The sequence below is a fragment of the Delphinapterus leucas genome, unplaced genomic scaffold (assembly GCF_059928025.1).
Source record: "Delphinapterus leucas isolate spDelLeu-1000000601 "Yukka" unplaced genomic scaffold, BTC_Dleu_Yukka2 spDelLeu_asBTCV2_sq31, whole genome shotgun sequence".
NCBI classification, from domain to species: domain Eukaryota; kingdom Metazoa; phylum Chordata; class Mammalia; order Artiodactyla; family Monodontidae; genus Delphinapterus; species Delphinapterus leucas.
In genome coordinates this window covers 4,950,871-5,022,959 of record NW_028322240.1, presented here as the reverse complement: position 1 = coordinate 5,022,959, position 72,089 = coordinate 4,950,871, and positions in this window count along the sequence as shown.

The window sequence follows — 72,089 nt, the reverse complement described above, 5'->3', positions numbered from 1 at the left end:
TGTAGATGTGGTAAATCCAGGTTGCATCACAAGCCCTGAATGAATGATTTAAGAATTGCTCTCTATTTCACTGTCATTGTGTTTTGTTTTTGAAATTTATTTTGATAATGGGATTTATCGGATTTTCACTGCTGCGTTTAGGCCGCTGTACACACGCTTGATTTCCTTATGGAGACATATAAATCCATGGGTTTTAAGATTCTTACTTGTCAGGTATCTTGCCAGGCGTTGAATATGGGGTGTTGAGTCCATTTCGTTGAGCAAGGAGTAGGGCTTGTCTATTATATATTTGGCTTATGGAACGGTATCTGTGCTAATTTCAATCTCTGGTTTTATGCAGCACCCCAACTCACCTTTCCCCATAAGCAAGCATAAGTTGGTTTTCTAAATTTGAGACCCTGTTCTGTTTTGTAATTCAGTTTATGTGTAGCCAAGTTTACATTCCGTGTATTACTGATATATTATGATGTTTCTTTTTCTGTGTGACTTATTTCTCGTAGAATCATCGTACCTGAATCCACTCATTATGCCGCTACGGGCCTGAAGACGTAGATTTCATTGCTGAGTGATATTTCATTGTACGTGCGTACCAGAACTTCTTTATCCATTTTTTCCTTTCTCGGATATTTAACTTGTACCGTAGACAAGGTTCTTGTAAACAGAGCCATCCCAAACTTTGGGGTGGCTGTGTGTTTGTGATTTTAATTTCCCTAAGCTATAGGACCATAAGTGGAAGTGACATAGGCTGTGTTGCTTTGTTTCCTACGTGTTTCAGGATACACCATACATTTCTCCAGAGTGGCTGTTGGCAATTTACATCCCGCCCATCAGCATAACAAGGCTCCCTGTTCTCCAAGACCTGTCCTGCCTTTCTGGATTTTACACTTTTTTCAGATGGCCCTTTTGACCGGGGGGCAGTGAGACTTCATTGTAGTGCAGATTTCCTTTACACGCTTGCTTGGTTGGCCAAAAAGGGCGTATGCGTTTTTTCCTGAATATATTCAGGAAAAAACGCATACGCCCTTTTTGGCCAAGTGCATCATTGTCGACATTCTGCCTCTTTTCCTATGCTTTAAGTGCAATTCCAGTCTACCCCCTGAAATCGTTTTCCTGAAATTCTGCCCCGCTTTCAAGTCCTCTTCGAAGACTTACTTCAGTACATTTTTGGACGATAGCTGTCATTCATAACTCTGCAGGTTTGTGAATTACAGTGCCCCTGAGCTCCTGTCTTCAACTCCTTTTCTTGTGAGCTGGCCGCAAAACCGCAGGATTGCTTCAGGCCCTAATATGTTTCCGGCCGGGCACGCTGAGCCTTTGGTTAATTCCTCTTCCTGGTGGGAAATGAGCGTTCAATTTGCCCGTGCAGACACCAACAGCTAGTCTCTCATTGGTTCTCCCTATGCCTGTTCATCTTGCGCAGAAATTGCAAACTGTGCCAAACAGGAGGTTAAAGGCACTGACTCTCCAAGTGGGGAGAGTGTTAGTAAAGCGTCTGGAATGGTGAACCCGAGTACCAGGGGACGAAAACTGAGATGCATTTGAAAACGTTTCCCAATCACACGGCGGACGATAGTCTGGGTTTCCCATGCATGTTTTAGCTGAAGGAAGAATCCCTTAAACCTGGAGAGTTGGGACCCATGGAATGGGTACCATGCAGTATGACTTCAAAGGGTCTGCGTTTGCTCACCGAACCTCACCAATGTTATCAGCCCGAAGTGCCCAGCCTTATGTCTCACCCAGCTCTGGGTGTAGATGTGGTAAATCCAGGTTGCATCACAAGCCCTGAATGAATGATTTAAGAATTGCTCTCTATTTCACTGTCATTGTGTTTTGTTTTTGAAATTTATTTTGATAATGGGATTTATCGGATTTTCACTGCTGCGTTTAGGCCGCTGTACACACGCTTGATTTCCTTATGGAGACATATAAATCCATGGGTTTTAAGATTCTTACTTGTCAGGTATCTTGCCAGGCGTTGAATATGGGGTGTTGAGTCCATTTCGTTGAGCAAGGAGTAGGGCTTGTCTATTATATATTTGGCTTATGGAACGGTATCTGTGCTAATTTCAATCTCTGGTTTTATGCAGCACCCCAACTCACCTTTCCCCATAAGCAAGCATAAGTTGGTTTTCTAAATTTGAGACCCTGTTCTGTTTTGTAATTCAGTTTATGTGTAGCCAAGTTTACATTCCGTGTATTACTGATATATTATGATGTTTCTTTTTCTGTGTGACTTATTTCTCGTAGAATCATCGTACCTGAATCCACTCATTATGCCGCTACGGGCCTGAAGACGTAGATTTCATTGCTGAGTGATATTCCATTGTACGTGCGTACCAGAACTTCTTTATCCATTTTTTCCTTTCTCGGATATTTAACTTGTACCGTAGACAAGGTTCTTGTAAACAGAGCCATCCCAAACTTTGGGGTGGCTGTGTGTTTGTGATTTTAATTTCCCTAAGCTATAGGACCATAAGTGGAAGTGACATAGGCTGTGTTGCTTTGTTTCCTACGTGTTTCAGGATACACCATACATTTCTCCAGAGTGGCTGTTGGCAATTTACATCCCGCCCATCAGCATAACAAGGCTCCCTGTTCTCCAAGACCTGTCCTGCCTTTCTGGATTTTACACTTTTTTCAGATGGCCCTTTTGACCGGGGGGCAGTGAGACTTCATTGTAGTGCAGATTTCCTTTACACGCTTGCTTGGTTGGCCAACAAGGGCGTATGCGTTTTTTCCTGAATATATTCAGGAAAAAACGCATACGCCCTTTTTGGCCAAGTGCATCATTGTCGACATTCTGCCTCTTTTCCTATGCTTTAAGTGCAATTCCAGTCTACCCCCTGAAATCGTTTTCCTGAAATTCTGCCCCGCTTTCAAGTCCTCTTCGAAGACTTACTTCAGTACATTTTTGGACGATAGCTGTCATTCATAACTCTGCAGGTTTGTGAATTACAGTGCCCCTGAGCTCCTGTCTTCAACTCCTTTTCTTGTGAGCTGGCCGCAAAACCGCAGGATTGCTTCAGGCCCTAATATGTTTCCGGCCGGGCACGCTGAGCCTTTGGTTAATTCCTCTTCCTGGTGGGAAATGAGCGTTCAATTTGCCCGTGCAGACACCAACAGCTAGTCTCTCATTGGTTCTCCCTATGCCTGTTCATCTTGCGCAGAAATTGCAAACTGTGCCAAACAGGAGGTTAAAGGCACTGACTCTCCAAGTGGGGAGAGTGTTAGTAAAGCGTCTGGAATGGTGAACCCGAGTACCAGGGGACGAAAACTGAGATGCATTTGAAAACGTTTCCCAATCACACGGCGGACGATAGTCTGGGTTTCCCATGCATGTTTTAGCTGAAGGAAGAATCCCTTAAACCTGGAGAGTTGGGACCCATGGAATGGGTACCATGCAGTATGACTTCAAAGGGCCTGCGTTTGCTCACCGAACCTCACCAATGTTATCAGCCCGAAGTGCCCAGCCTTATGTCTCACCCAGCTCTGGGTGTAGATGTGGTAAATCCAGGTTGCATCACAAGCCCTGAATGAATGATTTAAGAATTGCTCTCTATTTCACTGTCATTGTGTTTTGTTTTTGAAATTTATTTTGATAATGGGATTTATCGGATTTTCACTGCTGCGTTTAGGCCGCTGTACACACGCTTGATTTCCTTATGGAGACATATAAATCCATGGGTTTTAAGATTCTTACTTGTCAGGTATCTTGCCAGGCGTTGAATATGGGGTGTTGAGTCCATTTCGTTGAGCAAGGAGTAGGGCTTGTCTATTATATATTTGGCTTATGGAACGGTATCTGTGCTAATTTCAATCTCTGGTTTTATGCAGCACCCCAACTCACCTTTCCCCATAAGCAAGCATAAGTTGGTTTTCTAAATTTGAGACCCTGTTCTGTTTTGTAATTCAGTTTATGTGTAGCCAAGTTTACATTCCGTGTATTACTGATATATTATGATGTTTCTTTTTCTGTGTGACTTATTTCTCGTAGAATCATCGTACCTGAATCCACTCATTATGCCGCTACGGGCCTGAAGACGTAGATTTCATTGCTGAGTGATATTCCATTGTACGTGCGTACCACAACTTCTTTATCCATTTTTTCCTTTCTCGGATATTTAACTTGTACCGTACACAACGTTATTTTAAACAGAGCCATCCCAAACTTTGGGGTGGCTGTGTGTTTGTGATTTTAATTTCCCTAAGCTATAGGACCATAAGTGGAAGTGACATAGGCTGTGTTGCTTTGTTTCCTACGTGTTTCAGGATACACCATACATTTCTCCAGAGTGGCTGTTGGCAATTTACATCCCGCCCATCAGCATAACAAGGCTCCCTGTTCTCCAAGACCTGTCCTGCCTTTCTGGATTTTACACTTTTTTCAGATGGCCCTTTTACCGGGGGGCAATGAGACTTCATTGTAGTGCAGATTTCCTTTACATGCTTGCTTGGTTGGCCAAAAAGGGCGTATGCATTTTTTCCTGAATATATTCAGGAAAAAACGCATACGCCCTTTTTGGCCAAGTGCATCATTGTCGACATTCTGCCTCTTTTCCTATGCTTTAATTGCAATTCCAGTCTACCCCCTGAAATCGTTTTCCTGAAATTCTGCCCCGCTTTCAAGTCCTCTTTGAAGACTTACTTCAGTACATTTTTGGACGATAGCTGTCATTCATAACTCTGCAGGTTTGTGAATTACAGTGCCCCTGAGCTCCTGTCTTCAACTCCTTTTCTTGTGAGCTGGCCGCAAAACCGCAGGATTGCTTCAGGCCCTAATATGTTTCCGGCCGGGCACGCTGAGCCTTTGGTTAATTCCTCTTCCTGGTGGGAAATGAGCGTTCAATTTGCCCGTGCAGACACCAACAGCTAGTCTCTCATTGGTTCTCCCTATGCCTGTTCATCTTGCGCAGAAATTGCAAACTGTGCCAAACAGGAGGTTAAAGGCACTGACTCTCCAAGTGGGGAGAGTGTTAGTAAAGCGTCTGGAATGGTGAACCCGAGTACCAGGGGACGAAAACTGAGATGCATTTGAAAACGTTTCCCAATCACACGGCGGACGATAGTCTGGGTTTCCCATGCATGTTTTAGCTGAAGGAAGAATCCCTTAAACCTGGAGAGTTGGGACCCATGGAATGGGTACCATGCAGTATGACTTCAAAGGGTCTGCGTTTGCTCACCGAACCTCACCAATGTTATCAGCCCGAAGTGCCCAGCCTTATGTCTCACCCAGCTCTGGGTGTAGATGTGGTAAATCCAGGTTGCATCACAAGCCCTGAATGAATGATTAAGAATTGCTCTCTATTTCACTGTCATTGTGTTTTGTTTTTGAAATTTATTTTGATAATGGGATTTATCGGATTTTCACTGCTGCGTTTAGGCCGCTGTACACACGCTTGATTTCCTTATGGAGACATATAAATCCATGGGTTTTAAGATTCTTACTTGTCAGGTATCTTGCCAGGCGTTGAATATGGGGTGTTGAGTCCATTTCGTTGAGCAAGGAGTAGGGCTTGTCTATTATATATTTGGCTTATGGAACGGTATCTGTGCTAATTTCAATCTCTGGTTTTATGCAGCACCGCAACTCACCTTTCCCCATAAGCAAGCATAAGTTGGTTTTCTAAATTTGAGACCCTGTTCTGTTTTGTAATTCAGTTTATGTGTAGCCATGTTTACATTCCGTGTATTACTGATATATTATGATGTTTCTTTTTCTGTGTGACTTATTTCTCGTAGAATCATCGTACCTGAATCCACTCATTATGCCGCTACGGGCCTGAAGACGTAGATTTCATTGCTGAGTGATATTCCATTGTACGTGCGTACCAGAACTTCTTTATCCATTTTTTCCTTTCTCGGATATTTAACTTGTACCGTAGACAAGGTTCTTGTAAACAGAGCCATCCCAAACTTTGGGGTGGCTGTGTGTTTGTGATTTTAATTTCCCTAAGCTATAGGACCATAAGTGGAAGTGCCATAGGCTGTGTTGCTTTGTTTCCTACGTGTTTCAGGATACACCATACATTTCTCCAGAGTGGCTGTTGGCAATTTACATCCCGCCCATCAGCATAACAAGGCTCCCTGTTCTCCAAGACCTGTCCTGCCTTTCTGGATTTTACACTTTTTTCAGATGGCCCTTTTGACCGGGGGGCAGTGAGACTTCATTGTAGTGCAGATTTCCTTTACACGCTTGCTTGGTTGGCCAAAAAGGGCATATGCGTTTTTTCCTGAATATATTCAGGAAAAAACGCATACGCCCTTTTTGGCCAAGTGCATCATTGTCGACATTCTGCCTCTTTTCCTATGCTTTAAGTGCAATTCCAGTCTACCCCCTGAAATCGTTTTCCTGAAATTCTGCCCCGCTTTCAAGTCCTCTTCGAAGACTTACTTCAGTACATTTTTGGACGATAGCTGTCATTCATAACTCTGCAGGTTTGTGAATTACAGTGCCCCTGAGCTCCTGTCTTCAACTCCTTTTCTTGTGAGCTGGCCGCAAAACCGCAGGATTGCTTCAGGCCCTAATATGTTTCCGGCCGGGCACGCTGAGCCTTTGGTTAATTCCTCTTCCTGGTGGGAAATGAGCGTTCCATTTGCCCGTGCAGACACCAACAGCTAGTCTCTCATTGGTTCTCCCTATGCCTGTTCATCTTGCGCAGAAATTGCAAACTGTGCCAAACAGGAGGTTAAAGGCACTGACTCTCCAAGTGGGGAGAGTGTTAGTAAAGCGTCTGGAATGGTGAACCCGAGTACCAGGGGACGAAAACTGAGATGCATTTGAAAACGTTTCCCAATCACACGGCGGACGATAGTCTGGGTTTCCCATGCATGTTTTAGCTGAAGGAAGAATCCCTTAAACCTGGAGAGTTGGGACCCATGGAATGGGTACCATGCAGTATGACTTCAAAGGTTCTGTGTTTGCTCACCGAACCTCACCAATGTTATCAGCCCGAAGTGCCCAGCCTTATGTCTCACCCAGCTCTGGTTGTAGATGTGGTAAATCCAGGTTGCATCACAAGCCCTGAATGAATGATTAAGAATTGCTCTCTATTTCACTGTCATTGTGTTTTGTTTTTGAAATTTATTTTGATAATGGGATTTATCGGATTTTCACTGCTGCGTTTAGGCCGCTGTACACACGCTTGATTTCCTTATGGAGACATATAAATCCATGGGTTTTAAGATTCTTACTTGTCAGGTATCTTGCCAGGCGTTGAATATGGGGTGTTGAGTCCATTTCGTTGAGCAAGGAGTAGGGCTTGTCTATTATATATTTGGCTTATGGAACGGTATCTGTGCTAATTTCAATCTCTGGTTTTATGCAGCACCGCAACTCACCTTTCCCCATAAGCAAGCATAAGTTGGTTTTCTAAATTTGAGACCCTGTTCTGTTTTGTAATTCAGTTTATGTGTAGCCATGTTTACATTCCGTGTATTACTGATATATTATGATGTTTCTTTTTCTGTGTGACTTATTTCTCGTAGAATCATCGTACCTGAATCCACTCATTATGCCGCTACGGGCCTGAAGACGTAGATTTCATTGCTGAGTGATATTCCATTGTACGTGCGTACCAGAACTTCTTTATCCATTTTTTCCTTTCTCGGATATTTAACTTGTACCGTAGACAAGGTTCTTGTAAACAGAGCCATCCCAAACTTTGGGGTGGCTGTGTGTTTGTGATTTTAATTTCCCTAAGCTATAGGACCATAAGTGGAAGTGCCATAGGCTGTGTTGCTTTGTTTCCTACGTGTTTCAGGATACACCATACATTTCTCCAGAGTGGCTGTTGGCAATTTACATCCCGCCCATCAGCATAACAAGGCTCCCTGTTCTCCAAGACCTGTCCTGCCTTTCTGGATTTTACACTTTTTTCAGATGGCCCTTTTGACCGGGGGGCAGTGAGACTTCATTGTAGTGCAGATTTCCTTTACACGCTTGCTTGGTTGGCCAAAAAGGGCATATGCGTTTTTTCCTGAATATATTCAGGAAAAAACGCATACGCCCTTTTTGGCCAAGTGCATCATTGTCGACATTCTGCCTCTTTTCCTATGCTTTAAGTGCAATTCCAGTCTACCCCCTGAAATCGTTTTCCTGAAATTCTGCCCCGCTTTCAAGTCCTCTTCGAAGACTTACTTCAGTACATTTTTGGACGATAGCTGTCATTCATAACTCTGCAGGTTTGTGAATTACAGTGCCCCTGAGCTCCTGTCTTCAACTCCTTTTCTTGTGAGCTGGCCGCAAAACCGCAGGATTGCTTCAGGCCCTAATATGTTTCCGGCCGGGCACGCTGAGCCTTTGGTTAATTCCTCTTCCTGGTGGGAAATGAGCGTTCCATTTGCCCGTGCAGACACCAACAGCTAGTCTCTCATTGGTTCTCCCTATGCCTGTTCATCTTGCGCAGAAATTGCAAACTGTGCCAAACAGGAGGTTAAAGGCACTGACTCTCCAAGTGGGGAGAGTGTTAGTAAAGCGTCTGGAATGGTGAACCCGAGTACCAGGGGACGAAAACTGAGATGCATTTGAAAACGTTTCCCAATCACACGGCGGACGATAGTCTGGGTTTCCCATGCATGTTTTAGCTGAAGGAAGAATCCCTTAAACCTGGAGAGTTGGGACCCATGGAATGGGTACCATGCAGTATGACTTCAAAGGTTCTGTGTTTGCTCACCGAACCTCACCAATGTTATCAGCCCGAAGTGCCCAGCCTTATGTCTCACCCAGCTCTGGTTGTAGATGTGGTAAATCCAGGTTGCATCACAAGCCCTGAATGAATGATTAAGAATTGCTCTCTATTTCACTGTCATTGTGTTTTGTTTTTGAAATTTATTTTGATAATGGGATTTATCGGATTTTCACTGCTGCGTTTAGGCCGCTGTACACACGCTTGATTTCCTTATGGAGACATATAAATCCATGGGTTTTAAGATTCTTACTTGTCAGGTATCTTGCCAGGCGTTGAATATGGGGTGTTGAGTCCATTTCGTTGAGCAAGGAGTAGGGCTTGTCTATTATATATTTGGCTTATGGAACGGTATCTGTGCTAATTTCAATCTCTGGTTTTATGCAGCACCCCAACTCACCTTTCCCCATAAGCAAGCATAAGTTGGTTTTCTAAATTTGAGACCCTGTTCTGTTTTGTAATTCAGTTTATGTGTAGCCAAGTTTACATTCCGTGTATTACTGATATATTATGATGTTTCTTTTTCTGTGTGACTTATTTCTCGTAGAATCATCGTACCTGAATCCACTCATTATGCCGCTACGGGCCTGAAGACGTAGATTTCATTGCTGAGTGATATTCCATTGTACGTGCGTACCAGAACTTCTTTATCCATTTTTTCCTTTCTCGGATATTTAACTTGTACCGTAGACAAGGTTCTTGTAAACAGAGCCATCCCAAACTTTGGGGTGGCTGTGTGTTTGTGATTTTAATTTCCCTAAGCTATAGGACCATAAGTGGAAGTGCCATAGGCTGTGTTGCTTTGTTTCCTACGTGTTTCAGGATACACCATACATTTCTCCAGAGTGGCTGTTGGCAATTTACATCCCGCCCATCAGCATAACAAGGCTCCCTGTTCTCCAAGACCTGTCCTGCCTTTCTGGTTTTCACACTTTTTTCAGATGGCCCTTTTGACCGGGGGGCAGTGAGACTTCATTGTAGTGCAGATTTCCTTTACACGCTTGCTTGGTTGGCCAAAAAGGGCGTATGCGTTTTTTCCCGAATATATTCAGGAATAAACGCATACGCCCTTTTTGGCCAAGTGCATCATTGTCGACATTCTGCCTCTTTTCCTATGCTTTAAGTGCAATTCCAGTCTACCCCCTGAAATCGTTTTCCTGAAATTCTGCCCCGCTTTCAAGTCCTCTTTGAAGACTTACTTCAGTACATTTTTGGACGATAGCTGTCATTCATAACTCTGCAGGTTTGTGAATTACAGTGCCCCTGAGCTCCTTTCTTCAACTCGCTTTCTTGTGAGCTGGCCGCAAAACTGCAGGATTGCTTCAGGCCCTAATCTGTTTCCGGCAGGGCACGCTGATCCTTTGGTTAATTCCTCTTCCTGGTGGGAAATGAGCGTTCCATTTGCCCGTGCAGACACCTACAGCTAGTCTCTCATTGGTTCTCCCTATTCCTGTTCATCTTGCGCAGAAATTGCAAACTGTGCCAAACAGGAGGTTAAAGGCACTGACTCTCCAAGTGGGGAGAGTGTTAGTAAAGCGTCTGGAATGATGAACCCGAGTACCAGGGTTCGAAAACTGAGATGCATTTGAAAACGTTTCCCAATCATACGGTGGTCCATACTCTGGGTTTCCCATGCATGTTGTAGCTGAAGGAAGAATCCCTTAAACCTGGAGAGTTGGGACCCATGGAATGGGTACCAAGCAGTATGACTTCAAAAGGTCTGCGTTTAATCACCGAACCTCACCAATGCTATCAGCACGAACTGTCCAGCCTTATGTCTCACCCAGCTCTGGGTGTAGATGTGGTTAATCCAGGTTGCTTCGCAAACCCTGAATGAATTATTTAAGAAGTGCTCTCTATTTCACTGGCATTGTGTTTTGTTTTTGAAATTTATTTTGATAATGGGATTTATCAGATTTTCACAGCTGCGTTTAGGCCGCTGTACACACGCTTGATTTCCTTATGGAGACATATAAATCCATGGGTTTTAAGATTCTTACTTATCAGGTATCTACCCAGGCGTTGAATATGGGGTGCTGAGTCCATTTCGTTGAGCAAGGAGTAGGTCTAGTCTATTATATATTTGGCTTATGGAACGGTATCTGTGCTAATTTCAATCACTGGTTTTATGCAGCACCCCAACTCACCTTTCCCCTTAAGCAAACATAAGTTGGTTTTCTAAATTTGAGACCCTGTTCTGTTTTGTAATTCAGTTCATGTGTAGTCAAGTTTACATTCCGTTTATTAGTGATATCTTATGATGTTTCTTTTCCTGTGTGACTTATTTGTCGTAGAATCATCGTACCTGAATCCACTCATTATGCCGCTACGGGCCTGAAGACGTAGATTTCATTGCTGAGTGATATTCCATTGTACGTGCGTACCACAACTTCTTTATCCATTTTTTGCTTTCTCGGATATTTAACTTGTACTGTAGACGAGGTTCTTGTAAACAGAGCCGTCCCAATCTTTGGGGTGGCTGTGTGTTTTTGATTTTAATTTCCCTAAGCTATAGGACCATAAGTGGAAGTGCCATAGGCTGTGTTTCTTTGTTTCCTATGTGTTTCAGGAAACACCATACACTTCTCCAGAGTGGCTGTTGGCAATTTATATCCCACAGGTCAGCATAACAAGGCTCCCTGTTCTCCATGACCTGTCCTGCCTTTCTGGATTTTAAACTTTTTTCAGATGGCCCTTTTGACCAGGGGGCAGTGAGACTTCATTGTAGTGCAGATTTCCTTTACACGCTTGCTTGGTTGGCCAAAAAGTGCGTATTCGTTTTTTCCTGAATATATTCAGGAAAAAACGCATACGCCCTTTTTGGCCAAGTGCATCATTGTCGACATTCTGCCTCTTTTCCTATGCTTTAAGTGCAATTCCAGTCTACCCCCTGAAATCGTTTTCCTGAAATTCTGCCCCCTTTCAAGTCCTCTTCGAAGACTTACTTCAATACATTTTTGGACGATAGCTGTCATTCATAACTCTGCAGTTTGGTGAAATACAGTGCCCCTGAGCTCCTTTCTTCAACTCGCTTTCTTGTGAGCTGTCCACAAAACAGCAGGATTGTTTCAGGCCCTAATGTGTTTCCGGCAGGGCACGCTGAGCCTTTGTTTAATTCCTCTTCCTGGTGGGAAATGAGCGTTCCATTTGCCCGTGCAGACACCTACAGCTAGTCTCTCATTGGTTCTCCCTATTCCTGTTCATCTTGCGCAGAAATTGTAAACTGTGTCAAACAGGAGGTTAAAGGCACTGACTCTCCAAGTGGGGAGACTGTTAGTAAAGCGTCTGGAATGGTGAACCCGAGTACCAGGGGACGAAAACTGAGATGCATTTGAAAACGTTTCCCAATCACACGGTGGACCATACTCTGGGTTTTACATGCATGTTTTAACTGAAGGAAGAATTCCTTAAACCTGGAGAGTTGGGACCCATGGAATGTGTATCATGCAGTATGACTTCAAAGGGTCTGCGTTTGCTCACCGAACCTCACCAATGCTATCAGCGCGAAGTGTCCAGCCGTATGTCTCACCCAGCACTGGGTGTAGATGTGGTAAATCCAGGTGGCATCACAAGCCCTGAATGAATGATTTAAGAATTGCTCTCTATTTCACTGTCATTGTGTTTTGTTTTTGAAATTTATTTTGATAATGGGATTTATCGGATGTCCACTGTTCCGTTTAGGCCGCTGTACACACGCTTGATTTCCTTATGGAGACATATAAATCCATGGGTTTTAAGATTCTTACTTGTCAGGTATCTTCCCAGGCGTTGAATATGGGGTGTTGAGTCCATTCCGTTGAGCAAGGAGTAGGTCTGGTCTATTATATATTTGGCTTATGGAAAGGTATCTGTGCTAATTTCAATCTCTGGTTTTATGCAGCACCGCAACTCACCTTTCCCCATAAGCAAGCATAAGTTGTTTTTCTAAACTTGAGACCCTGTTCTGTTTTGTAATTCAGTACATGTTTCGCCAAGTTTACATTCCGTGTATTAGGGATATCTTATGATGTTTCTTTTTCTGTGTGACTTATTTCTCGTAGAATCATCGTACCTGAATCCACTCATTATGCCGATAGGGACCTGATGACGTAGATTTCATTGCTGAGTGATATTCCATTGTACGTGCGTACCACAACTTCTTTATCCATTTTTTGCTTTCTCGGATATTTAAATTGTACCGTAGACGAGGTTCTTGTAAACAGAGCCATCCCAAATTTTGGGGTGGCTGTGTCTTTTTGATTTTAATTTCCCTAAGCTATAGGACCATAAGTGGAAGTGCCATAGGCTGTGTTGCTTTGTTTCCTACGTGATTCTGGAAACACCATACACTTCTCCAGAGTGGTTGTTGGCAATTTACATGCCACCCATCAGCATAACAAGGCTCCCTGTTCTCCATGACCTGTCCTGCCTTTCTGGATTTTACACTTTTTTCAGATGGCCCTTTTGACCGGGGTCAGTGAGGCTTCATAGTAGTGCAGATTTCCTTTACACGCTTGCTTGGTTGGCCAAAAAGAGCGTATTCGTTTTTTCCTGAATATATTCAGGAAGAAACGCCTACGCCCTTTTTGGCCAAGTGCATCATTGTTGACATTCTGCCTCTTTTCCTATGCTTTAAGTGCAATTCCAGTTTACCCCCTGAAATCGTGTTCCTGAAATTCTGCCCCACTTTCAAGTCCTCTTCGAAGACTTACTTCAATATATTTTTGGACGATAGCTGTCATTCATAACTCTGCAGGTCTGTGAATTACAGTGCCCCTGAGCTCCTTTCTTCAACTCGCTTTCTTGTGAGCTGGCCGCAATACCGCAGGATTGCTTCAGGCCCTAATCTGTTTATGGCAGGGCACGGTGAGCCTTTCGTTAATTCCTCTTCCTGTTGGGAAATGAGCGTCCCATTTGCCCGTGCAGACACCTACATCTAGTCTCTCATTGGTTCTCCCTATTCCTGTTCATCTTGCACAGAAATTGCAAACTGTGCCAAACAGGAGGTTAAAGGCACTGACTCTCCAAGTGGGGAGAGTGTTAGTAAAGCGTCTGGAATGGTGAACCCGAGTACCAGGGGACGAAAACTGAGATGCATTTGAAAACGTTTCCCAAACACACGGTGGACCATACTCTGGGTTTCCCATGCATGTTTTAACTGAAGGAAGAATTTTTTAAACCTGGAGAGTTGGGACCCATGGAATGGGTATCATGCAGTATGACTTCAAAGGGTCTGACTGTGCTCACCGAACCTCACCAATGCTATCAGCGTGAAGTGTCCAGCCTTATGTCTCACCCAGCTCTGGGTGTAGATGTGGTAAATCCAGGTGGCATCACAAATCCTGAATGAATTATTTAAGTATTGCTCTCTATTTCCCTGTCATTGTGTTTTGTTTTTGAAATTTATTTTGATAATGGGATTTATCGGATGTCCACTGTTCCGTTTAGGCCGCTGTACACACGCTTGATTTCCTTATGGAGACATATAAATCCATGGGTTTTAAGATTCTTACTTGTCAGGTATCTTCCCAGGCGTTGAATATGGGGTGTTGAGTCCATTTCGTTGAGCAAGGAGTAGGTCTTGTCTATAATATATATGGCTTATGGAAAGGTATCTGTGCTAATTTCAATCTCTGGTTTTATGCAGCACCCCAACTCATCTTTCCCCATAAGCAAGCATAAGTTGTTTTTCTAAACTTGTGACCCTGTTATGTTTTGTAATTCAGTACATGTTTCGCCAAGTTTACATTCCGTTTATTAGGGATATCTTATGATGTTTCTTTTTCTGTGTGACTTATTTCTCGTAGAATCATCATACCTGAATCCACTCATTATGCCGCTACGGGCCTGATGATGTAGATTTCATTGCTGAGTGATATTCCATTGTACGTGCGTACCACAACATCTTTATGCATTTTTTGCTTTCTGGGATTTTTAACTTGTACCGTAGACGAGGTTGTTGTAAACAGAGCCGTCCCAAATTTTGGGGTGGCTGTGTCTTTTTGATTTTAATTTCCCTAAGCTATAGGACCATAAGTGGAAGTGCCATAGTCTCTGTTGCTTTTATTCCTACGTGTTTCAGGAAACACCATACACTTCTCCAGAGTGGTTGTTGGCAGTTTACATCCCGCCCATCAGCATAACAAGGCTCCCTGTTCTCCATGACCTGTCCTGCCTTTCTGGATTTTACACTTTTTTCAGATGGCCCTTTTGACCGGGGGCAGTGAGACTTCATTGTAGTGCAGATTTCCTTTACACGCTTGCTTGGTTGGCCAAAAAGGGCGTAAGCGCTTATTCCTGAATATATTCAGGAAAAAACGCATACGCACTTTTTGGCCAAGTGCATCATTGTCGACATTTTGCCTCTTTTCCTATGCTTTAAGTGCAATTCCAGTCTACCCCGTGAAATCGTTTTCCTGAAATTCTGCCCCGCTTTCAAGTCCTCTTCGAAGACTTACTTCAATACATTTTTGGACAATAGCTGTCATTCATAACTCTGCAGGTTTCTGAATTACACTGCCCCTGAGCTCCTTTCTTCAACTTGCTTTCTTGTGAGCTGGCCGCAAAACCGCAGGATTGCTTCAGGCCATAATGTCTTTCTGGCAGGTCATGCTGAGCTTTTGGTTAATTCCTCTTCCTGGTGGGAAATGAGCGTTCAATTTGCCCGTGCAGACACCTACAGCTAGTCTCTCATTGGTTCTCCCTATTCCTGTTCATCTTGCGCAGAAATTGCAAACTGTGCCAAACAGGAGGTTAAAGGCACTTACTCTCCAAGTGGGGATAGTGTTAGTAAAGCGTCTGGAATGGTGAACCCGAGTACCAGGGGACGAAAGCTGAGATGCATTTGAAAACGTTTCCCGGTCTCACAGTGCACTGTACTGTGGGTTTCCCATTCATGTTTTAGCTGAAGGAAGTATCCCTTAAACCTGGAGAGTTGGGACCCATGGAATGGGTACCATGCAGTATGACTTCAAAGGGTCTGCGTTTGCTCACCGAAACTCACCAATGCTATCAGCCCGAAGTGTCCAGCCTTATGTCTCCTCCAGCTCTGGGTGTAGATGTGGTAAATCCAGGTTGCATCACAAGCCCTGAATGAATTATTTAAGAATTGCTCTCTATTTCACTGTCATTGTGTTTTGTTTTTGAAATTCATTTTGATAATGGGATTTATCGGATGTTCACTGCTGCGTTTAGGCCGCTGTACACACGCTTGATTTCCTTATGGAGACATATAAATCCATGGGTTTTAAGATTCTTACTTGTCAGGTATCCTGCCAGGCGTTGAATATGGGGTGTTGAGTCCATTTCGTTGAGCAAGGAGTAGGTCTTGTCTATTATATATTTGGCGTATGGAACGGTATCTGTGCTAATTTCAATCTCTGGTTTTATGCAGCACCACAACTCACTTTTCCCCATAAGCAAGCATAAGTTGGTTTTCTAAATTTGAGACCCTGTTCTGTTTTGTAATTCATTTCATGTGTAGCCAAGGTTACATTCCTTGTATTAGTGATATCTTATGATGTTTCTTTTTCTGTGTAACTTATTTCTCGTAGAATCATCGTACCTGAATCCACTCATTATGCCGCTACGGGCCTGATGACGTAGATTTCATTGCTGAGTGATATTCCATTGTAGGTGCGTACCACTACTTCTTTATCCATTTTTTGCTTTCTCGGATATTTAACTTGTACCGTAGACGAGGTTCTTGTAAACAGAGCCGTCCCAATCTTTGGGGTGGCTGTGTGTTTTTGATTTTAATTTCCCTAAGCTATAGGACCATAAGTGGAAGTGCCATAGGCTGTGTTTCTTTGTTTCCTACGTGTTTCAGGAAACACCATACACTTCTCCAGAGTGGCTGTTGGCAATTTACATCCCGCCCATCAGCATAACAAGGCTCCCTGTTCTCCATGACCTGTCCTGCCTTTCTGGATTTTACACTTTTTTCAGATGGCCCTTTTGACCGGGGGGCAGTGAGACTTCATTGTAGTGCAGATTTCCTTTACACGCTTGGTTGGTTGGCCAAAAAGTGCGTATGCGTTTTTTCCTGAATATATTCAGGAAAAAACGCATACGCCCTTTTTGGCCAAGTGCATCATTGTCGACATTCTGCCTCTTTTCCTATGCTTTAAGTGCAATTCCAGTCTACCCCCTGAAATCGTTTTCCTGAAATTCTGCCCCGCTTTCAAGTCCTCTTCGAAGACTTACTTCAATACATTTTTGGACGATAGCTGTCATTCATAACTCTGCAGGTTTGTGAATTACAGTGTCCCTGAGCTCCTTTCTTCAACTCGCTTTCTTGTGAGCTGGCCGCAAAACCGCAGGATTGCTTCAGGCTCTAATCTGTTTCCGGCAGGGCACGCTGAGCCTTTGGTTAATTCCTCTTCCTTGTCGTAAATGAGCGTTCCATTTGCCCGTGCAGGCACCTACAGCTAGTCTCTCATTGGTTCTCCCTATTCCTGTACATCTTGCGCAGAAATTGCAAACGGTGCCCAACAGGAGGTTAATGGCGCTGACTCTCCAAGTGGGGAGAGTGTTAGTAAAGTGTCTGGAATGATGAACCCGAGTTCCAGGGGACGAAAACTGAGATGCATTTGAAAACGTTTCCCGGTCACACAGTGCACTGTACTGTGGGTTTCCCATGCATGTTTTAGCTGAAGGAAGAATCCCTTAAACCTGGAGAGTTGGGACCCATGGAATGGGTACCATGCAGTATGACTTCAAAGGGTCTGCGTTTGCTCACCGAACCTCACCAATGCTATCAGCCCGAAGTGTCCAGCCTTATGTCTCACCCAGCTCTGGATGTAGATGTGGTAAATCCAGGTTGCATCACATGCCCTGAATGAATGATTTAAGAATTGCTCTCTATTTCACTGTCATTGTGTTTTGTTTTTGTAATTCATTTTGATCATGGGATTTATTGGATTTTCTCTGCTGCGTTCATGCAGCTGTACACACGCTTGATTGTCTTAAGGAGATATATAAATCCATGAGTTTGAAGATTCTTACTACTCAGGTGTATTCCTAGGCGTTGAATATGTGGTGTTTAGTCCATTTCGTTGAGCAAGGGGTAGCTCTTGACTATTACATATTTGGCTTATGGAAAGGTATCTGTGCTAATTTCTATCTCTGCTTTTATGCAGCACCCCAACTCACTTTTCCCCTTAAGCAAGCATAAGTTGGTTTTCTAAATTTGAGACCCTCTTCTGTTTTGTAATTCAGTTCATGTGTAGCCAAGTTTACATTCCGTGTATTAGTGATAACTTATGATGTTTCATTTTCTGTGTGACTTATTTCACTTAGAATCATCGTACCTGAATCCACTCATTATGCCGCGACGGGCCTGATGAAATAGATTTCATTGGTGAGTGATATTCATTTGTACGTACGTACCACACTTCTTTATCCATTTTTCGCTTTCTGGGATATTTAACTTGTTCCGTAGACGAGGTTCTTGTAAACAGAGCCTTCCGATACTTTGGGGTGGCTGTCTGTTTTTGATTTTAATTTCCGTGATCTATAAGACCATAAGTGGAAGTGCCGTAGTCTCCGTTGCTTTGTTTCTTAGGTGTTTCAGGAAACACCATACACTTCTCCAGAGTGGCTGTTGGCATTTACATCCCGCCCATCAGCATAACAAGGCTCCCTGTTCTCCATGGCCTGTCCTGTGTTTCTGGTTTTTACACTTTTTTCAGATGGCCCTTTTGACGAATGGGAAATGAGACTTCATTGTAGTGCGGATTTCCATTTCTCGAGTGCTTGGTTGGCCAAAAAGGGCATATGAGTTTTTTCGTGAATATATTCAGGAAAAAATGTTTACGCACTTTTGTCCAAGTGCATCACTGTCAAAGATCTGCCGCTTTTCACATGCTTTAAATGCAATTCCATTCTACCTTCTGAAATATGATTCCTGCAATTCTGCCTCGTTTTCAAGTCCTCTTTGCAGACTTACTTCCATATATTTTTGCCAATAGCTGTCATTTATAACTCTGCAGGTTTGTGAATTACAGTGCCCGTGATTTCCTTTCTTAACTCGTTTCCTTGAAAACTGGCCACAGAACCGTAGGTTTGCTTCAGGCCGTAATCAGGGTCCGGCACGGCACTCTGAGACTTTGGTTCATTCCACTTCCTGGTGGGAAATTAGAGTTAAATGTACCCCTCCAGACACCTGCCTCACTCCTAGCCCCTTGGTGATGTGTGTCCTCTGGTTTGAGGCCACATGTGCTGGGTTCCTCACCTTTGGCTGATGTGGCCCCACTGGTGTGAGGACACTCCTGCCTGGTTCCCATCCCCTTGGTGATGTGGGCCCTCCGGTGAGAGTCTGATCCTGGTTGGGTTCCTCACACTTCTGTGCGGTGGGCCCTCTTCTCTGAGGTCACTCCTGCCTGGCTGGCACACCCCACCTTGGCGACGTCGGTCCTCTGGTGGGATTTGGTGCCTGCTGGGTGTCTCCTCCCCTCGGTAATGAGGGCCCTCTGGCGTCAGGCCCTAACTCCTGGGCTCCCAATATTTTCTGATATGCGCCCTGTGGTTCGAGTACACTCCTGCCAGGTTCCCAACCCCATGGGAATGTGGGCCTTCTGCTCTGAGGTCCCAACCGTGGGTTACTCAGTTTCATGATGAGGGCCCTCTGGTGTGAGTTCACTCCGGCCTGGATCCCATAGCCTCGCTGCTCTTGGCCACCTGCTGGGAGGTTACAACTGTGGGATTCCTCACCTTTTTTCTTCTATGGGCCCTCTGTTTTGAGACTCCTTCTGCCTGCCTCACTCCCAGCAACTTGGTGATGTGTGTCCTCTGGTTTGAGGTCACGTATGCTGGGTCCCTCGCCTTTCGATGATGTGGCCCCACTGATGTGAGGACACTCCTGCCTGGTTCCTATCTCCTTGATGATGTGGGCCCTCTGGTGAGAGTCTGATCCTGGCTGGGTTCCTCACCCTTCTGTGAGGGGGGCCCTCTGCTGTGAGGTCACTCCTGCCTGGCTGGCACACCCCACCTGGGCAACATCGGCCCTCTTGTGGCACTTGGAGCCTGCTGGGAACCTCCCCTCGGTGATGGGGGCCCTCTTGCCTCAGGCCCTAACTGCTGGGTACCCACATTTTCTGATACGTGCTAAGTGGTGCGAGGACACTCCTGCGAGGTTCCCATCCCCATGGGCATGTGGGCCTTCTGCTCTAAGGTCCCAACACCTGTGTTGTTCACCGTTTCATGATGTTGGCTCTCTGGTGTTAGTTCACCCAGGCCTAGATCCCATAGACTCTGTGCTCTGAGCGGCCTGCTGGGAGGTTCCTACTGCTGGATTCCTTACCTCTTTTATTCTTTGGGTCCTGTGTTTTCATGCTCCTACTTCCTGACTCACTTCCAGCCCATTTGTGATGTAGGTCCTCTGGTTTAAAGCCACATGTACCGGTTTCCTCACCTTTATTGATGTGGCCCCACTGGTGTGAGGACACTCCTGCCTGGTTCCCATCCCCTTGGTGATGGGGGCCCTCTGGTGAGAGTCTGATCCTGTCTGGATTCCTCACACTTCTGGGAGGTGGGCCCTCTGCTGTGAGGTCACTCCTGCCTGGCTGGCACACGTCACCTTGGCGATGTGGGCCCTCAGTTGGGAGTTGGTGCCTGCTGGGAGTCTCCTCCCCTCGGTAATGAGGGCCCTCTGGCGTCAGGCCCTAACTGCTGGGTACCCACATTTTCTGATACGTGCTAAGTGGTGCGAGGACACTCGTGCCATGTTCCCAACCCCATGGGGATGTGGGCCTTCTGCTCTGAGGTCCCAACGGCTGGGATGCTCACAGTTTCATGATGTGGGCACTCTGCTGTGAGTTCACTGCGGCCTGGATCGCATAGACTCGGTGCTCTGGGCCGCCTGCTGGGAGGTTCCCACTGCACGATTCCTCAGCTTTTTTATTCTATTGGCCCTGTGTTGTGAGTCTACTCCTGCCTGCCTCACTCCGAGCCCCTTGGAGATCTGGATCCTCTGGTTTAGGCCACATGTGCTGGGTTCCTCACCTTTCTATGATGTGGCCACCCTGGTGTGAAGACAGTCCTGCCTGGTTCTGATGCCCTTGGTGATGTGGGCCCTCTGGTGAGAGTCTTACCCTGGCTGGGTTCCTCACCATTCTGTGAGGTAGGCCCTCAGCTGTGAGGCCACTCCTGCCTGGCTGTTGCACGTCACCTTGGCGACATGGGCCCTCAGTTGGGAGTTGGTGCCTGCTTGGGGTCTCCTCCCCTTGGTAATGAGGGCCCTCTGGCGTCAGGCCCTAACTTCTGGGCTCCCAAAATTCTCTGATGTGCGCCCTGTGGTGCGAGTACACTTCTGCCAGGTTCCCAACCACATGGGAATGTGGGCCTTCTGCTCTAAGGTCCCAACGCCTGGGTTGCTCACAGTTTCATGATGAGGCCCCTCTGTTTTGAGTTCAGTCAGGTCTGGATCCCATAGCCTCGCTGCTCCTGGCCACCTGCTGGGAGGTTCCAACTGCGGGATTCCTCACCTTTTTTATGCTATGGGTCCTCTGTTTGGAGGCTCCTCCTGCCTGCCTCACTCCCAGCCCCTTGGTGATGTGTGTCCTGTAGTTTGAGGCCACGTGTGCTGGGTCCGTCACATTTCGATGATGTGGCCACACTGGTGTGAGGACACTCCTGCCTGGTTTCCATTCCCTTGGTGATGTGGGCCCTCCGGTGAGAGTCTGATCCTCTTTGGGTTCCTCACACTTTTGTGTGATTGGCCCTCTGCTCTGAGGTCACTCCTGCCTGGCTGGCACACCCCGCATTGGCGACGTCGGCCTTCTGGTAGCAGTTGGAGCTTGCTGGGAGCCTCCTCTCCTCAGTGATGAGGGCCCTCTGGCGTCCGGCCCTAACTGCTGGGCTCCCCACATTTTCTGATGTGTGCCCACTGGTGCGATGACACTCCTGCTTGGTTCCCTTCCCCATGGGGATGTGGGCCTTGTGCTCTGAGGTTACAACGGCTGGGTTGCTTACAGTATCACGATGAGGGCCCTCTGTTGTGAGTTCATCACTGCCTGGATCCCATAGCCTCGGTGCTCTGGGCCGCCTGCTGGGATGTTCCAACTGCTGGATTCCTCACCTTTTTTATACAATGGGCCATGTGTTTTGAGGTTAATCCTGCCTGCCTCGCTCCGAGACCCATGGTGATGTGGGTCCTCTGGTTTGAGGCCACATGTGCTGGGTACCTCAACTTTCGATGATGTGGCCCCACGGGTGTGAGGACACTCCTGCCTGGTTCCCAGCCCCTTGCTTATGTGGGCACTCTGGTGAGAGTCTGATCCTGACTGGGTTCCTTACCCTTCTGTGAGGTGGGCGCTCTGATGTGAGGTCACTCCTGCCTGGATGGCTCACGTCGCCTTGGCGACGTAGGCCCTCTGGTGGCCACTGAAGCATGCTGGAAGCCTCCTACCCTCTTTAAAGAGGGCCCTGGAAGAAACACATATGCCCTTTTTGACCAAGTGCATCATTGTCGAAGTTCTGCCTCTTCTCCTATACTTTCAGAGGACTTCCCGTCTACCTCCTGAAATCGTATTCCTGGAATTCTGCCCCGCGTTCAAGTCCTCTTTGCAGCCTTACTTCAATATATTTTTGGACGATAGCTGTCATTTATAACTCTGCAGGTTTGTGAATTACAGTTCCCGTGAGCTCCATTCTTCAACTCGCTTTCTTGTGAGCTGGCCGCAAAACCGCAGGATTGCTTCAGGCCCTAATCTGGTTCCGGCACGGCATGTTGAGCCTTTAGCTAATTCCTCTTCCTTATGGGAAATGAGCGTTAAATTTACTCGTGCAGACACCTACAGCTAATCTCTCATTGGTTCTCCCTATTCCTGTTCATCTTGCGCAGAATTTCCAAACTGTGCCAAACAGGATGTTAAAGGCACTGACTCTCCAATTGGGGAAAGAGTTAGTAAAGCGTCTGGAATGGTAAAACCGAGTATGAGGGGAAGAAAACTGAGATGCATTTAAAAAGGTTTCCCGGTCACACGGTGGACCATATTCTGGGTTTCCCCTGCGTGTTTTACCTGAAGGAAGAATCCCATAAACCTGGAGAGGTGGGACCCATGCAATGGGTACCATGCAGTATGACTTCAAAGGGCCTGCATTTTCTCACCGAACCTCACCAATGCTATCAGCCCAAAGTGTCGAACCTTATGTCTCACTCAGCTCTAGGTGTAGATGTGGTAAATCCAGGTTGCATCACAAGCCCTGAATGAATTATTTAAGAATTGCTCTCTATTTCACTGTCATTGTGTTTGTTTTTGTAGTTTATTTTGATAATGGGATTTTTCGGATTTTCTCTGCTGCCTTCATGCAGCTGTACACACACTTGATTCTCTTATGGAGACATATAAATCCATGGGTTTGAAGATTCTTACTAGTCATGTGTAATCCTAGGAGTTGAATATGGTGTGTTTAGTCCATTTCGTTGAGCAAGGTGTAGGTCTTGACTATTAAATATTTGGCTTATGCAAAGGTATGTGTGCTAATTTCTATCTCTGGTTTTATGCAGCACCCCACCTTACCTTTCCCCATAAGCAACCATATGTTGGTGTTCTAAATTTGAGACCCTGTTCTGTTTTGTAATTCAGTTCATGTGTAGCCAAGTTTACATTCCGTGTATTAGTGATATCTTATGATGTTTCATTTTCTGTGTGACTTATTTCACTTAGAATCATCGTACCTGGATCCACTCAATATGCTGCGACGGGCCTGATGACATAGATTTCATTGGTGAGTGATATTCCATTGTACGTGCGTACCACAACTTCTTTAACCATTTTTCACATTCTGGGATATTTAACTTGTACCGTAGACGACGTTCTTGTAAACAGAGCTGTCCCAAACTTTGGGGTGGCTGTGTGTTTTTGATTTTAATTTCCCTAAGCTATAGGACCATAAGTGGAAGTGACATAGGCTGTGTTGCTTTGTTTCCTACGTGTTTCAGGATACACCATACATTTCTCCAGAGTGGCTGTTGGCAATTTACATCCCGCCCATCAGCATAACAAGGCTCCCTGTTCTCCATGACCTGTCCTGTCTTTCTGGATTTTACACTTTTTTCAGATGGCACTTTTGACCGGGGGGCAGTGAGACTTCATTGTAGTGCAGATTTCCTTTACACGCTTGCTTGGTTGGCCAAAAAGGGCGTATGCGTTTTTTCCTGAATATATTCAGGAAAAAACGCATACGCCCTTTTTGGCCAAGTGCATCATTGTCGACATTCTGCCTCTTTTCCTATGCTTTAAGTGCATTTCCTGTCTACCCCCTGAAATAGTTTTCCTGAAATTCTGCCCCGCTTTCAACTCCTCTTTGAAAACTTACTTCGGTATATTTTTGGACGATAGCTGTCATTCATAACTCTGCAGGTTTGTGAATTACAGTGCCCCTGAGCTCCTTTCTTCAACTCGCTATCTCGTGAGCTGGCCGCCAATCCGCAAGATTGCTTCAGGCCCTAATCTGTTTGCAGCAGCGCCCGTTGAGCCTTTGGTTAATTCCTCTTCCTGGTGAGAAATGTGCATTTCATTTGCCCGTGCAGACACCTACAGCTAGCCTCTCATTGGTTCTCCCTATTCCTGTTCATCTTGCGCAGAAATTGCAAACTGTGCCAAACAGGAGGTGAAAGGCACTGACTCTCCAAATGGGGAGAGTGTTAGTAAAGCGTCTGGAATGGTGAACCCGAGTACCAGGGGACGAAAACTGAGATGCATTTGAAAACGTTTGCCAATCACACGGTTGACCATACTCTGGGTTTCCCATGCATGTTTTAACTGAAGAAGAATTCCTAAACCTGGAGAGTTGGGACCCATAGAATGGGTACCATGCAGTATGACTTCAAAGGGTCTGCGTTGCTCACCGAACCTCACCAATGCTATCAGCCCGAAGTGTCTGACCTTATGTCTCACCCAGCTCTGGGTGTAGATGTGGTAAATCCAGGTTGCATCACAAGACCTGAATGAATTATTTAAGAATTGTTCTCTATTTCACTGTCATTGTGTTTTGTTTTTGAAATTTATTTTGATAATGGGATTTATCGGATTTCCATTGCTGCGTTTAGGCCACTGTACACACTCTTGATTTCCTTATGGAGAGATATAAATCCATGGGTTTTAATATTTTACTTGTCAGGTATCTTCCCAGGCGTTGAATATAGGGTGTTGAGTCCATTTCGTTGAGCAAGGAGTAGGTCTTGTCTATTATATATTTGGTTTATGGAACGGTATCTGTGCTAATTTCAATCTCTGGTTTTATGCAGCACCCCAACTCACCTTTCCCCATAAGCAAGCATAAGTTGGTTTTCTCAATTTGAGACCCTGTTCTGTTTTGTAATTCAGTTCATGTGTAGCCAAGTTTACATTCCGTATATTAGTGATATCTTATGATGTTTCTCTTTCTGTGTGACTTATTTCTCATAGAATCATCGTACCTGAATCCACTCATTATGCCGCTACGGGCCTGATGACGTAGATTTCATTGCTGAGTGATATTCCACTGTACGTGCGTACCACAACTTCTTTATCCATTTTTTGCTTTCTTGGATATTTAACTTGTACCGTAGAGGACGTTCCTGTAAATAGAGACGTCCCAAATTTTGGGTTGGCTGTGTCTTTTTGATTTTAATTTCCCTAAGCTATAGGACCATAAGTGGAAGTGCCATAGGCTGTGTTGTTTTGTTTCCTACGTGTCTCTGGAAACACCATACACTTCTCCAGAGTGGTTGTTGGCAATTTATATCCCGCCCATCAGCATAACAAGGCTCCCTGTTCTCCATGACCTGTCCTGCCTTTCTGGATTTTACACTTTTTTCAGATGGCCCTTTTGACCGGGGGGCAGTGAGACTTCATTGTAGTGCAGATTTCCTTTACACGCTTGCTTGGTTGGTCAAAAAGTGCGTTTGCGTTTTTTCCTGAATATATTCAGGAAAAAACGCATATGCCCTTTTTAGCCAAGTGCATCATTGTCGACATTCTGCCTCTATTCCTATGCTTTAAGCGCAATTCCAGTCTACCCCCTGAAATCGTTTTCCTAAAATTCTGCCCCGCTTTCAAGTCCTCTTCGAAGACTTACTTCAGTACATTTTGGACGATAGCTGTCATTCATAACTCTGCAGGTTTGTGAATTACAGTGCCCCTGAGCTCCTTTCTGCAACTCGCTTCCATGTGAGCTGGCCGCCAAACCGCAGGATTGCTTCAGGCCCTAATCTGTTTCCGGCAGGGCACAATGAGCCTTTGGTTAATTCCTCTTCCTTGTGGGAAATGAGCGTTCCATTTGCCCGTGCAGACACCTACAGCTAGTCTCTCATTGGTTCTCCCTATTCCTGTTCATCTTGCGCAGAAATTGCAAATTGTGCCAAACAGGAGGTGAAAGGCACTGACTCTCCAAGTGGGGAGAGTGTTAGTAAAGCGTCTGGAATGGTGAACCCGAGTACCAGGGGACGAAAACTGAGATGTATTTGAAAACGTTTCCCAATCACACGGTTGACCATACTCTGGGGTTCCCATGCATGTTTTAACTGAAGAAGAATCCCTAAACCTGGAGAGTTGGGACCCATGGAATGGGTACCATGCAGTATGACTTCAAAGGGTCTGCGTTTGCTCACCGAACCTCACCAATGCTATCAGCCCGAAGTGTCCAGCCTTATGTCTCACCCAGCTCTGGGTGTAGATGTGGTAAATCCAGGTTGCATCACAAACCCTGAATGAATTATTTAAGAATTGCTCTCTATTTCACTGTCATTGTGTTTGGTTTTTGAAATTTATTTTGATAATGGGATTTATCGGATGTTCACTGCTGCGTTTAGGCCGCTGTACACACGCTTGATTTCCTTATGGAGACATATAAATCCATGGGTTTTAAGATTCTTACTTGTCAGGTATCTTCCTAGGCGTTGAATATGGAGTGTTGAGTCCATTTCGTTGAACAAGGAGTAGGTCTGGTCTATTATATATTTGGCTTATGGAACGGTATGTGTGCTAATTTCAATCTCTGGTTTTATGCAGCACCCCAACTCACCTTTCCCCATAAGCAAGCATAAGTTGGTTTTCTAAATTTGAGACCCTGTCCTGTTTTGTAATTCAGTTCATGTGTAGCCAAGTTTACATTCCGTGTATTAGTGATATCTTAGGATGTTTCTTTTTCTGTGTGACTTATTTCTCGTAGAATCATCGTACCTGAATCCACTCATTATGCCGATAGGGACCTGATGACGTAGATTTCATTGCTGAGTGATATTCCATTGTACGTGCGTACCACAACTTCTTTATCCATTTTATGCTTTCTGGGATATTTAACTGCTACCGTAGATGAGGTTCTTGTAAACAGAGCCATCCCAAACTTTGGGGTGGCTGTGTGTTTTTGATTTTAATTTCCCTAAGCTATAGGACCATAAGTGGAAGTGCCATAGGCTGTGTTGCTTTGTTTGCTACGTGTTTCAGGAAACACCATACACTTTTCCAGAGTGGCTGTTGGCAATTTAAATCCGCCCATCAGCATAACAAGGCTCCCTGTTCTCCATGACCTGTCCTGCCTTTCTGGATTTTACACTTTTTCAGATGACCCTTTTGACCGGGGGGCAGTGAGACTTCATTGTAGTGCAGATTTCCTTTACACGCTTGCTTGGTTGGCCAAAAAGGGCGTATGCGTTTTTTCCTGAATATATTCAGGAAAAAACGCATACGCCCTTTTTGGCCAAGTGCATCATTGTCAACATTCTGCCTCTTTTCCTATGCTTTAAGTGCAATTCCAGTCTACTCCCTGAAATCGTTTTCCTGAAATTCTGCCCCGCTTTCAAGTCCTCTTCGAAGACTTACTTCTATACATTTTTGGACGATAGGTGTCATTCATAACTCTGCAGATTTGTGAATTACAGTGCCCCTGAGCTCCTTTCTTCAACTCGCTTTCTTGTGAGCTGGCCGCAAAACCGCAGGATTGCTTCAGGCCCTAATCTCTTTCCAGCAGGGCACGCTGAGCCTTTGGTTAATTCCTCTTCCTGGTGGGAAATGAGCGTTCCATTTGCCCGTGCAGACACCAACAGCTAGTCTCTCATTGCTTCTCCCTATTCCTGGTCATCTTGCGCAGAAATTGCAAAGTGTGCCAAACAGGAGGTTAAATGCACTGACTCTCCAAGTGGGGAGAGTGTTAGTAAAACGTCTGGAATGGTGAACCCGAGTACCAGGGGACGAAAACTGAGATGCATTTGAAAACGTTTCCCAATCACACGGTGGACCATACTATGGGTTTCCCATGCATGTTTTAGCTGAAGGAAGAATCCCTTAAACCTGGAAATTTGGAACCCATGGAATGGGTACCATGCAGTATGACTTCAAAGGGTCTGCGTTTGCTCACCGAACCTCACCAATGCTATCAGCCCGAAGTGTCCAGCCTTATGACTCACCCAGCTCTGGGTGTAGATGTGGTAAATCCAGGTTGCATCACAAGCCCTGAATGAATTATTTAAGAATTGCTCTCTATTTCACTGTCATTTTGTTTTGTTTTTGAAATTTATTTTGATAATGGGATTTATCGGATTTTCACTGCTGCATTTAGGCCGCTGTACACACGCTTGATTTCCTTATGGAGACATATAAATCCATGGGTTTTAAGATTCTTACTTGTCAGGTATCTTGCCAGGCGTTGAATATGGGGTGTTGAGTCCATTTCGTTGAGCAAGGAGTAGGTCTTGTCTATTATATATTTGGCTTATGGAACGGTATCTGTGCTAATTTCAATCTCTGGTTTTATGCAGCACCCCAACTCACCTTTCCCCATAAGCAAGCATAAGTTGGTTTTCTAAATTTGAGACCCTGTTCTGTTTTGTAATTCAGTTCATGGGTAGCCAAGTTTACATTCCGTGTATTCGTGATATCTTATGATGTTTCTTTTTCTGTGTGACTTATTTCTCGTAGAATCATCATACCTGAATCCACTCATTATGCCGCTACGGGCCTGATGACGTAGATTTCATTGCTGAGTGATATTCCATTGTACGTGCGTACCACAACTTCTTTATCCATTTTTTACTTTCTGGGATATTTTACTTGTACCGTAGACGAGGTTCTTGTAAACAGAGCCGTCCCAAACTCTGGGGTGGCTGTGTGTTTTTGATTTTAATTTCTCTAAGCTATAGGACCATAAGTGGAAGTGCCATAGGCTGTGTTGCTTTGTTTCCTACGTGTTTCTGGAAACACCATACACTTCTCCAGAGTGGTTGTTGGCAATTTACATCCCGCCCATCAGCATGACAAGGCTCCCTGTTCTCCATGACCTGTCCTGCCTTTCTGGATTTTACACTTTTTTCAGATGGCTCTTTTGACCGGGGGGGCAGTGAGACTTCTTTGTAGTGCAGATTTCCTTTAAACGCTTGCTTGGTTGGCCAAAAAGGGCGTATGCGTTTTTTCCTGAATATATTCAGGAAAAAACGCATACGCCCTTTTTGGCCAAGTGCATCGTTGTCGACATTCTGCCTCTTTTCCTATGCTTTTGGTACAATTCCAGTCTACCCCCTGAAATCGTTTTCCTGAAATTCTGCCCCGCTTTCAAGTCCTCTTGCAAGACTTACTTCAATACATTTTTGGACGATAGCTGTCATTCATAACTCTGCAGGTTTGTGAATTACAGTGCCCCTGAGCCCCTTTCTTCAACTCGTTTTCTTGTGAGCTGGCCGCAAAACCGCAGGATTGCTTCAGGCCCTAATCTCTTTCCAGCAGGGCACGCTGAGCCTTTGGTTAATTCCTCTTCCTGGTGGGAAATGAGCGTTCCATTTGCCCGTGCAGACACCAACAGCTAGTCTCTCATTGGTTCTCCCTATGCCTGTTCATCTAGCGCAGAAATTGCAAACTGTGCCAAACAGGAGGTTAAAGGCACTGACTCTCCAAGTGGGGAGAGTGTTAGTTAAGCGTCTGGAATGGTGAACCCGAGTACCAGGGGACGAAAACTGAGATGCATTTGAAAACGTTTCCCAATCACACGGCGGACGATAGTCTGGGTTTCCCATTCATGTTTTAGCTGAAGGAAGAATCCCTTAAACCTGGAGAGTTGGGACCCATGGAATGGGTACCATGCAGTATGACTTCAAAGGGTCTGCGTTTGCTCACCGAACCTCACCAATGCTATCAGCCCGAAGTGTCCAGCCTTATGTCTCACCCAGCTCTGGGTGTAGATGTGGTAAAGCCAGGTTGCATCACAAGCCCTGAATGAATTATTTAAGAATTGCTCTCTATTTCACTGTCATTGTGTTTTGTTTTTGAAATTTATTTTGATAATGGGATTTATCGGATTTTCACTGCTGCGTTTAGGCCGCTGTACACACGCTTGATTTCCTTATGGAGACATATAAATCCATGGGTTTTAAGATTCTTACTTGTCAGGTATCTTGCCAGGCGTTGAATATGGGGTGTTGAGTCCATTTCGTTGAGCAAGGAGTAGGGCTTGTCTATTATATATTTGGCTTATGGAACGGTATCTGTGCTAATTTCAATCTCTGGTTTTATGCAGCACCCCAACTCACCTTTCCCCATAAGCAAGCATAAGTTGGTTTTCTAAATTTGAGACCCTGTTCTGTTTTGTAATTCAGTTCATGTGTAGCCAACTTTACATTCCGTGTATTAGTCATATCTTATGATGTTTCTTTTTCTGTGTGACTTATTTCTCGTAGAATCATCGTACCTGAATCCACTCATTATGCCGCTACGGGCCTGATGACGTAGATTTCATTGCTGAGTGATATTCCATTGTACGTGCGTACCACAACTTCTTTATCCATTTTTTGCTTTCTGGGATATTTTACTTGTACCGTAGACGAGGTTCTTGTAAACAGAGCCGTCCCAAACTCTGGGGTGGCTGTGTGTTTTTGAATTTAATTTCCCTAAGCTATAGGACCATAAGTGGAAGTGCCATAGGCTGTGTTGCTTTGTTTCCTACGTGTTTCTGGAAAAAGCATACACTTCTCCAGAGTGGTTGTTGGCAATTTACATCCCGCCCATCAGCATGACAAGGCTCCCTGTTCTCCATGACCTGTCCTGTCTTTCTGGATTTTACACTTTTTTCAGATGGCCCTTTTGACCGGGGGGCAGTGAGAGTTCATTGTAGTGCAGATTTCCTTTACAAGCTTGCTTGGTTGGCCAAAAAGGGCGTATGCGTTTTTTCCTGAATATATTCAGGAAAAAACGCATACGCCCTTTTTGGCCAAGTGCATCATTGTTGACATTCTGCCTCTTTTTCTACGCTTTAAGTGCAATTCCAGTCTACCCCCTGAAATCGTTTTCCTGAAATTCTGCCCCGCTTTCATGTCCTCTTTGAAGACTTACTTCAGTACATTTTTGGACGATAGCTGTCATTCATAACTCTGCAGGTTTGTGAATTACAGTGCCCCTGAGCTCCTTTCTTCAACTCGTTTTCTTGTGAGCTGGCCGCAAAACCGCAGGATTGCTTCAGGCCCTAATCTCTTTCCGGCCGGGCACGCTGAGCCTTTGGTTAATTCCTCTTCCTGGTGGGAAATGAGCGTTCCATTTGCCCGTGCAGACACCTACAGCTAGTCTCTCATTGCTTCTCCCTATTCCTGTTCATCTTGCGCAGAAATTGCAAAGTGTGCCAAACAGGAGGTTAAAGGCACTGACTCTCCAAGTGGGGAGAGTGTTAGTTAAGCGTCTGGAATGGTGAACCCGAGTACCAGGGGACGAAAACTGAGATGCATTTGAAAACGTTTCCCAATCACACGGCGGACGATAGTCTGGGTTTCCCATTCATGTTTTAGCTGAAGGAAGAATCCCTTAAACCTGGAGAGTTGGGACCCATGGAATGGGTACCATGCAGTATGACTTCAAAGGGTCTGCGTTTGCTCACCGAACCTCACCAATGCTATCAGCCCGAAGTGTCCAGCCTTATGTCTCACCCAGCTCTGGGTGTAGATGTGGTAAAGCCAGGTTGCATCACAAGCCCTGAATGAATTATTTAAGAATTGCTCTCTATTTCACTGTCATTGTGTTTTGTTTTTGAAATTTATTTTGATAATGGGATTTATCGGATTTTCACTGCTGCGTTTAGGCCGCTGTACACACGCTTGATTTCCTTATGGAGACATATAAATCCATGGGTTTTAAGATTCTTACTTGTCAGGTATCTTGCCAGGCGTTGAATATGGGGTGTTGAGTCCATTTCGTTGAGCAAGGAGTAGGGCTTGTCTATTATATATTTGGCTTATGGAACGGTATCTGTGCTAATTTCAATCTCTGGTTTTATGCAGCACCCCAACTCACCTTTCCCCATAAGCAAGCATAAGTTGGTTTTCTAAATTTGAGACCCTGTTCTGTTTTGTAATTCAGTTCATGTGTAGCCAACTTTACATTCCGTGTATTAGTCATATCTTATGATGTTTCTTTTTCTGTGTGACTTATTTCTCGTAGAATCATCGTACCTGAATCCACTCATTATGCCGCTACGGGCCTGATGACGTAGATTTCATTGCTGAGTGATATTCCATTGTACGTGCGTACCACAACTTCTTTATCCATTTTTTGCTTTCTGGGATATTTTACTTGTACCGTAGACGAGGTTCTTGTAAACAGAGCCGTCCCAAACTCTGGGGTGGCTGTGTGTTTTTGAATTTAATTTCCCTAAGCTATAGGACCATAAGTGGAAGTGCCATAGGCTGTGTTGCTTTGTTTCCTACGTGTTTCTGGAAAAAGCATACACTTCTCCAGAGTGGTTGTTGGCAATTTACATCCCGCCCATCAGCATGACAAGGCTCCCTGTTCTCCATGACCTGTCCTGTCTTTCTGGATTTTACACTTTTTTCAGATGGCCCTTTTGACCGGGGGGCAGTGAGAGTTCATTGTAGTGCAGATTTCCTTTACAAGCTTGCTTGGTTGGCCAAAAAGGGCGTATGCGTTTTTTCCTGAATATATTCAGGAAAAAACGCATACGCCCTTTTTGGCCAAGTGCATCATTGTTGACATTCTGCCTCTTTTTCTACGCTTTAAGTGCAATTCCAGTCTACCCCCTGAAATCGTTTTCCTGAAATTCTGCCCCGCTTTCATGTCCTCTTTGAAGACTTACTTCAGTACATTTTTGGACGATAGCTGTCATTCATAACTCTGCAGGTTTGTGAATTACAGTGCCCCTGAGCTCCTTTCTTCAACTCGTTTTCTTGTGAGCTGGCCGCAAAACCGCAGGATTGCTTCAGGCCCTAATCTCTTTCCGGCCGGGCACGCTGAGCCTTTGGTTAATTCCTCTTCCTGGTGGGAAATGAGCGTTCAATTTGCCCGTGCAGACACCAACAGCTAGTCTCTCATTGCTTCTCCCTATTCCTGTTCATCTTGCGCAGAAATTGCAAAGTGTGCCAAACAGGAGGTTAATGGCACTGACTCTCCAAGTGGGGAGAGTGTTAGTAAAGCGTTCAAATGTTGAACCCGAGTACCAGGGGACGAAAACTGAGATGCATTTTAAAACGTTTCCCAATCACATGGTGGACCATACTCTGGGTTTCACATGCATGTTTTAGCTGAAGGAAGAATCCCTTAAACCTGGAGAGTTGGGACCCATGGAATGGGTACCATGCAGTATGACTTCAAAGGGTCTGCGTTTGCTCACCGAACTTCACCAATGCTATCAGACCGAAGTGTCCAGCCTTATGTCTCATCCAGCTCTGGGTGTAGATGTGGTAAATACAGGTTGCATCACAAGCCCTGAATGAATTATTTAAGAATTGCTCTCTATTTCACTGTCATTGTGTTTTGTTTTTGAAATTCATTTTGATAATGGGATTTATCGGATTTTCACTGCTGCTTTTAGGCCACTGCACACACGCTTGATTTCCTTATGGAGACATATAAATCCATGGGTTTTAAGATTCTTACTTGTCAGGTATCTTCCCAGGCGTTGAATATAGGGTGTTGAGTCCATTTCGTTCAGCAAGGAGTAGGTGTTGTCTATTATATATTTGGCTTATGGAACGGTATCTGTGCTAATTTCAATCTCTGGTTTTATGCAGCATCCCAACTGACCTTTCCCCATAAGCAAGCATAAGTTGGTTTGCTAAATTTGAGACCCTGTTCTGTTTTGTAATTCAGTTCATGGGTAGCCAACTTTACATTCCGTGTATTAGTGATAACTTATGATGTTTCTTTTTCTGTCTGACTTATTTCTCATAGAATCATCGTACCTGAATCCACTCATTATGCCGCTACGGTCCTGATGACGTAGATTTCATTGCTGAGAGATATTCCATTGTACGTGCGTACCACAACTTCTTTATCCATTTTATGCTTTCTCGGATATTTAACTTCTACCGTAGATGAGGTTCTTGTAAACAGAGCCATCCCAAACTTTGGGGTGGCTGTGTGTTTTTGATTTTAATTTCCCTAAGCTATAGGACCATAAGTGGAAGTGCCATAGGCTGTGTTGCTTTGTTTCCTACGTGTTTCAGGAAACACCATACACTTTTCCAGAGTGGCTGTTGGCAATTTAAATCCGCCCATCAGCATTACAAGGCTCCCTGTTCTACATGACCTGTCCTGCCTTTCTGGATTTTACACTTTTTTCAGATGGCCCTTTTGACCGGGGGGCAGTGAGACTTCATTGTAGTGCAGATTTCCTTCACACGCTTGCTTGGTTGGCCAAAAAGGGCGTATGCGTTTTTTCCTGAATATATTCAGGAAAAAACGCATACGCCCTTTTTGGCCAAGTGCATCATTGTCAACATTCTGCCTCTTTTCCTATGCTTTAAGTGCAATTCCAGTCTACCCCCTGAAATCGTTTCCCTGAAATTCTGCCCCGCTTTCAAGTCCTCTTCGAAGACTTACTTCTATACATTTTTGGACGATAGCTGTCATTCATAACTCTGCAGGTTTGTGAATTAAAGTGCCCCTGAGCTGCTTCCTTCAAATCGCTTTCTTGTGAGCTGGCCGCAAATCCGCAGGATTGCTTCAGGCCCTAATCTCTTTCCGGCAGGGCACGCTGAGCCTTTGGTTAATTCCTCTTCCTGGTGGGAAATGAGCGTTCCATTTGCCCGTGCAGACACCTACAGCTAGTCTCTCATTGCTTCTCCCTATTCCTGTTCATCTTGCGCAGAAATTGCAAAGTGTGCCAAACAGGAGGTTAAAGGCACTGACTCTCCAAGTGGGGAGAGTGTTAGTAAAGCGTCTGGAATGGTGAACCCGAGTACCAGGGGACGAAAACTGAGATGCATTTGAAAACGTTTCCCAATCACACGGCGGACGATAGTCTGGATTTCCCATTCATGTTTTACCTGAAGGAAGAATCCCTTAAACCTGGAGAGTTGGGACCCATGGAATGGGTACCATGCAGTATGACTTCAAAGGGTCTGCGTTTGCTCACCGAACCTCACCAATGCTATCAGCCCGAAGTGTCCAGCTTTATGTCTCACCCAGCTCTGGGTGTAGATGTGGTAAATCCAGGTTGCATCACAAGCCCTGAATGAATTATTTAAGAATTGCTCTCTATTTCACTGTCATTGTGTTTTGTTTTTGAAATTTATTTTGATAATGGGATTTATCGGATTTTCACTGCTGCCTTTAGGCCGCTGTACACACGCTTGATTTCCTTATGGAGACATATAAATCCATGGGTTTTAAGATTCTTACTTGTCAGGTATCTTGCCAGGCGTTGAATATGGGGTGTTGAGTCCATTTCGTTGAGCAAGGAGTAGGGCTTGTCTATTATATATTTGGCTTATGGAACGGTATCTGTGCTAATTTCAATCTCTGGTTTTATGCAGCACCCCAACTCACCTTTCCCCATAAGCAAGCATAAGTTGGTTTTCTAAATTTGAGACCCTGTTCTGTTTTGTAATTCAGTTCATGTGTAGCCAACTTTACATTCCGTGTATTAGTGATATCTTATGATGTTTCTTTTTCTGTGTGACTTATTTCTCGTAGAATCATCATACCTGAATCCACTCATTATGCCGCTACGGGCCTGATGACGTAGATTTCATTGCTGAGTGATATTCCATTGTACGTGCGTACCACAACTTCTTTATCCATTTTTTGCTTTCTGGGATATTTTACTTGTACCGTAGACGAGGTTCTTGTAAACAGAGCCGTCCCAAACTCTGGGGTGGCTGTGTGTTTTTGAATTTAATTTCCCTAAGCTATAGGACCATAAGTGGAAGTGCCATAGGCTGTGTTGCTTTGTTTCCTATGTGTTTCTGGAAAAACCATACACTTCTCCAGAGTGGTTGTTGGCAATTTACATCCCGCCCATCAGCATGACAAGGCTCCCTGTTCTCCATGACCTGTCCTGTCTTTCTGGATTTTACACTTTTTTCAGATGGCCCTTTTGACCGGGGGGCAGTGAGACTTCATTGTAGTGCCGATTTCCTTTACACGCTTGCTTGGTTGGCCAAAAAGTGCGTATGCGTTTTTTCATGAATATATTCAGGAAAAAACGCATACGCCCTTTTCGGCCAAGTGCATCATTGTTGACATTCTGCCCCTTTTTCTACGCTTTAAGTGCAATTCCAGTCTATCCCCTGAAATCTTTTTCCTGAAATTCTGCCCCGCTTTCAAGTCCTCTTTGAAGACTTACTTCAGTACATTTTTGGACGATAGCTGTCATTCATAACTCTGCAGGTTTGTGAATTACAGTGCCCCTGAGCTCCTTTCTTCAACTCGTTTTCTTGTGAGCTGGCCGCAAAACCGCAGGATTGCTTCAGGCCCTAATATGTTTCCGGCCGGGCACGCTGAGCCTTTGGTTAATTCCTCTTCCTGGTGGAAAATGAGCGTTCAATTTGCCCGTGCAGACACCTACAGCTAGTCTCTCATTGCTTCTCCCTATTCCTGTTCATCTTGCGCAGAAATTGCAAACTGTGCCAAACAGGAGGTTAATGGCACTGACTCTCCAAGTGGGGAGAGTGTTAGTAAAGCGTTCAAATGTTGAACCCAAGTACCAGGGGACGAAAACTGAGATGCATTTGAAAACGTTTACCGGTCACACAGTGCACTGTACTGTGGGTTTCCCATGCATGTTTTAGCTGAAGGAAGAATCCCTTAAACCTGGAGAGTTGGGACCCATGGAATGGGTACCATGCAGTATGACTTCAAAGGGTCTGCGTTTGCTCACCGAACCTCACCAATGCTATCAGCCCGAAGTGTCCAGCCTTATGACTCACCCAGCTCTGGGTGTAGATGTGGGAAATCCAGGTTGCATCACAAGCCCTGAATGAATTATTTAAGAATTGCTCTCTATTTCACTGTCATTTTGTTTGTTTTTGAAATTTATTTTGATAATGGGATTTATCGGATTTTCACTGCTGCGTTTAGGCCGCTGTACACACGCTTGATTTCCTTATGGAGACATATAAATCCATGGGTTTTAAGATTCTTACTTGTCAGGTATCTTGCCAGGCGTTGAATATGGGGTGTTGAGTCCATTTCGTTGAGCAAGGAGTAGGTTTGTCTATTATATATTTGGCTTATGGAACGGTATCTGTGCTAATTTCAATCTCTGGTTTTATGCAGCACCCCAACTCACCTTTCCCCATAAGCAAGCATAAGTTGGTTTTCTAAATTTGAGACCCTGTTCTGTTTTGTAATTCAGTTCATGGGTAGCCAAGTTTACATTCCGTGTATTAGTGATATCTTATGATGTTTCTTTTTCTGTGTGACTTATTTCTCGTAGAATCATCATACCTGAATCCACTCATTATGCCGCTACGGGCCTGATGACGTAGATTTCATTGCTGAGTGATATTCCATTGTACGTGCGTTCCACAACTTCTTTATCCATTTTTTACTTTCTGGGATATTTTACTTGTACCGTAGACGAGGTTCTTGTTAAACAGAGCCGTCCCAAACTCTGGGGTGGCTGTGTGTTTTTGATTTTAATTTCCCTAAGCTATAGGACCATAAGTGGAAGTGCCATAGGCTGTGTTGCTTGTTTCCTACGTGTTTCTGGAAACACCATACACTTCTCCAGAGTGGTTGTTGGCAATTTACATCCCGCCCATCAGCATGACAAGGCTCCCTGTTCTCCATGACCTGTCCTGCCTTTCTGGATTTTACACTTTTTTCAGATGGCTCTTTTGACCGGGGGGGCAGTGAGATTTCATTGTAGTGCAGATTTCCTTTACACGCTTGCTTGGTTGGCCAAAAAGGGCGTATGCGTTTTTTCCTGAATATATTCAGGAAAAAACGCATACGCCCTTTTTGGCTAAGTGCATCGTTGTCGACATTCTGCCTCTTTTCCTATGCTTTTGGTACAATTCCAGTCTACCCCCTGAAATCGTTTTCCTGAAATTCTGCCCCGCTTTCAAGTCCTCTTGGAAGACTTACTTCAATACATTTTTGGACGATAGCTGTCATTCATAACTCTGCAGGTTTGTGAATTACAGTGCCCCTGAGCTCATGTCTTCAACTCGCTTTCTTGTGAGCTGGCCGCAAAACCGCAGGATTGCTTCAGGCCAAAGTCTCTTTCCAGCAGGGCATGCTGAGCCTTTGTTTAATTCCTCTTCCTGGTCGGAAATGAGCGTTCCATTTGCCCGTGCAGACACCTACAGCTGGTCTCTCATTGCTTCTCCCTATTCCTGTTCATCTTGCGCAGAAATTGCAAAGTGTGCCAAACAGGAGGTTAAATGCACTGACTCTCCAAGTGGGGAGAGTGTTAGTAAAGCGTCTGGAATGGTGAACCCGAGTACCAGGGGACGAAAACTGAGATGCATTTGAAAACGTTTCCCAATCACACGGTGGACCATACTATGGGTTTCCCATGCATGTTTTAGCTGAAGGAAGAATCCCTTAAACCTGGAAATTTGGAACCCATGTAATGGGTACCATGCAGTATGACTTCAAAGGGTCTGCGTTTGCTCACCGAACCTCACCAATGCTATCAGCCCGAAGTGTCCAGCCTTATATCTCACCCAGCTCTGGGTGTAGATGTGGGAAATCCAGGTTGCATCACAAGCCCTGAATGAATTATTTAAGAATTGCTCTCTATTTCACTGTCATTGTGTTTTGTTTTTGAAATTTATTTTGATAATGGGATTTATCGGATTTTCACTGCTGCCTTTAGGCCGCTGTACACACGCTTGATTTCCTTATGGAGACATATAAATCCATGGGGTTTAAGATTCTTACTTGTCAGGTATAGTCCCAGGCGTTGCGTCCGTTTCGTTGAGCAAGGAGTAGGTCTTGTCTATTATATATTTGGCTTATGGAACGGTATCTGTGCTAATTTCAATCTCTGGTTTTATGCAGCACCCCAACTCAACTTTCCGCATAAGCAAGCATAAGTTGATTTTCTCAATTTGAGACCATTTTCTGTTTTGTAATTCAGTTCATGTGTAGCCAAGTTTACATTCCGTGTATTAGTCATATCTTATGATGTTTCTTTTTCTGTGTGACTTATTTCTCGTAGAATCATCGTAACTGAATCCACTCATTATGGCGCTTCGGGCCTGATGACGTAGATTTCATTGCTGAGTGGTATTCCATTGTACGTGCGTATCACAACTTCTTTATCCATTTTTTGCTTTCTCGGATATTTAACTTGTACCATAGACGACGTTCTTTTTAACAGAGCCGTCCCAAATTTTGGGGTGGCTGTGTGTTTTTGATTTTAATTTCCCTAAGCTATAGGACCATAAGTGGAAGTGCCATAGGCTGTGTTGATTTGTTGCCTACGTGTTTCAGGAAACACTATACACTTCTCCAGACTGGCTGTTGGCAATTTATATCCCGCACATCAGCATAACTAGGATCCCTGTTCTCCATGACCTCTCCTGCCTTTCAAGATTTTACACTTTTTTCAGATGGCCCTTTTGATTGGGGAGCAGTGAGACTTCCTTGTAGTGCAGATTTCCTTTACACGCTTGCTTGGTTGGCCAAAAAGTGCGTATGCGTTTTTTCCTGAATATATTCAGGAAAAAACGCATACGCACTTTTTGGCCAAGTGCATCATTGTGGACATTCTGCCTCTTTTCCTATGCTTTAAGTGCAATTCCAGTCTACCCCCTGAAATCGTTTTCCTGAAATTCTGCCCCGCTTTCAACTCCTTTTCGAAGACTTACTTCAATACATTTTTGGACGATAGCTGTCATTCATAACTCTGCAGGTTTGTGAATTTCAGTGGCCCTGAGCTCCTTTCTTCAACTCACTTTCTTGTGAGCTGGCTGCAAAACCGCAGGATTGCTTAAGGCGCTAATCTGTTTCTGGCAGGGCACGCTGAGCCTTTGGTTAATTCCACTTCCTGGTGGGAAATGAGCGTTCCATTTGCCAGTGCAGACACCTACAGCTAGTCTCTCATTGGTTCTCCCTATTCCTGTTCCTCTTGCGCAGAAATTGCAAACTGTGCCAAACAGGAGTTTAAAGTCCCTGACTCTCCAAGTGGGGAGAGTGTTAGTAAAGCGTCTGCAATGCTGAACAAGAGTACCAGGGTTCGAAAACTGAGATGCATTTGAAAACGTTTCCCAATCACACGGTGGACCATACTCTGGGTTTCCCATGCATGTTTTAGCTGAAGGAAGAATCCCTTAAACGTGGAGAGTTGGGACCCATGGAATGGGTACCGTGCAGTATGACTTCAAAGGGTCTGCGTTTGCTCACCGAACCTCACCAATGCTATCAGCCCGATGTGTCCAGCCTTATGTCTCACCCAGCTCTGGGTGTAGATGTTGTAAATCCAGGTTGCATCACAAGCCCTGAATGAATTATTTAAGAATTGCTCTCTATTTCACTGTCATTGTGTTTTGTTTTTGAAATTTATTTTGATAATGGGATTTATCGGATTTTCACTGCTGCGTTTAGGCCGCTGTACACACGCTTGATTTCCTTATGGAGACATATAAATCCATGGGTTTTAAGATTCTTACTTGTCAGGTATCTTCCGAGGCGTTGAATATGGGGTGTTGAGTCCATTTCGTTGAGCAAGGAGTAGGTCTTGTCTATTATATATTGAGCTTATGGAAAGGTATCTGTGCTAATTTCACTCTCTGGTTTTATGCAGCACCCCAACTCACCTTTCCCCATATGCAAGCATAAGTTGGTTTTCTAAATTTGAGACCCTGTTCTGTTTTGTAATTCAGTTCATGTGTAGGCAAGTTTACATTCCGTGTATTAGTGATATCCTATGATATTTCTTTTTCTGTGTGACTTATTTCTCGTAAAATCATCGTACCTGAATCCACTCATTATGCCGCCACGGGCCTGATGACTTAGATTTCATTGCTGAGTGATATTCCATTGTACGTGCGTACCACAACTTCTTTATCCATTTTTTGCTCTCTCGGATATTTAACTTGTACTGTAGACGAGGTTCTTGTAAACAGAGCCGTCCCAAACTTTGGGGTGGCTGTGTGTTTTTTATTTTAATTTCCCTAAGCTATAGGACCATAAGTGGAAGTGCCATAGGCTGTGTTGCTTTGTTTCCTACGTGTTTCAGGAAACACCATACACTTCTCCAGAGTGGCTGTTGGCAATTTACATCCCGCCCATCAGCATGACAAGGCTCCCTGTTCTCCATGACCTGTCCTGCCTTTCTGGATTTTACACGTTTTTCAGATGGCCCTTTTGACCGCTGGGCAGTGAGACTTCACTGTAGTGCAGATTTCTTTTACACGCCGGCCTGGTTGGCCAAAAAGGGCGTATGCGTTTTTTCCTGAATATATTCAGGAAAAAACGCATACGCCCTTTTTGGCCAAGTGCATCATTGTCGACATTCTGCCTCTTTTCCTATGCTTTAAGTGCAATTCCAGCCTACCCCCTGAAATCGTTTTCCTGAAATTCTGCCCCGCTTTCAAGTCCTCTTCGAAGACTTACTTCAGTACATTTTTGGACGATAGCTGTCATTCATAACTCTGCATGTTTGTGAATTACAGTGCCCCTGAGCTCCTTTCCTCAACACGCTTTCTTGTGATCTGGCCGCAAAACCGCAGGATTGCTTCAGGCCCTAATCTGTTTCCGGCAGGGCACGCTGAGCCTTTGGTTAATTCCTCTTCCTGGTGGGAAATGAGCGTTCCATTTGCCCGTGCAGACACCTACAGCTAGTCTCTCATTGGTTCTCCCTATTCCTGTTCATCTTGCGCAGAAATTGCAAACTGTGCCAAACAGGACGTTAAAGGCACTGACTCTCTAAGTGGGGAGAATGTTAGTAAAGCATCTGGAATGGTGAACCCGAGTACCAGGGTTCGAAAACTGAGATGCATTTGAAAACGTTTCCCAATCACACGGTGGACCATACTCTGGGTTTCCCATGCATGTTTTAGCTGAAGGAAGAATCCCTTAAACGTGGAGAGTTGGGACCCATGGAATGGGTACCATGCAGTATGACTTCAAAGGGTCTGCGTTTGCTCACCGAAGCTCACCAATGCTATCAGCCCGAAGTGTGCAGCCTTATGTCTCACCCAGCTCTGGGTGTAGATGTGGTAAATCCAGGTTGCATCACAAGCCCTGAATGAATTATTTAAGAATTGCTCTCTATTTCACTGTCATTGTGTTTTGTTTTTGAAATTTATTTTGATAATGGGATTTATCGGATTTTCACTGCTGCATTTAGGCCGCTGTACACACGCTTTATTTCCTTATGGAGACATATAAATCCATGGGTTTTAAGATTCTTAATTGTCAGGTATCTTGCCAGGCGTTGAATATGGGGTGTTGAGTCCATTTCGTTGAGCAAGGAGTAGGTATTGTCTATTATATATTTTGCTTATGGAATGGTATCTGTGCTAATTTCAATCTCTGCTTTTATGCAGCACCCAAACTCACCTTTCCCCATAAGCAAGCATAAGTTGGTTTTCTAAATTTGAGACCCTGTTCTGTTTTGTAATTCAGTTCATGTGTGGCCAAGTTTACATTCCGTGTATTAGTGATATCTTATGATGTTTCTTTTTCTGTGTGACTTATTTCTCGTAGAATCATCGTACCTGAATCCACTCATTATGCCGCTAGGGGCCTGATGACGTAGGTTTCATTGCTGAGTGATATTCCATTGTACGTGCGTACCACAAATTCTTTATCCATTTTTTGCTTTCTCGCATATTTAACTTGTACCGTAGACGAGGTTCTTGTAAACAGAGCCATCCCAAATTTTGGGGTGGCTGTGTGATTTTGATTTTAATTTCTCTATGCTATAGGACCATAAGTGGAAGTGCCATAGGCTGTGTTGCTTTTTTTCCTACGTGTTTCAGGAAACACCATACATTTCTCCAGAGTGGCTGTTGGCAATTTACATCCCGCCCATCAGCATAACAAGGCTCCCTGTTCTCCATGACCTGTCGTGCCTTTCTGGAATTTACACATTTTTCAGATGGCCCTTTTGACTGGTGGGCAGTGAGACTTCATTGTAGTGCACATTTCCTTTACACGCTTGCTTGGTTGGCCAAAAAGTGCGTATGCGTTTTTTCCTGAATATATTCAGGAAAAAACGCATACGCCCTTTTTGGCCAAGTGCATCATTGTCGACATTCTGCCTCTAATCTTATACTTTAAGTGCAATTCCATTCTACCCCCTGAAATCGTTTTCCTGAAATTCTGCCCCGATTTCAAGTCCTCTTCGAAGACTTACTTCAAAACATTTTTGGACGATAGCTGTCATTCATTACTCTGCAGGTTTGTGAATTACAGTGCCCCTGAGCTCCTTTCTTCAACTCGCTTTCTTGTGAGCTGGCCACAAACCCGAAGGATTGCTTCAGGCCCTAATATAGTTCCGGCATGGCATGCTGAGCCTTTGGTTAATTCCTCTTCCTTGTGGGAAATGAGCGTTAAATTTGCATGTGCAGACACCTTCACATGAGTCGTCATGGTGCCCCTTTGCCCCGGTTATCTCTATGGAGGTTGGAGTTGGAGGGCCTCCTCCCTCAAGATCAGTGTGCCCACGTAGCCAACCCTGCATCTTCAGGGCATGGTTGGGGGTTAGGATCACCACGAGGGTTCCTTTTCCCTTAGGAGGGAGGTGGCCTTTTGGGCTGCTGATTTCCAGGTTATCAGATACTGCCAGTATCTTGGCCAGATGTGGCGGTGGGCCAAGCCCCTTGGTGACCGTATTTTATCCTACCTGGATCGCATTCTTGCATTGTTCCATTTCAAGTGGTCCCAGGTTTTGCACTAATACTCCAGTGGCGATTCACCGTTCACCAGGAATGTAAAGGTCAAAGGGTTTAGCTAAATTAGGGAGTTCCTGGGCAAGGGTCTGAATTGACTGCTCTTTCCATTCTTGAAAGGCCACTTCTGCATTCTATTCAAAAGGATCATCACCTTTTCCTTTCAGTGTTTCATATAGAGGCCGAGCTAGTAGACTGTAGTTAGGGATCCAGAAGCAGCAAACCCTGGCCTCCCCAGGAACCCCTAAGCTGTCTTCTAGTTTTAGAAATGGGTAAGGCTGTAAATTGTTTCTTCCCTTTCCTGGGATGGGCTTCTCCGACCTTCTGTGAGAATGAAGCCCAGGCAGGTCACCGTAGTCTGTGATATTTGAGCTTTTTCTTGGACAACTTGTATCCTTTATTGGCTTCGTAGTTCAGAGGTCTCCTTAGTAGGGCTGGCGATCAGAATGTCGTCTGCATATTGAAGGAGTGTTTCCTTTTCCAGAGGTAGAACTTTTAGGTCTTTAGCTGAGCTTTCCCCAAAGATGGTGTGGGAATTTTTGAACCCTTGGGGCAACACGGCCCGGAAGTATTGTTTTAGTTGTATGTTGAGTCCTGCCACTCACAAGCCAAAATTTCTTGTGACTCTGGGACTAATAGAATACAAAAGAAGGCATCATTGAAGACTAATACAGAATACCATGTCCTGGTGGTTGGTAGAATGACCAGCAGGGTGTAGGATTTAGGAACTACTGGAGGTATATCCTCGGTGGCTTCACTGACTGTCCTGACATCCTTTACCAGGACTCCAGCAGCCCATGGGGCTCTCGAGGTCAGGCCAATCCCAGGATATGGAGCTCACCTGGGCAGGTACCCCACCCCAGCCCACGGGGCTCTCGTGGTCAGGCCCCTCCCAGGATACAGAGCTACCCTTGCAGGTACCATGGCAGGGCTGGGAACACAGGAACCGTGCATATCGCCCTCATTGCAGAGCACTCCCAGCTCACCTGTCACTCAGATCTGACACAGAGCACCTCAGAGCAGGACTTGAACTAACAAACAGCAGCTCCGACAGGTCTGTGACCCTGGGCATCACTCTGTGTGGCCTCCCTCCACCTGGTCTTCCAGAGACTTCCACTGCACCCGGGGCACCAGGCCTCTGTCTCCACCCACCAGCCACCCCTCCTCTCCCTGACTCCTGGGTTCCTCTCATTAGGAGAGGGTTTTCTTGAAGTTGTCTCCCACTCATGGGCCAGATAATATAATTAGAAAACAAGCCAGAGCTGCAGCCCCTTGTCTATCCTGACTCTCAGGAGCCCACACCTGTTCCTTGGACCTGGCCGATTCAGCAAGTTCCAGTTTCTGCAACTGTGAGCCCCTGAGGGGTGATTATTGGCTGGCCTGGGAAGCCTGACCGTGCCGGCCAGCCCTCCCCAGGTGTGCCTGGGTTCAGATCAATATAAACACTGCTCCAGGCAGCAAGAGCCCCTGCAGCTGTGCCTGACGCCATTTTCTCTGCCCTGTCAGCAGTCTTGGGGCTGGACTGGTGGGAGGGAGTGAGAGGCCACGGCTTTGTGGGTGGCCCAGTGTGAGTGGGGCTCTGCTGGACTTTCTGCAGCAGTTGCCAAGATGCCACCTGCTAAAGAAGAGGATGTGTCACCCATACCTGCCGCTGGAATTTCTCCCTGGGCAGAGGTGAGTGAGGAAGAAAGCAGTGGGGGCCGGGACAGCAGGGGTATCTCAGGCAGGGAAATGGAAAGCTTCCAGAAGAGCACCCAGGACCAGGACCATCCTGGCTGGCCTGCAGGCACCAAGTCGGCTGGCATGCTGTCGCTCATGTGGCTCCATGGCCCTTCCTCTAGGCTTTCAAGTCCTTGTACATATTCAAGTGTTTTACCTGGGAAGGGTGGGAACATTTCAGCAGCAGCTGGCCTGGGGCTCAGCCCACGTTTACTCACAGATGCCTCGGCACGGTCCCCCAGCTTTGCAATGAGGACGCTTGTTGCGTGGGGCCTGCTGGCTGAATGGGAGATGATTCCCCACCACTGACCAACTTCAGAATTGTTTACAACTGGAGCAAGTGCCCTGATACGGTTTTCCTCTGTGTAGCTGGTGGGTTCTGTTTTTTTTTCTTTTTTGGTTCAAGGTAGATTTTATTCCTCTTTTTTGTATTTACAGATATAAGCATGGAAATAATTTATTCATATAAATACATGTATGTGAAGGGAAGAATATTTTTTCTGTTTTACTTTTTGTAATTTGAATTTTATTTTATTTTTTTATACAGCAGGTTCTTTTTGGTTATCTATTTTATACATATAAATGTATACATGCCAATCCCAATCTCTCAACTCCTCCCACCACCACCCCCCAACAGCTTTCCCCCCTTGGTGTCCATACGTTTGTTGTCTACATCTGTTGCTCTATTTCTGCCTTGCAAAACGGTTCATCTGTACAATTTGTCTAGGTTCCACATATAGCCATTAATAGACAAGATTTCTTTTTCTCTTTCTGACTTACTTCACTCTGTATGACAGTCTCTAGATCCATCAACGTCTCTACAAATGACCCAATTTCATTCCTTTTTATGGCTTAGTAATATTCCATTTTATATATGTACCACATCTTTATGCATTCGTCTGTCTGTGGGCATTTAGGTTGCTTCCATTACCTGGATATTGTAAATAGTGATGCAATGAACATTGCGGTGAATGTCTCTTTTTGATTTATGGTTTTGTCTGGGTATATGCCCAGTAGTGGGACTGCTGTATCATATGGTAATTCTATTCTTAGTTTTATAAGAAACTCCATAACTTTCTCCACAGTGACTGTATCAATTTCATTCCCAACAATAGCGGAAGAGGGTTCCTTATCTCCACACCCTTTCCAGCATTTGTTGTTTGTAGATTTTCTGATGATGCCCATTCTAACAGGTGTGAGGTGATACACCATGGATGAGTCTATTTCGTTGAGCAAAGAGTAGGTCTTGTCTATTACATATTTGGCTTATGGAATGGTATGTGTGCTAATTTCAATCTCTGGTTTTATACAGCACCGCAACTCAACTTTCCCCTTAAGCAAGCATAAGTTTTTATCTAAATGTGAGACTCTGTTCGGTTTTGGAATTCAGTTTATGTGTAGCCAAGTTTACACTCTCTCTATTAGTGATATCTTATGATAATTACCTTTCTCTGTGTGACATATTTCTCTTAGAATCATCATACTTAAATCCACTCAATTTGCTGCTACAGGCCTGATGACATTGATTTCATTGCTGAGTGATATTCCATTGTACGTAAGTAGCACAACTCCTTTATCCATATTTTTCTTTCTGGGATATTTAATTTGTACTGGACTCAAGGTTCTTGTAAACACAGCAGCCCTAAATTTGGTGTTGGCTGTGTCTTGTTGATTTTAATTTTCCTAAGCTATAGGGCCAAAAGTGGAAGTGCCCTAGGGTCTGTAGCTTTGTTTTTCAGATGTTTCAGGATACACCATAAACATCTCCAGAGTGTCTGTTGGCAATTTACATCCCGCCCATCAGCATAACAAGGCTCCCTGTTCTCCATGGCCTGTCCTGTGTTTCTGGTTTTTACACATTTTTCAGATGGCCCTTTTGACGAATGGGAAATGAGACTTCATTGTAGTGCGGATTTCCATTGCTCGAGTGCTTGGTTGGCCAAAAAGGGCATATGTGTTTTTTCCTGAATATATTCAGGAAAAAATGTTTACGCACTTTTGTCCAAGTGCATCACTGTCAAAGATCTGCCGCTTTTCACATGCTTTAAACGCAATTCCAATCTACCTCCTGAAATATGATTCCTGCAATTCTGCCTCGTTTTGAAGTCCTCTTTGCAGACTTACTTCAGTATATTTTTGCCAATAGCTGTCATTTATAACTCTGCAGGTTTGTGAATTACAGTGCCTGTGATTTCCTTTCTTAACTCGTTTCCTTGAAAGCTGGCCACAGAACCGCAGGTTTGCTTTAGGCCATAATCAGGGTCTGGCACGGCACTCTGAGCTTTTGGTTAATTCCTCTTCCTGGTGGGAAATTAGAGTTAAATGTGCCCCTCCGGACACCTGCCTCACTCCCAGCCCCTTGGTGATGTGTGTCCTGTGGTTTGAGGCCACATGTGCTGGGTTCCTCACCTTTGGCTGATGTGGCCCCACTGGTGTGAGGACACTCCTGCCTGGTTCCCATCCCCTTGGTGATGTGGGCCATCCGGTGAGAGTCTGATCCTGGTTGGGTTCCTCACACTTCTGTGAGGTGGGCCCTCTTCTCTGACGTCACTCCTGCCTGGCTGGCACACCCCGCCTTGGCGAAGTCGGCCCTCTGGTGGGATTTGGTGCCTGCTGGGGGTCTCCTGCCCTCGGTAATGAGGGCCCTCTGGCGTCAGGCCCTAATTCCTGGGCTCCCAATATTTTCTGATATGCGCCCTGTGGTTCGAGTACACTCATGCCAGGTTCCCAACCCCATGGGAATGTGGGCCTTCTGCTCTGAGGTCCCAACCGTGGGTTGCTCAGTTTCATGATGAGGGCCCTCTGCTGTGAGTTCTCTCCGGCCTGGATCCCATAGCCTCGCTGCTCCTGGCCACCTGCTGGGAGGTTCCAACTGCGGGATTCCTCACCTTTTTTCTTCTATGGACCCTCTGTTTTGAGACTCCTCCTGCCTGCCTCACTCCCAGTCCCTTGGTGATGTGTGTCCTCTGGTGTGAGGCCACGTGTGCTGGGTCCCTCGCCTTTGGATGATGTGGCCACACTGGTGTGAGGACACTCCTGCCTGCTTCCTATCCCCTTGATGATGTGGGCCCTCTGGTGAGAGTCTGATCCTGGCTGGGTTCCTCACCCTTCTGTGAGGTGGGCCCTCTGCTGTGAGGTCACTCCTGCCTGGCTGGCACACCCCACCTGGGCAACATCGGCCCTCTTGTGGCACTTGGAGCCTGCTGGGAGCCTCCTCCCCTCGGTGATGGGGGCCCTCTAGCGTCAGGCCCTAACTGCTGGGTACCCACATTTTCTGATACGTGCTAAGTGGTGCGAGGACACTCCTGCCAGGTTCCCATCCCCATGGGCATGTGGGCCTTCTGCTCTAAGGTCCCAACACCTGTGTTGTTCACCGTTTCATGATGTTGTCTCTCTGGTGTTAGTTCACTCAGGCCTAGATCCCATAGACTCTGTGCTCTGAGCCGACTGCTGGGAGGTTCCTACTGCTGGATTCCTTACCTTTTTTATTCTTTGGGTCCTGTGTTTTTATGCTCCTACTTCCTGACTCACTCCCAGCCCCTTTGTGATGTAGGTCCTCTGGTTTAAGGCCACATGTACCGGTTTCCTCACCTTTATTGATGTGGCCCCACTGGTGTGAGGACACTCCTGCCTGGTTCCCATCCCCTTGGTGATTGGGGCCCTCTTGTGAGAGTCTGATCCTGTCTGGATTCCTCACACTTCTGGGAGGTGGGCCCTCTGCTGTGAGGTCACTCCTGCCTGGCTGGCACACGTCACGTTGGCGATGTGGGCCCTCAGTTGGGAGTTGGTGCCTGCTGGGAGTCTCCTCCCCTCGGTAATGAGGGCCCTCTGGCGTCAGGCCCTAACTCATGGGCTCCCAAAATTTTCTGATGTGCGCCCTGTCGTGTGAGTACACTCCAGCCAGGGTCCCTTCCCTAGGGGATGTGGGCTTTCTGCTCTGTGGTCCCAACGGCTGGGTTGCTCACAGTGTCAGAATGTGGGCCCTCTGTTTTGAGTTCAGTCAGGCCTGGATCCCATAGCCTCGCTGCTCCTGGCCGCCTGCTGGGAGGTTCCAACTGCGGGATTCCTCACCTTTTTTACGCAATGGGCCCTCTGTTTTGAGGCTCCTCCTGCCTGCCTCACTCCCAGCCCCTTGGTGATGTGTGTCCTGTAGTTTGAGGCCACGTGTGCTGGGTCACTCACATTTCGGTGATGTGGCCCCACTGGTGTGAGGACACTCCTGCCTGGTTTCCATTCCCTTGGTGATGTGGGCCCTCTGGTGAGTGTCTGATCCTCTTTGGGTTCCTCACACTTTTGTGTGGTTGGCCCTCTGCTCTGAGGTCACTCCTGCCTGGCTGGCACACCCCGCATTGGCGACGTCGGCCCTCTGGTAGAAGTTGGAGCTTGCTGGGAGCCTCCTCTCCTCAGTGATGAGGGCCCTCTGGCGTCCGGCCCTAACTGCTGGGCTCCCCACATTTTCTGTTGTGTGCCCACTGGTGCGATGACACTCCTGCTTGGTTCCCATCCCCATGGGGATGTGGGCCTTGTGCTCTGAGGTCACAACAGCTGGGTTGCTTACAGTATCACGATGAGGGCCCTCTGTTGTGAGTTCATCACTGCCTGGATCCCATAGCCTCGGTGCTCTGGGCCGCCTGCTGGGATGTTCCAACTGCTGGATTCCTCACCTTTTTATACAATGGGCCATGTGTTTTGAGGTTAATCCTGCCTGCCTCGCTCTGAGACCCATGGTGATGTGGGTCTTCTGGTTTGAGGCCACATGTGCTGGGTACCTCAACTTTCGATGATGTGGCCCCACGGGTGTGAGGACACTCGTGCCTGATTCCCAGCCCCTTGCTTATGTGGGCACTCTGGTGAGAGTCTGATCATGACTGGGTTCCTTACCCTTCTGTGAGGTGGGCGCTCTGATGTGAGGTCACTCCTGCCTGGATGGCTCACGTCGCCTTGGCGACGTAGGCCCTCTGTTGGCCACTGAAGCATGCTGGGAGCCTCCTACCCTCTTTAATGAGGGCCCTGGAAGAAACGCATATGCCCTTTTTGACCAAGTGCATCATTGTCGAAGTTCTGCCTCTTCTCCTATACTTTCAGAGGACTTCCCATCTACCTCCTGAAATCGTATTCCTGGAATTCTGCCCCGCGTTCAAGTCCTCTTTGCAGCCTTACTTCAATATATTTTTGGACGATAGCTGTCATTTATAACTCTGCAGGTTTGTGAATTACAGTGCCCCTGAGCTCCATTCTTCAACTCGCTTTCTTGTGAGCTGGCCGCAAAACCGCAGGATTGCTTCAGGCCCTAATCTGGTTCCGGCACGGCATGTTGAGCCTTTGGCTAATTCCTCTTCCTGATGGGAAATGAGCATTAAATTTGCTCGTGCAGACACCTACAGCTAATCTCTCATTTGTTCTCCCTATTCCTGTTCATCTTGCTCAGAAATTCCAAACTGTGCCAAACAGGAGGTTAAAGGCACTGACTCTCCAATTGGGGAAAGAGTTAGTAAAGCGTCTGGAATGGTAAAACCGAGTATGAGGTGAAGAAAACTGAGATGCATTTAAAAAGGTTTCCCGGTCACACGGTGGACCATATTCTGGGTTTCCCATGCGTGTTTTACCTGAAGGAAGAATCCCTTAAACCTGGAGAGGTGGGACCCATGCAATGGGTACCATGCAGTATGACTTCAAATGGCCTGCATTTTCTCACCGAACCTCACCAATGCTATCAGCCCAAAGTGTCGAACCTTATGTCTCACTCAGCTCTAGGTGTAGATGTGGTAAATCCAGGTTGCATCACAAGCCCTGAATGAATTATTTAAGAATTGCTCTCTATTTCACTGTCATTGTGTTTGTTTTTGTAGTTTATTTTGATAATGGGATTTATCGGATTTTCTCTGCTGCCTTCATGCAGCTGTACACACACTTGATTCTATTACGGAGACATATAAAGCCATGGATTTGAAGATTCTTACTAGTCATGTGTAATCCTAGGAGTTGAATATGGTGTGTTTAGTCCATTTCGTTGAGCAAGGTGTAAGTCTTGACTATTACATATTTGGCTTATGGAAAGGTATGTGTGCTAATTTCTATCTCTGGTTTTATGCAGCACCCCACCTCACCTTTCCCCATAAGCAAGCATAAGTTGGTGTTCTAAATTTGAGACCCTGTTCTGTTTTGTAATTCAGTTCATGTGTAGCCAAGTTTACATTCCGTGTATTAGTGATATCTTATGATGTTTCATTTTCTGTGTGACTTATTTCACTTAGAATCATCGTACCTGGATCCACTCAATATGCCGCGACGGGCCTGATGACATAGATTTCATTGGTGAGTGATATTCCATTGTACGTGCGTACCACAACTTCTTTAACCATTTTTCACATTCTGGGATATTTAACTTGTACCGTAGACGACGTTCTTGTAAACAGAGCTGTCCCAAACTTTGGGGTGGCTGTGTGTTTTTGATTTTAATTTCCCTAAGCTATAGGACCATAAGTGGAAGTGACATAGGCTCCGTTGCTTTGTTTCCTACGTGTTTCAGGAAACCCCATACACTTCTCCAGAGTGGCTGTTTGCAATTTACATCCCCCCCATCAGCATAACAAGTCTCCCTGTTCTCCATGACCTGTCCTGCCTTTCTGAATTTTACACTTTTTCAGATGCCCCTTTTGACCGGGGGGCAGTGAGACTTCATTGTAGTGCAGATTTCATTTACCTGCTTGCTTGCTTGGCCAAAAATGGCGTATGCGTTTTTTCCTGAATATATTCAGGAAAAAACGCATACGCACTTTTTGGCCAGTGCATCATTGTCGACATTCTGCCTCTATTCCTATGCTTTAAGTGCAATTCCAGTCTACCCCCTGAAATCGTTTTCCTGAAATTCTGCCCCGCTTTCAAGTCCTATTCGAAGACTTACTTCAATACATTTTTGGGCGATAGGTGTCATTCATAACTCTGCAGGTTTGTGAAGTACAGTGCCCCTGAGCTCGTTTCCTCAACTCGCTTTTTTGTGAGCTGGCCGCAAAACCGCAGGATTGCTGCAGGCCCTAATCTGTTTCCGTCAGGGCACACTGAGACTTTGGTGAATTCCTCTTCCTGGTGGGAAATGAGCGTTCCATTTGCCCGTGCAGACACCTACAGCTAGTCTCTCATTGTTTCTCCCTATTCCTGTTAATCTTGCGGAGAAATTGCAAACTGTGCCAAACAGGAGGTTAAAGGCACTGACTCTCCAAGTGGGGAGAATGTTAGTAAAGTGTCTGGAATGGTGAACCCGAGTACCAGGGTTCGAAAACTGAGATATATTTGAAAACGTTTCCCAATCACACGGTGGACAATACTCTGGGCTTCCCATGCATGTCTTAGCTGAAGGAAGAATCCCTTAAACCTGGAGAGCTGGGAACCATGGAATGGGTACCATGCAGTATGACTACAAAGGGTCTGCGTTTGCTCACCGAACCTCACAAATGCTATCAGCCCGAAGTATCCAGCCGTATATCTCACCCAGCTCTGGATGTAGATGTGGTAAATCCAGGTTGCATCACAAGCCCTGAATGAATTATTTAAGAATTGCTCTCTATTTCACTGTCAATGTGTTTTGGTTTTGAAATTTATTTTGATAATGGGATTTATCGGATTTTCACTGCTGCGTTTAGGCTGCTGTACACACGCTTGATTTCCTTATGGAGACATATAAATCCATGGGTTTTAAGATTCTTATTGTCAGGTATATTCCCAGGCTTTGAGTCCGTTTCGTTGAGCAAGGAGTAGGTCTTGTCTATTATATATTTGGCTTATGGAACGGTATCTGTACTAATTTCAATCTCTGGTTTTATGCAGCACCCCAACTCACCTTTCCCCATAAGCAAGCATAAGTTGGTTTTCTAAATTTGAGACCCTCTTCTGTTTTGTAATTCAGATCATGGGTAGCCAAGTTTACATTCCGTGTATTAGTCATATCTTATGATGTTTCTTTTTCTGTGTGACTTATTTCTAGTAGAATCATCATACCTGAATCCACTCATTATGCCGTTAAGGGCCTGATGAAGTAGATTTCATTGCTGAGTGATATTCCATTGTACGTGCGTACCACAACTTCTTTATCCATTTTTTGCTTTCTGGGATATTTTACTTGTACCGTAGACGAGGTTCTTGTAAACAGAGCCGTCCCAAACTCTGGGGTGGCTGTGTGTTTTTGATTTTAATTTCCCTAAGCTATAGGACCATAAGTGGAAGTGACATAGGCTGTGTTGCTTTGTTTCCCACGTGTTTCTGGAAACACCATACACTTCTCCAGAGTGGTTGTTGGCAATTTACATCCCGCCCACCAGCATGACAAGGCTCCCTGTTCTCCATGACCTGTCCTGCCTTTCTGGATTTTACACTTTTTTCAGATGGCCCTTTTGACCCGGGGGCAGTGAGACTTCATTGTAGTGCAGATTTCCTTTACACGCTTGCTTGGTTGGCCAAAAAGGGCGTATGCGTTTTTTCCTGAATATATTCAGGAAAAAACGCATACGCCCTTTTTGGCCAAGTGCATCATTGTCGACATTCTGCCTCTTTTCCTATGCTTTAAGTGCAATTCCAGTCTACCCCCTGAAATCGTTTTCCTGAAAATCTGCCCCGCTTTCAAGTCCTCTTTGAAGACTTACTTCAGTATATTTTTGGACGATAGCTGACATTCATAACTCTGCAGGTTTGTGAATTACAGTGCCCCTGAGCTCCTTTCTTCAACTCGTTTTCTTGTGAGCTGGCCGCAAAACCGCAGGATTGCTTCAGGCCCTAATCTGTTTCCGGCCAGGCACACTGAGCCTTTGGTTAATTCCTCTTCCTGGTGGGAAATGAGCGTTCAATTTGCCCGTGCAGACACCAACAGCTAGTCTCTCATTGGTTCTCCCTATGCCTGTTCATCTTGCGCAGAAATTGCAAACTGTGCCAAACAGGAGGTTAAAGTACTGACTCTCCAAGTGGGGAGAGTGTTAGTAAAGCGTCTGGAATGGTGAACCCGAGTACCAGGGGACGAAAACTGAGATGCATTTGAAAACGTTTCCCAATCACACGGTGGATGATAGTCTGGGTTTCCAATGCATGTTTTAGCTGAAGGAAGAATCCCTTAAACCTGGAGAGTTGGGACCCATGGAATGGGTACCATGCAGTATGACTTCAAAGGGTCTGCGTTTGCTCACCGAACCTCACCAATGCTATCAGCCCGAAGTGCCCAGCCTTATGTCTCACCCAGCTCTGGGTGTAGATGTGGTAAATCCAGGTTGCATCACAAGCCCTGAATGAATTATTTAAGAATTGCTCTCTATTTCACTGTCATTGTGTTTGGTTTTTGAAATTTATTTTGATAATGGGATTTATCGGATTTTCACTGCTGCGTTTAGGCCGCTGTACACACGCTTGATTTCCTTAAGGAGACATATAAATCCATGGGTTTTAAGATTCTTACTTGTCAGGTATCTTGCCAGACGTTGAATATGTTGTGTTGAGTCCATTTCGTTGAGCAAGTAGTAGGGCTTGTCTATTATATATTTGGCTTATGGAACGGTATATGTGCTAATTTCAATCTCTGGTTTTATGCAGCACCCCAACTCACCTTTCCCCATAAGCAAGCATAAGTTGGTTTTCTAAATTTGAGACCCTGTTCTGTTTTGTAATTCAGTTTATGTGTAGCCAAGTTTACATTCCGTGTATTACTGATATATTATGATGTTTCTTTTTCTGTGTGACGTATTTCTCGTAGAATCATCGTACCTGAATCCACTCATTATGCCGCTACGGGCCTGAAGACGTAGATTTCATTGCTGAGTGATATTCCATTGTACGTGCGTACCACAACTTCCTTATCCATTTTTTCCTTTCTCGGATATTTAACTTGTACCGTAGACAAGGTTCTTGTAAACAGAGCCATTCCAAACTTTGGGGTGGCTGTGTGTTTGTGATTTTAATTTCCCTAAGCTATAGGACCATAAGTGGAAGTGCCATAGGCTGTGTTGCTTTGTTTCCTACGTGTTTCTGGAAACACCATACACTTCTCCAGAGTGGTTGTTGGCAATTTACATCCCGCCCACCAGCATGACAAGGCTCCCTGTTCTCCATGACCTGTCCTGACTTTCTGGATTTTACATTTTTTTCAGATGGCCCTTTTGACCGGGGGGCAGTGAGACTTCATTGTAGTGCAGATTTCCATTACACGCTTGCTTGGTTGGCCAAAAAGGGCGTATGCGTTTTTTCCTGAATATATTCAGGAAAAAACGAATACGCCCTTTTTGGCCAAGTGCATCGTTGTCGACATTCTGCCTCTTTTCCTATGCTTTTAGTACAATTCCAGTCTACCCCCTGAAATCGTTTTCCTGAAATTCTGCCCCGCTTTCAAGTCCTCTTGGAAGACTTACTTAAATATATTTTTGGACGATAGCTGTCATTCATAACTCTGCAGGTTTGTGAATTACAGTGCCCTGAGCTCATGTCTTCAACTCGCTTTCTTGTGAGCTGGCCGCAAAACCGCAGGATTGCTTTAGGCCATTGTCTCTTTCCGGCAGGGCATGCAGAGCCTTTGTTTAATTCCTCTTCCTGGTCGGAAATGAGCGTTCCTTTTGCCCGTGCAGGCACCTACAGCTAGTCTCTCATTGGTTCTCCCTATTCCTGTACATCTTGCGCAGAAATTGCAAACTGTGCCAAACAGGAGGTTAATGGCACTGACTCTCCAAGTGGGGAGAGTGTTAGTAAAGCGTTCAAATGTTGAACCCGAGTACCAGGGGACGAAAACTGAGATGCATTTGAAAACATTTCCCGGTCACACAGTGCAGTGTACTGTGGGTTTCCCATGCATGTTTTAGCTGAAGGAAGAATCCCTTAAACCTGGAGAGTTGGGACCCATGGAATGGGTACCATGCAGTATGACTTCAAAGGGTCTGCGTTTGCTCACCGAACCTCACCAATGCTATCAGCCCGAAGTGTCCAGCCTTATGTCTCACCCAGCTCTGGGTGTAGATGTGGGAAATTCAGGTTGCATCTCAAGCCCTGAATGAATTATTTAAGAATTACTCTCTATTTCACTGTCATTGTGTTTTGTTTTTGAAATTTATTTTGATAATGGGATTTATAGGATTTTCACTGCTGCGTTTATGCCACTGTACACACGCTTGATTTCCTTATGGAGACATATAAATCCATGGGTTTTAAGATTCTTACTTGTCAGGTATCTTGCCAGGCGTTGAATATGGGGTGTTGAGTCCATTTCGTTGAGCAAGGAGTAGGGCTTGTCTATTATATATTTGGCTTATGGAACGGTATCTGTGCTAATTTCAATCTCTGGTTTTATGCAGCACCCCAACTCACCTTTCCCCATAAGCAAGCATAAGTTGGTTTTCTAATTTTGAGACCCTGTTCTGTTTTGTAATTCAGTTCATGGGTAGCCAAGTTTACATTCCGTGTATTAGTGATATCTTATGATGTTTCTTTTTCTGTGTGACTTATTTCTCGTAGAATCATCGTATCTGAATCCACTCATTATGCCGCTACGGGCCTGATGACGTAGATTTCATTGCTGAGTGATATTCCATTGTACGTGCGTACCACAACTTCTTTATCCATTTTTTACTTTCTGGGATATTTTACTTGTACCGTAGACGAGGTTCTTGTAAACAGAGCCATCCCAAACTTTGGGGTGGCTGTGTGTTTTTGATTTTAATTTCCCTAAGCTATAGGACCATAAGTGGAATTGACATAGGCTGTGTTGCTTTGTTTCCTACGTGTTTCAGGATACACCATACATTTCTCCAGAGTGGCTGTTGGCACTTTACATCCCACCCATCAGCATAACAAGGCTCCCTGTTCTCCAAGACCTGTCCTGCCTTTCTGGATTTTACACGTTTTTCAGATGGCCCTTTTGACCGGGGGTAGTGAGACTTCATTGTAGTGCAGATTTCCTTTACACGCTTGCTTGGTTGGCCAAAAAGGGCGTATGCGTTTTTTCCTGAATATATTCAGGAGAAAACGCATACGCCCTTTTTGGCCAAGTGCATCATTGTCGACATTCTGCCTCTTTTCCTATGCTTTAAGTGCAATTCCAGTCTACCCCCTGAAATCGTTTTCCTGAAATTCTGCCCCGCTTTCAAGTCCTCTTTGAAGACTTACTTCAGTACATTTTTGGACGATAGCTGTCATTCATAACTCTGCAGGTTTGTGAATTACAGTGCCCCTGAGCTCCTTTCCTCAACTCGTTTTCTTGTGAGCTGGCCGCAAAACCGGAGGATTGCTTCAGGCCCTAATATGTTTCCAGCCGGGCACGCTGAGCCTTTGGTTAATTCCTCTTCCTGGTGGGAAATGAGCGTTCAATTTGCCCGTGCAGACACCAACAGCTAGTCTCTCATTGGTTCTCCCTATGCCTGTTCATCTTGCGCAGAAATTGCAAACTGTGCCAAACAGGAGGTTAAAGGCACTGACTCTCCAAGTGGGGAGAGTGTTAGTAAAGCGTCTGGAATGGTGAACCCGAGTACCAGGGGACGAAAACTGAGATGCATTTGAAAACGTTTCCCAATCACACGGTGGACCACACTATGGGTTTCCCATGCATGTTTTAGCTGAAGGAAGAATCCCTTAAACCTGGAAATTTGGGACGCATGGAATGGGTACCATGCAGTATGACTTCAAAGGGTCTGCGTTTGCTCACCGAACCTCACCAATGCTATCAGCCCGAAGTGTCCAGCCTTATGTCTCACCCAGCTCTGGGTGTAGATGTGGTAAATCCAGGTTGCATCACAAGCCCTGAATGAATTATTTAAGAATTGCTCTCTATTTCACTGTCATTTTGTTTTGTTTTTGAAATTTATTTTGATAATGGGATTTATCGGATGTTCACTGCTGCGTTTAGGCCGCTGTACACACGCTTGATTTCCTTATGGAGACATATAAATCCATGGGTTTTAAGATTCTTACTTGTCAGGTATCTTGCCAGGCGTTGAATATGGGGTGTTGAGTCCATTACGTTGAGCAAGGAGTAGGTCTTGTCTATTATATATTTGGCTTATGGAACGGTATCTGTGCTAATTTCAATCTCTGGTTTTATGCAGCACCCCAACTCACCTTTCCCCATAAGCAAGCATAAGTTGGTTTTCTAAATTTGAGACCCTGTTCTGTTTTGTAATTCAGTTCATGTGTAGTCAAGTTTACATTCCGTGTATTAGTGATATCTTATGATGTTTCTTTTTCTGTGTGACTTATTTCTCGTAGAATCATCGTACCTGAATCCACTCATTATGCCGCTACGGGACTTATGACGTAGATTTCATTGCTGAGTGATATTCCATTGTACGTGCGTACCACAACTTCTTTATCCATTTTATGCTTTCTGGGATATTTAACTGCTACCGTAGATGAGGTTCTTGTAAACAGAGCCATCCCAAACTTTGGGGTGGCTGTGTGGTTTTGATTTTAATTTCCCTAAGCTATAGGACCATAAGTGGAAGTGCCATAGGCTGTGTTGCTTTGTTTGCTACGTGTTTCAGAAAACACCATACACTTTTCCAGAGTGGCTGTTGGCAATTTAAATCCGCCCATCAGCATAACAAGGCTCCCTGTTCTCCATGACCTGTCCTGCCTTTCTGGATTTTACACTTTTTTCAGATGGCCCTTTTGACCGGGGGGCAGTGAGACTTCATTGTAGTGTAGATTTCCTTTACACGCTTGCTTGGTTGGCCAAAAAGGGCGTATGCGTTTTTTCCTGAATATATTCAGGAAAAAACGCATACGCCCTTTTTGGCCAAGTGCATCATTGTCAACATTCTGCCTCTTTTCCTATGCTTTAAGTGCAATTCCAGTCTACCCCCTGAAATCGTTTTCCTGAAATTCTGCCCCGCTTTCAAGTCCTCTTCGAAGACTTACTTCTATACATTTTTGGACGATAGGTGTCATTCATAACTCTGCAGATTTGTGAATTACAGTGCCCCTGAGCTCCTTTCTTCAACTCGCTTTCTTGTGAGCTGGCCGCAAAACCGCAAGATTGCTTCAGGCCCTAATCTGTTTCCAGCAGGGCATGCTGAGCCTTTTGTTAATTCCTCTTCCTGGTGGGAAAAGAGCGTTCCATTTGCCCGTGCAGACACCTACAGCTAGTCTCTCATTGCTTCTCCCTATGCCTGTTCATCTTGCGCAGAAATTGCAAACTGTGCCAAACAGGAGGTTAAAGGCACTGACTCTCCAAGTGGGGAGAGTGTTAGTAAAGCGTCTGGAATGGTGAACCCGAGTACCAGGGGACGAAAACTGAGATGCATTTGAAAATGTTTCCCAATCACACGGTGGACCACACTATGGGTTTCCCATGCATGTTTTAGCTGAAGGAAGAATCCCTTAAACCTGGATATTTGGGACGCATGGAATGGGTACCATGCAGTATGACTTCAAAGGGTCTGCGTTTGCTCACCGAACCTCACCAATGCTATCAGTCCGAAGTGTCCAGCCTTATGTCTCACCCAGCTCTGGGTGTAGATGTGGTAAATCCAGGTTGCATCACAAGCCCTGAATGAATTATTTAAGAATTGCTCTCTATTTCACTGTCATTTTGTTTTGTTTTTGAAATTTATTTTGATAATGGGATTTATCGGATGTTCACTGCTGCGTTTAGGCCGCTGTACACACGCTTGATTTCCTTATGGAGACATATAAATCCATGGGTTTTAAGATTCTTACTTGTCAGGTATCTTGCCAGGCGTTGAATATGGGGTGTTGAGTCCATTACGTTGAGCAAGGAGTAGGTCTTGTCTATTATATATTTGGCTTATGGAACGGTATCTGTGCTAATTTCAATCTCTGGTTTTATGCAGCACCCCAACTCACCTTTCCCCATAAGCAAGCATAAGTTGGTTTTCTAAATTTGAGACCCTGTTCTGTTTTGTAATTCAGTTCATGTGTAGTCAAGTTTACATTCCGTGTATTAGTGATATCTTATGATGTTTCTTTTTCTGTGTGACTTATTTCTCATAGAATCATCATACCTGAATCCACTCATTATGCCGCTACCGGCCTGATGACATAGATTTCATTGCTGAGTGATATTCCATTGTACGTGCGTACCACAACTTCTTTATCCATTTTTTACTTTCTGGGATATTTTACTTGTACCGTAGACGAGGTTCTTGTAAACAGAGCCGTCCCAAACTCTGGGGTGTCTGTGTGTTTTTGATTTTAATTTACCTAAGTTATAGGACCATAAGTGGAAGTGCCATAGGCTGTGTTGCTTTGTTTCCTACGTGTTTCTGGAAACACCATACACTTCTCCAGAGTGGTTGTTGGCAATTCACATCCCGCCCATCAGGATGACAAGGCTCCCTGTTCTCCATGACCTGTCCTGCCTTTCTGGATTTTACACTTTTTTCAGATGGCCCTTTTGACCGGGGGGGCAGTGAGACTTCCTTGTAGTGCAGAGTTCCTTTACACGCTTGCTTGGTTGGCCAAAAAGGGCGTATGCCTTTTTTTTCTGAATATATTCAGGAAAAAACGCATACGCCCTTTTTGGCCAAGTGCATCGTTGTCGACATTCTGCCTCTTTTCCTATGCTTTTAGTACAATTCCAGTCTACCCCCTGAAATCGTTTTCCTGAAATTCTGCCCCGCTTACAAGTCCTCTTCGAAGACTTACTTCAATACATTTTTGGACGATAGATGTCATTCATAACTCTGTAGGTTTGTGAATTACTGTGCCCCTGAGCTCATGTCTTCAACTCGCTTTCTTGTGAGCTGGCCGCAAAACCGCAGGATTGCTTCAGGCCATAATCTCTTTCCGGCAGGGCATGCTGAGCCTTTGTTTAATTCCTCTTCCTGGTCGGAAATGAGTGTTCCTTTTGCCCGTGCAGGCACCTACAGCTAGTCTCTCATTGGTTCTCCCTATTCCTGTACATCTTGCGCAGAAATTGCAAACTGTGCCAAACAGGAGGTTAATGGCACTGACTCTCCAAGTGGGGAGAGTGTTAGTAAAGCGTCTGGAATGGTGAACCCGAGTACCAGGGGACGATAACTAAAATGCATTTGAAAAGGTTTCCCGGTCTCACAGTGCACTGTACTGTGGGTTTCCCATGCATGTTTTAGCTGAAGGAAGAATTCCTTAAACCTGGAGAGTTGGGACCCATGGAAAGGTTACCATGCAGTATGACTTCAAAGGGTCTGCGTTTGCTCACCGAACCTCACCAATGCTATCAGACCGAAGTGTCCAGCCTTATGTCTCACCCAGCTCTGGGTGTAGATGTGGTAAATCCAGGTTGCATCACAAGCCCTGAATGAATTATTTAAGAATTGCTCCCTATTTCACTGTCATTTTGTTTTGTTTTTGAAATTTATTTTGATAATGGGATTTATCGGATGTTCACTGCTGCGTTTAGGCCGCTGTACACACGCTTGATTTCCTTATGGAGACATATAAATCCATGGGTTTTAAGATTCTTACTTGTCAGGTATCTTGCCAGCCATTGAATATGGGTTGTTGAGTCCATTACGTTGAGCAAGGAGTAGGTCTTGTCTATTATATATTTGGCTTATGGAACGGTATCTGTGCTAATTTCAATCTCTGGTTTTATGCAGCACCCCAACTCACCTTTCCCCATAAGCAAGCATAAGTTGGTTTTCTAAATTTGAGACCCTGTTCTGTTTTGTAATTCAGTTCATGTGTAGTCAAGTTTACCTTCCGTGTATTAGTGATATCTTATGATGTTTCTTTTTCTGTGTGACTTATTTCTCGTAGAATCATCGTACCTGAATCCACTCATTATGCCGCTACGGGACTGATGACGTAGATTTCATTGCTGAGTGATATTCCATTGTACGTGCGTACCACAACTTCTTTATCCATTTTATGCTTTCTGGGATATTTAACTGCTACCGTAGATGAGGTTCTTGTAAACAGAGCCATCCCAAACTTTGGAGTGGGTGTGTGTTTGTGATTTGAATTTCCCTAAGCTATAGGACCATAAGTGGAAGTGCCATAGGCTGTGTTGCTTTGTTTGCTACGTGTTTCAGGAAACACCATACACTTCTCCAGAGTGGTTGTTGGCAATTTACATCCCGCCCATCAGCATGACAAGGCTCCCTGTTCTCCATGACCTGTCCTGCCTTTCTGGATTTTACACTTTTTTCAGATGTCTCTTTTGACCGGGGGGGCAGTGAGACTTCATTGTAGTGCAGATTTCCTTTACACGCTTGCTTGGTTGGCCAAAAAGGGCGTATGCGTTTTTTCCTGAATATATTCAGGAAAAAACGCATACGCCCTTTTTGGCCAAGTGCATCGTTGTCGACATTCTGCCTCTTTTCCTATGCTTTTGGTGCAATTCCTGTCTACCCCCTGAAATCGTTTTCCTGAAATTCTGCCCTGCTTTCAAGTCCTCTTGGAAGACTTACTTCAATACATTTTTGGACGATAGCTGTCATTCATAACTCTGCAGGTTTGTGAATTACAGTGCCCCTGAGCTCATGTCTTCAACTCGCTTTCTTGTGAGCTGGCCGCAAAACCGCAGGATTGCTTCAGGCCAAAGTCTCTTTCCGGCAGGGCATGCTGAGCCTTTGTTTAATTCCTCTTCCTGGTCGGAAATGAGCGTTCCATTTGCCCGTGCAGACACCTACAGCTAGTCTCTCATTGCTTCTCCCTATTCCTGTTCATCTTGCACAGAAATTGCAAAGTGTGCCAAACAGGAGGTTAAAGGCACTGACTCTCCAAGTGGGGAGAGTGTTAGTAAAGCGTCTGGAATGGTGAACCCGAGTACCAGGGGACGAAAACTGAGATGCATTTGAAAACGTTTCCCAATCACACGGTGGACCATACTATGGGTTTCCCATGCATGTTTTAGCTGAAGGAAGAATCCCTTAAACCTGGAAATTTGGAACCCATGGAATGGGTACCATGCAGTATGACTTCAAAGGGTCTGTGTTTGCTCACCGAACCTCACCAATGCTATCAGCCCGAAGTGTCCAGCCTTATATCTCACCCAGCTCTGGGTGTAGATGTGGGAAATCCAGGTTGCATCACAAGCCCTGAATGAATTATTTAAGAATTGCTCTCTATTTCACTGTCATTGTGTTTTGTTTTTGAAATTTATTTTGATAATGGGATTTATCGGATTTTCACTGCTGCGTTTAGGCCGCTGTACACACGCTTGATTTCCTTATGGAGACATATAAATCCATGGGTTTTAAGATTCTTACTTGTCAGGTATCTTGCCAGGCGTTGAATATGGGGTGTTGAGTCCATTTCGTTGAGCAAGGAGTAGGGCTTGTCTATTATATATTTGGCTTATGGAACGGTATCTGTGCTAATTTCAATCTCTGGTTTTATGCAGCACCCCAACTCACCTTTCCCCATAAGCAAGCATAAGTTGGTTTTCTAAATTTGAGACCCTGTTCTGTTTTGTAATTCAGTTCATGTGTAGCCAAGTTTACATTCCGTGTATTAGTGATATCTTATGATGTTTCTTTTTCTGTGTGACTTATTTCTCGTAGAATCATCATACCTGAATCCACTCATTATGCCGCTACTGGCCTGATGACGTAGATTTCATTGCTGAGTGATATTCCATTGTACGTGCGTACCACAACTTCTTTATCCATTTTTTACTTTCTGGGATATTTTACTTGTACCGTAGACGAGGTTCTTGTAAACAGAGCCGTCCCAAACTCTGGGGTGGCTGTGTGTTTTTGGTTTTAATTTCTCTAAGCTATAGGACCATAAGTGGAAGTGCCATAGGCTGTGTTGCTTTGTTTCCTACGTGTTTCTGGAAACACCATACACTTCTCCAGAGTGGTTGTTGGCAATTTACATCCCGCCCATCAGCATGACAAGGCTCCCTGTTCTCCATGACCTGTCCTGCCTTTCTGGATTTTACACTTTTTTCAGATGGCCCTTTTGACCGGGGGGGCAGTGAGACTTCATTGTAGTGCAGATTTCCTTTACACGCTTGCTTGGTTGGCCAAAAAGGGCGTATGCGTTTTTTCCTGAATATATTCAGGAAAAAACGCATACGCCCTTTTTGGCCAAGTGCATCGTTGTCGACATTCTGCCTCTTTTCCTATGCTTTTAGTACAATTCCAGTCTACCCCCTGAAATCGTTTTCCTGAAATTCTGCCCCGCTTTCAAGTCCTCTTGGAAGACTTACTTCAATACATTTTTGGACGATAGCTGTCATTCATAACTCTGCACGTTTGTGAATTACAGTGCCCCTGAGCTCATGTCTTTAACTCGCTTTCTTGTGAGCTGGCCGCAAAACCGCAGGATTGCTTCAGGCCAAAGTCTCTTTCCGGCAGGGCATGCTGAGCCTTTGTTTAATTCCTCTTCCTGGTCGGAAATGATCGCTCCTTTTGCCCGTGCAGGCACCTACAGCTAGTCTCTCATTGCTTCTCCCTATTCCTGTTCATCTTGCGCAGAAATTGCAAAGTGTGCCAAACAGCAGGTTAAATGCACTGACTCTCCAAGTGGGGAGAGTGTTAGTAAAGCGTCTGGAATGGTGAACCCGAGTACCAGGGGACGAAAACTGAGATGCATTTGAAAACGTTTCCCAATCACACGGCGGACGATAGTCTGGGTTTCCCATTCATGTTTTAGCTGAAGGAAGAATCCCTTAAACCTGGAGAGTTGGGACCCATGGAATGGGTACCATGCAGTATGACTTCAAAGGGTCTGCGTTTGCTCACCGAACCTCACCAATGCTATCAGCCCGAAGTGTCCAGCCTTATGTCTCACCCAGCTCTGGGTGTAGATGTGGTAAAGCCAGGTTGCATCACAAGCCCTGAATGAATTATTTAAGAATTGCTCTCTATTTCACTGTCATTGTGTTTTGTTTTTGAAATTTATTTTGATAATGGGATTTATCGGATTTTCACTGCTGCGTTTAGGCCGCTGTACACACGCTTGATTTCCTTATGGAGACATATAAATCCATGGGTTTTAAGATTCTTACTTGTCAGGTATCTTGCCAGGCGTTGAATATGGGGTGTTGAGTCCATTTCGTTGAGCAAGGAGTAGGGCTTGTCTATTATATATTTGGCTTATGGAACGGTATCTGTGCTAATTTCAATCTCTGGTTTTATGCAGCACCCCAACTCACCTTTCCCCATAAGCAAGCATAAGTTGGTTTTCTAAATTTGAGACCCTGTTCTGTTTTGTAATTCAGTTCATGTGTAGCCAACTTTACATTCCGTGTATTAGTGATATCTTATGATGTTTCTTTTTCTGTGTGACTTATTTCTCGTAGAATCATCGTACCTGAATCCACTCATTATGCCGCTACGGGCCTGATGACGTAGATTTCATTGCTGAGTGATATTCCATTGTACGTGCGTACCACAACTTCTTTATCCATTTTTTGCTTTCTGGGATATTTTACTTGTACCGTAGACGAGGTTCTTGTAAACAGAGCCGTCCCAAACTCTGGGGTGGCTGTGTGTTTTTGAATTTAATTTCCCTAAGCTATAGGACCATAAGCGGAAGTGCCATAGGCTGTGTTGCTTTGTTTCCTACGTGTTTCTGGAAAAACCATACACTTCTCCAGAGTGGTTGTTGGCAATTTACATCCCGCCCATCAGCATGACAAGGCTCCCTGTTCTCCATAACCTGTCCTGTCTTTCTGGATTTTACACTTTTTTCAGATGGCCCTTTTGACCGGGGGGCAGTGAGACTTCATTGTAGTGCAGATTTCCTTTACACGCTTGCTTGGTTGGCCAAAAAGGGCGTATGCGTTTTTTCCTGAATATATTCAGGAAAAAACGCATACGCCCTTTTTGGCCAAGTGCATCATTGTTGACATTCTGCCTCTTTTTCTACGCTTTAAGTGCAATTCCAGTCTACCCCCTGAAATCGTTTTCCTGAAATTCTGCCCCGCTTTCAAGTCCTCTTTGAAGACTTACTTCAGTACATTTTTGGACGATAGCTGTCATTCATAACTCTGCAGGTTTGTGAATTACAGTGCCCCTGAGCTCCTTTCTTCAACTCGTTTTCTTGTGAGCTGGCCGCAAAACCGCAGGATTGCTTCAGGCCCTAATATATTTCCGGCCGGGCACGCTGAGCCTTTGGTTAATTCCTCTTCCTGGTGGGAAATGAGCGTTCAATTTGCCCGTGCAGACAGCAACAGCTAGTCTCTCATTGCTTCTCCCTATTCCTGTTCATCTTGCGCAGAAATTGCAAAGTGTGCCAAACAGGAGGTTAATGGCACTGACTCTCCAAGTGGGGAGAGTGTTAGTAAAGCGTCTGGAATGGTGAAACCAAGTACCAGGGGACGAAAACTGAGATGCATTTGAAAACGTTTCCCGGTCACCCAGCGGACGATAGTCTGGCTTTCCCATGCATGTTTTAGCTGAAGGAAGAATCCCTTAAACCTGGAGAGTTGGGACCCATGGAATGGGTACCATGAAGTATGACTTCAAAGGGTCTGCGTTTGCTCACCGAACCTCACCAATGCTATCAGCCCGAAGTGTCCAGCCTTATGTCTCACGTAGCTCTGGGTGTAGATGTGGGAAATCCAGGTTGCATCACAAGCCCTGAATGAATTATTTAAGAATTGCTCTCTATTTCACTGTCATTGTGTTTTGTTTTTGAAATTTATTTTGATAATGGGATTTATCGGATTTTCACTGCTGCCTTTAGGCCGCTGTACACACGCTTGATTTCCTTATGGAGACATATAAATCCATGGGTTTTAAGATTCTTACTTGTCAGGTATCTTGCCAGGCGTTGAATATGGGGTGTTGAGTCCATTTCGTTGAGCAAGGAGTAGGTCTTGTCTATTATATATTTGGCTTATGGAACGGTATCTGTGCTAATTTCAATCTCTGGTTTTATGCAGCACCCCAACTCACCTTTCCCCATAAGCAAGCATAAGTTGGTTTTCTAAATTTGAGACCCTGTTCTGTTTTGTAATTCAGTTCATGGGTAGCCAAGTTTACATTCCGTGTATTAGTGATATCTTATGATGTTTCTTTTTCTGTGTGACTTATTTCTCGTAGAATCATCATACCTGAAAACACTCATTATGCCGCTACGGGCCTGATGACATAGATTTCATTGCTGAGTGATATTCCATTGTACGTGCGTACCACAACTTCTTTATCCATTTTTTACTTTCTGGGATATTTTACTTGTACCGTAGACGAGGTTCTTGTAAACAGAGCCGTCCCAAACTCTGGGGTGGCTGTGTGTTTTTGATTTTAATTTCCCTAAGCTATAGGACCATAAGTGGAAGTGCCATAGGCTGTGTTGCTTTGTTTCCTACGTGTTTCTGGAAACACCATACACTTCTCCAGAGTGGTTGTTGGCAATTTACATCCCGCCCATCAGCATGACAAGGCTCCCTGTTTTCCATGACCTGTCCTGCCTTTCTGGATTTTACACTTTTTTCAGATGGCCCTTTTGACCGTGGGGGCAGTGAGACTTCATTGTAGTGCAGATTTCCTTTACACGCTTGCTTGGTTGGCCAAAAAGGGCGTATGCGTTTTTTCCTGAATATATTCAGGAAAAAACGCATACGCCCTTTTTGGCCAAGTGCATCGTTGTCGACATTCTGCCTCTTTTCCTATGCTTTTAGTACAATTCCAGTCTACCCCGTAGAATCGTTTTCCTGAAATTCTGCCCCGCTTTCAAGTCCTCTTGGAAGACTTACTTCAATACATTTTTGGACGATAGCTGTCATTCATAACTCTGCACGTTTGTGAATTACAGTGCCCCTGAGCTCATGTCTTCAACTCGCTTTCTTGTTAGCTGGCCGCAAAACCGCAGGATTGCTTCAGGCCAAAGTCTCTTTCCGGCAGGGCATGCTGAGCCTTTGTTTAATTCCTCTTCCTGGTCGGAAATGATCGCTCCTTTTGCCCGTGCAGGCACCTACAGCTAGTCTCTCATTGGTTCTCCCTATTCCTGTACACCTTGCGCAGAAATTGCAAACTGTGCCAAACAGGAGGTTAATGGCACTGTCTCTCCAAGTGGGGAGAGTGTTAGTAAAGCGTTCAAATGTTGAACCCAAGTACCAGGGGACGAAAACTGAGATGCATTTGAAAACCTTTACCGGTCACACAGTGCACTGTACTGTGGGTTTCCCATGCATGTTTTAGCTGAAGGAAGAATCCCTTAAACCTGGAGAGTTGGGACCCATGGAATGGGTACCATGCAGAATGGCATCAAAGGGTCTGCGTTTGCTCACCGAACCTCACCAATGCTATCAGCCCAAAGTGTCCAGCCTTATGTCTCACCCAGCTCTGGGTGTAGATGTGGTAAATCCAGGTTGCATCACAAGCCCTGAATGAATTATTTAAGAATTGCTCTCTATTTCACTGTCATTGTGTTTTGTTTTTGAAATTTATTTTGATAATGGGATTTATCGGATTTTCACTTCTGCCTTTAGGCCGCTTTACACACGCTTGATTTCCTTATGGAGACATATAAATCCATGGGTTTTAAGATTCTTACTTGTCAGGTATCTTGCCAGGCGTTGAATATGGGGTGTTGAGTCCATTTCGTTGAGCAAGGAGTAGGTCTTGTCTATTATATATTTGGCTTATGGAACGGTATCTGTGCTAATTTCAATCTCTGGTTTTATGCAGCACCCCAACTCACCTTTCCCCATAAGCAAGCATAAGTTGGTTTTCTAAATTTGAGACCCTGTTCTGTTTTGTAATTCAGTTTATGTGTAGCCAAGTTTACATTCCGTGTATTACTGATATATTATGATGTTTCTTTTTCTGTGTGACTTATTTCTGTAGAATCATCGTACCTGAATCCACTCATTATGCCGCTATGGGCCTGAAGACGTAGATTTCATTGCTGAGTGATATTCCATTGTACGTGCGTACCAGAACTTCTTTATCCATTTTTTCCTTTCTCGGATATTTAACTTGTACCGTAGACAAGGTTCTTGTAAACAGAGCCATCCCAAACTTTGGGGTGGCTGTGTGTTTTTGATTTTAATTTCCCTAAGCTATAGGACCATAAGTGGAAGTGACATAGGCTGTGTTGCTTTGTTTCCTACGTGTTTCAGGATACACCATACATTTCTCCAGAGTGGCTGTTGGCAATTTACATCCCGCCCATCAGCATAACAAGGCTCCCTGTTCTCCATGACCTGTCCTGTCTTTCTGGATTTTACTCTTTTTTCAGATGGCCCTTTTGACCGGGGGGCAGTGAGACTTCATTGTAGTGCAGACTTCCTTTACACGCTTGCTTGGTTGGCCAAAAAGGGCGTATGCGTTTTTTCCTGAATATATTCAGGAAAAAACGCATACGCCCTTTTTGGCCAAGTGCATCATTGTCGACATTCTGCCTCTTTTCCTATGCTTTAAGTGCAATTCCAGTCTACCCCCTGAAATCTTTTTACTGAAATTCTGCCCCGCTTTCAAGTCCTCTTTGAAGACTTACTTCAGTACATTTTTGGACGATAGCTGTCATTCATAACTCTGCAGGTTTGTGAATTACAGTGCCCCTGAGCCCCTTTCTTCAACTCGTTTTCTTGTGAGCTGGCCGCAAAACCGCAGGATTGCTTCAGGCCCTAATCTCTTTCCAGCAGGGCACGCTGAGCCTTTGGTTAATTCCTCTTCCTGGTGGGAAATGAGCGTTCCATTTGCCCGTGCAGACACCAACAGCTAGTCTCTCATTGGTTCTCCCTATGCCTGTTCATCTTGCGCAGAAATTGCAAACTGTGCCAAACAGGAGGTTAAAGGCACTGACTCTCCAAGTGGGGAGAGTGTTAGTAAAGCGTCTGGAATGGTGAACCCGAGTACCAGGGGACGAAAACTGAGATGCATTTGAAAACGTTTCCCAATCACACGGCGGACGATAGTCTGGGTTTCCCATTCATGTTTTAGCTGAAGGAAGAATCCCTTAAACCTGGAGAGTTGGGACCCATGGAATGGGTACCATGCAGTATGACTTCAAAGGGTCTGCGTTTGCTCACCGAACCTCACCAATGCTATCAGCCCGAAGTGTCCAGCCTTATGTCTCACCCAGCTCTGGGTGTAGATGTGGTAAAGCCAGGTTGCATCACAAGCCCTGAATGAATTATTTAAGAATTGCTCTCTATTTCACTGTCATTGTGTTTTGTTTTTGAAATTTATTTTGATAATGGGATTTATCGGATTTTCACTGCTGCGTTTAGGCCACTGTACACACGCTTGATTTCCTTATGGAGACATATAAATCCATGGGTTTTAAGATTCTTACTTGTCAGGTATCTTGCCAGGCGTTGAATATGGGGTGTTGAGTCCATTTCGTTGAGCAAGGAGTAGGGCTTGTCTATTATATATTTGGCTTATGGAACGGTATCTGTGCTAATTTCAATCTCTGGTTTTATGCAGCACCCCAACTCACCTTTCCCCATAAGCAAGCATAAGTTGGTTTTCTAAATTTGAGACCCTGTTCTGTTTTGTAATTCAGTTCATGTGTAGCCAACTTTACATTCCGTGTATTAGTGATATCTTATGATGTTTCTTTTTCTGTGTGACTTATTTCTCGTAGAATCATCGTACCTGAATCCACTCATTATGCTGCTACGGGCCTCATGACGTAGATTTCATTGCTGAGTGATATTCCATTGTACGTGCGTACCACAACTTCTGTATCCATTTTTTGCTTTCTGGGATATTTTACTTGTACCGTAGACGAGGTTCTTGTAAACAGAGCCGTCCCAAACTCTGGGGTGGCTGTGTGTTTTTGAATTTAATTTCCCTAAGCTATAGGACCATAAGTGGAACTGCCATAGGCTGTGTTGCTTTGTTTCCTACGTGTTTCTGGAAAAACCATACACTTCTCCAGAGTGGTTGTTGGCAATTTACATCCCGCCCATCAGCATGACAAGGCTCCCTGTTCTCCATGACCTGTCCTGTCTTTCTGGATTTTACACTTTTTTCAGATGGCCCTTTTGACCGGGGGCAGTGAGACTTCATTGTAGTGCAGATTTCCTTTACACGCTTGCTTGGTTGGCCAAAAAGGGCGTATGCGTTTTTTCCTGAATATATTCAGGAAAAAACGCATACGCCCTTTTTGGCCAAGTGCATCATTGTTGACATTCTGTCTCTTTTTCTACGCTTTAAGTGCAATTCCAGTCTACCCCCTGAAATCGTTTTCCTGAAATTCTGCCCCGCTTTCAAGTCCTCTTTGAAGACTTACTTCAGTACATTTTTGGACGATAGCTGTCATTCATAACTCTGCAGGTTTGTGAATTACAGTGCCCCTGAGCTCCTTTCTTCAACTCGTTTTCTTGTGAGCTGGCCGCAAAACCGCAGGATTGCTTCAGGCCCTAATATGTTTCCGGCCGGGCACGCTGAGCCTTTGGTTAATTCCTCTTCCTGGTGGGAAATGAGCGTTCCATTTGCCCGTGCAGACACCAACAGCTAGTCTCTCAATGCTTCTCCCTATTCCTGTACATCTTGCGCAGAAATTGCAAACTGTGCCAAACAGGAGGTTAATGGCACTGACTCTCCAAGTGGGGAGAGTGTTAGTAAAGCGTTCAAATGTTGAACCCGCGTACCAGGGGACGAAAACTGAGATGCATTTGAAAACGTTTCCCAATCACATGGTGGACCATACTCTGGGTTTCCCATGCATGTTTTAGCTGAAGGAAGAATCCCTTAAACCTGGAGAGTTGGGACCCATGGAATGGGTACCATGCAGTATGACTTCAAAGGGTCTGCGTTTGCTCACCGAACTTCACCAATGCTATCAGC